Source organism: Neovison vison, chromosome 1 (genome assembly GCF_020171115.1).
Source record: "Neovison vison isolate M4711 chromosome 1, ASM_NN_V1, whole genome shotgun sequence".
NCBI classification, from domain to species: Eukaryota; Metazoa; Chordata; class Mammalia; order Carnivora; family Mustelidae; genus Neogale; species Neogale vison.
Window position 1 is genome coordinate 269,098,800 of NC_058091.1, and position 71,759 is coordinate 269,170,558.

The following is a 71,759-nucleotide window of genomic DNA, read 5'->3' on the forward strand; positions in this document are numbered from 1 at the left end:
AGAATCTCTTCTATGTCAATTATGTGGAAGGGGGAAGTTGGCAGAAAGGGGAACAAACCCCACAAGGCTACTACAAAGAGCCCAGGAGATAAGTGGTAACTTAATTAAAAACAGTGTAATAAGATTGGATGTATAGCTTGCTCCTAGAAGCATCTCAGCATTTTTCCTCCGCAGCTCTTCCACAGGAGACCCCCAGGACAGGGGCACTCCTTGACCGTTTGAGACTAAAAAACATAGCAAGACTGTGTTTAATCTGCATATCACTTCTTCTAGATTTGGAATTCCCGAGGCAGAAGTTCCAAGCAGGTCAATGCCTCCTTAGTTGATTTTTGGGTACCCCGTCATGCCCATTCTCATTTAAACTCAATTTTCATTTAAATATAAATTTGAAAAATTAAGCTAAGCACAATTTTGTTTCCAGTTTCTATTCAGAAAGTCTGGATCCTTCTGGAGATAAGTATAGATAGGTGTCCCAGAGCAGCAATTTTTAAGATTTTTTCCACCATCTTTTTCTGGGACTCAGTTGGGAAGTGGGGGAAAAGGAAAGCTGGATCATTTGGTCGAAGGGTTCACAAGCTTGAGGAGGGCTCATATTTTAGTCTGATTTCACTGGAAAATCTGTGCCAAGAAGCAAATGAGTCAGAAATGTTTTAGGCTTGTAGATTCTCTGTGTCATTTCTTCAGTAATGGTGACCACAGTTCTAGAGGTCATTCCAAGTCACTCATTTACTCATTCACTCATAGCAGTGATAATCTTTTGTGAATTATTGTTTGAATTCCTTCAGCTTATGTTGCAACTCTCCTTTTTCTGAGAAAGCAGTGAGGTTTTTTTGGTTGTTTTTGTTTTTAATGATTATTTAAGCTATTCCCTTGTGGTGGCAGTGAGACATCTGTTTAAATGTGCACATTATTTTAATGTGATTGTTTTGTAGGTGGGTCACCTTTGGAAAGTATTTCATTATGGTTTTATATTCTATACTTGTAACCTGTTCATGATATGTTGATATGTGTCCTTTGTAATTTCTATATTTTGTGTTTGTACTCTTTCATTCATGTAAACCTAGTTCATGTAAAATAGAAATGGTTTCTACTCCAATGCAGTGTTTACCTTCTTTTGGTCAGCTCTGAAATATCTATAATCTGTACATCTGCATCTAATCTGTTTTAAATTTTATGTGCAGCTTCATTTGCCCTTACTGATTAATTGCAGCTGAATTTAGTTCTTGTTCAGAAAACACTTCAGTAAAAAGTAACAAGTGTAAAAATGAGGGGAAGGTTTTTTCCCACAGTTTTGCTATATTGTAACAAATAGACTATATAGTGTAATATATTATAGCTATATTATAATGCAGATTTTTGGATTCATTTCTTTATCCCAAAGTTCACCCCTATGTCTTAGAAAACATCTCTTGACCTTAGTATTGGTTGAATCTGACAGTTAAAGTAGGGATCCAAGGGGAAGGAGCTTAAAAGCTTTAGGCTACCGGATCTCTGGAAGGTTCTTGCGGGAGAATGGTGCCTTCCATCATTCTCTCCAGCAACCTTCAGACTTCAACAAAAATTCCTATTATGTAAACAGCAGCCAAATAACTTTTTTTTTTTTTTAAGACTTTATTTATTTGTCAGAGAGAGAGGGAGAGAGAGCGAGCATAGGCAGACAGAATGGCTGGCAGAGGCAGAGGGAGAAGCAGGCTCCCCGCCAAGCAAGGAGCCTGATGTGGGACTCGATCCCAGGATGCTGGGATCATGACCTAAGCCAAAGGCAGCTGCTTAACCAACTGAGCCACCCAGGTGTCCCCTGATCACCATGGGAGAAAAGAGTCATCCAAACTAACAGAATCTCAGGTAAAAACCAAGAAATAGGACGTTATCCTAGCTCCCTTATTTTAAGCAAATGTGTTTACAAGGGGCACTCTGGGTTAGACAGCCAATATGGAGCTTTACAGTATATTAAGACGTAAGTAAGAATCTCTATGAAGTGGAAGACACACATCTTGTTAGATTGCTTGTTTCCCTTATTATTGTTTTTTAACTTGTTATTTTGGAATACTTTAGGGTTTACAGAAAAATTGCAATGATAGTACAGAGTTCCTATATTCATTCACCAGTTTCCTCTAATGTTAACAGTGTACATAACCATGGTACCTTTGCCCAAACTAAGATATTAGCATTGCTATAACACTATTAACTACAGATTTTGGAATTCTGTTATTGATTTTTAAAATTTTAATTTAAGTGCTTTTTGATAAATATAACAGAGTTTAGGTTAAAGGTCCGTATTCCTATTCCCTGCCCTCCTTATCAAAATTTCTCCCCAATCCCAATGCCCAGGAAGAATCAGTGTTATTGCTTCATTCTTTTTGGCCAACACCATCTAGTAGAAATATAATGAAAACCACATAGGTAATTTTAAAAATATCTAGCCACATTTCAAAAGGTAAGTAGAAACAGGTAAAATTAATTTTTAATAGATTTTTTTAACTCAGCCGTCTAAAGTATTATTTTAGTGTAGAATAAATATAAACATCATTAATAAGTTCCTTTCCCCCCCATTTTATGCCTGAAACTCCAGTAAGTATTTTTTATTTAGAGCACATCTCATTTCTGATTAGTCACATTTTAAGTGCCCTATAGTGACATGTGGCTACAGTATTAGTACAGTTCTAGATGATTCCCTGTTCTCTCTCACACACACACAAAGACACACATTGCAATTTACTTTTTCCACTGTTTGAAAAAGGCGATTGGTTTATGTCAGATTACATGGGACAAAAGCCTTCACTGAGATAATGGTAGTATTAAGTAGAACAAATCTTCATCATCTATTAAATTATTTCCCCATGCATAGATATTTAGACCCCCCCCCAATTTCAAATAAGGCTGCAAAGAACATCCTTTATACAAAGACCTATGTGTATGTGTGTACTTCCAAGGCATAGGTATGGAATTGTAGTGTCAAAAGTAATTATTGTTTCAAGTATTATGACTATAGGACAATATTTTTTTAAAGATTATTTATTTATTTATTTGACGGATCACAAGTAGACAGAGAGGCAGGCAGAGAGAGAGGATGAAGCAGGCTCCCCCCGAGTAGAGAGCCTAACGTGGGGCTCGATCCCCGGACCCTGAGAACATGACCTGGGTCGAAGGTAGAGGCTTAACCCACTGAGCTGAGCCACCCAGGTGCCCCAGAACAGTATATTTTTAAAATAGATAGTTTAATACCTATTAAATTAAGCCACTATAGCCAATCACTGTATTGCTAAATGTATATTAACAGACATTTTAGAAAAGTATTTACTCTAGCAATGTTCTTTCATCTCAGAATTATTTTTGTTTTTTTGAAATTTGACTTAAGAACCAGTTTAAGGGGGCAACTGGGTGGCTCAGTGGGTTAAAGCCTCTGGCTTCGGCTCAGGTCATGATCCTGGGGTCCTGGGATCGAGCTCTGTATCGGACTCTCTGCTCAGCAGGGAGCCTGCTTCCTCCTCTCTCTCTGCCTGCCTCTCTGCCTGCTTGTGATCTCTGTCTGTCAAATAAATTAATAAAATCTTAAAAAAAAAAAAAGGAACCAGTTTAACCTAAAAATACATAGGCTAGGAGACTCTGATAGGCCTTGTTCCATTGTAGTCACAGTTATTACTCATTCATTCATTTCCTTCCTTCCTTCTCTCGTCCTCTTTCCCTCCCTCCTCCGTTCCTCCCTCTCTTCCTCTTTTCCTTCTTTCATTCCATCCATGCGCCCCCTCATCCATCCCAGAAACAGCTTCCTGCCGATATCCCCCATTCCACTTTTGCTCTCCTAGGAATCTCCTACTCCTTACACAGCAGCCCAAGTATTTTCTTTTTTAAAGTCATCATCAACCAGGTTCAATTGCTCTGTTATTCAAAACTTTTCAACAGCTTCTCATGGGACTGGATATTTTCTGACCTCACCAACGTCTTCTTACTCTATTTCAGCCACGCTGGGCTGCTTTCTGCTTCCAAAGCAAAATAAGTTCTTTCTGGTTCCAGCGCCTTTGCAGTGGAATTGTTCCCCCTGTTTGGAATACTTCTCTCAGACCCTTTGCAGAGCTGCCTTCCTCGTCTTCCCTGGTTCCATGACAGCTGAGGGCTTCCCAGACCATCCAATCGAGAAGTACCACAACCTGCCTAGCTTTGGTCTAGTTTACTTCCTACGTAGTTTGAGATGGAGATTCCCTTATTTGTTTACCTTTTCGGCGTGTGATTTGTCTTCTCCAATGCTCAACTCCAGAGCATTCCATCCTTCCACCCCCATCCCAGATGCCCAATACAACACTTGGCTTGTAGCAGGTGCCCGACCAGCGTTTGTAGACTAACCCACAGGATGAATCTCCACCTGCTCTATGGCAAACTCAACCCATGACACAGGTGCCACAGAAACAAAGATTTGTAAGTTTTTCCCTCAAGAAAGTCAGCATTTATCAGGGCAGCCCTAGCGCGAAGCAACTGATTGCAATGAAAGACCATAAGCAGATAGCAGACCGGCCCGCTAGATTCTGAATAATACAGAAAAGCATTTTTTTTTGGTGATATCTTCATTTTTTTTCCTCTTTCCTTCCTATTCTAGTCCTTGTCTTTACTATTTCCTTAATTTGACTCTAAAATTCCAAGGGACTCTATTAGGATAAAGATGGCCTGGCACACAGTAGGTGCTCAAAAGATGTTAATTGGGGGGCACCTGGGTGGCTCAGTGGGTTAAAGCCTCTGCCTTCGGCTCGGGTTGTGATCCCACGGTCCTGGAATGGAGCCCCATATCAGGATCTCTGCTCAGCAGGGAGCCTGCTTCCTCCTCTCTCTCTGCCTGTCTCTCTGCCTACTTGTGATCTCTGTCTGTCAAATAAATAAATAAAATCTTTTAAAAAATTGTTAATTGGGTGAATGCATGAAGTGTCACAGATTCTAATGGCAGAGCCACCCCCTCCACGAGTAAACACAGAGTGACTTGAGGTATTTTCTATTTTGTAGAAAAAAGGGTGCTTTACGATATAAGCACTTGTTTATTGATTAAAGCATTATTTCATAATCTGCCATCTTTCTATGTGCTTGGTGATGTCTGAATGTGGCTTTAGGCAACCTAAGCTGCTTTCTTTTCCATCTGGGATAAAGAGAAGGATGGCTGTAATTAGGTTGTGAAAAATATGTTACACGAATGTGAAAGACTTCTGCTTTAGTAGGAACATGCAGTTTGGGGACTCGCTTGATTTTTTAAAATTTTTCTTTAGTTAAAACATTTTATATACATTGTATAAGCAGTACACCGGCACATTGTTGTTTTTAAAATACTGAAATGATAGTGCTGGGTGGCTGATTTGGTTAAGGGTCTGCCTTCCGCTCATGATCTTGGGGTTCTGGATGGAGTCCCGCTTGGGATCTCTGCTCAGCGGGGAGCCTGCTTCTTCCTCTGTGCATCAGCCCCCTGTCCCTGCATTTTTCTCTCTCCCTCAAAAAAAAGATTTTTAAAAAAAAATACTGAAGTGGGCGTGCCTGGGTTGCTCAATTCTTAGGCATCTGCCTTCGGCTCAGGTCATAATCACAGTGTCCTGGGATTGAGCCCCGAATCTGGCTCCCTGCTCAGCGGAAAGCCTGTTTCTCCCTCTCCCACTCCCCCTGATTGTGTTCCCCCTCTCACTGTGTTTCTGTCAAATAAATAAAATCTTTAAAGAAAAAATACTGAAATGGTATATGCACAGCCTTAAACTGAAAGTCCCCCTTGCCTCTGCTTGCCTCCCTACCAGAGAGGACACTGAGCATGTTGGATGGGTACCCCCATCTCCTTTGCCTCGACTTTGGCATGTAGATACACATGCATATGTGTATGCTGTCATTTGGTCACAGTGTTTTTACAAAAATGGATTTCTCTGAAATAGATTGTTGTGTGAGGTTCTTTTTTTTCCCCCAGTTAATATTTCTTGGAAGCAGTTCTATGTGAGTGTTCCAATAAAATGTTGACACTCTATCAAAATATATTATTACTGAGCAAAGGGTGTCGTGGATATTGTTGAAAATTGCAATGCCCATCGCCAACACGGTGCCCTGCCAAGGGTTTCGATAGAGCCTAGTGTATATTTTGCTGAACTGCTACTAGCAAGACAGTGTGTTGTACTTGTTGCCGGAGTTCTGCAATGGTCTTGGTTTGGTAGAGTCCTTTGGAAAATCACCCTAACCCTATCTGACAAAAACCTGTCTCTGATCCCCCTAAAATGGGTGTGAATGAAACATCTCAGGATCCTGTGATCATACAGAGAGACACAGGTGAGGACTGGAGGTTTTAATCCAAAACCCAGTCAGTGTTGTGGTCGTTTTTAAGTAGATAACATTGTTTTAGTTTCAGGCAGGAAAAAAAGTCCTATAATCCCAAAACGTGTTGGGGAAACCTTCTGCTTTATGCAAACAGTGCCCCCTAGCGAGCGAGCAGGGGCTCGGCTCACGGCCAGCCTTCTGACCTTGGCGTCCACAGCTTCCAAACTCAGTATCACCGGCATGTTATTAGCATCCGAAAGATGAATATATAAATTCATTTGGAGCATAGTATAACTTTACCTCTTTCTTATTAAAGGTGGCAGCTTGTTTTCCTAAACTTCCGAGGGCAGAGACTGGAGATTCGCTTTATGTGCTTAGAGTGTTCTGTTGTCTAGCGTGGGCGCTTAATAAACACTTGGTGAAATCATGTTTGTTGAGTGACAAGAATAGTAGAGTAGGCAAACCTGGCTCTCACTACCGCATCTGACCTGAGTGACCTCCATGGGTCCCACACTCTTCTTTTTATTCTTTGTTGTATTCATCAGTAAGATTGAGGGGTTTGGCCCCCGTTTAAGGTCCCTTCATGAGGAAACAGTCTCAAAGTCTCTATGGCTTTCCGGGTCTGGAGCCTGACGTAATATCAAGATTTTTGCTGAATCTTTTGAGAACATCCTAGCAGAGAACATGGACAGGCAGAGAGAACAGCACACTTGCATCTCCTTATAACCTCTGTGAGTTAGTCAATAGATCAGTTCCAGCAGAAAAGACTGAGAGATTGGAGAAACTTAGCTTTCAAAGAGACGGGTGTGGCAAAAGAGATAAAGAAGGGAATGCTGGGAAAAAGTCGTCCTTCTGCATAAAATCCTTTGAGGGAGGCTTGGTGACTTACCACCAGAGGAGCTGGAAAACTCCGTCCTGGCGTACCTGTAGGTAAGTCCTCTGGAAACCAGAAGCTCTGTTTCTGGAGCTTCTCAGTATTATGCAGGCTATTAGGACAGTGATGACTAGGCCAAGAGGAACTACGGGAAATTCACTTAAAGTTGGGTAAATCTTTGTATTTCTTTGGAAGTAGGTTCTCATTCAAATAGAATCATGATCATCTTTCACTGTCTGAGTTGTTTTTATGCTTTTCCTGGGCAACATCCGTGAGAGGAATAGTATAACTGTGGAGGAAGCCATATTTATTGAGGCTTACTTGAAGGCTCTGTGATCTCAGAGTCAACACATACCTTTGCTGGGCCTCCCCTCCTCTGTGCCGTGGGTATTATATAACACCATGAAAGTGGGAATATGTGTGTCTTGAGCACAGCTACACTGGCAGTTTGGCTTACTGACTTTTGTGATTTGTAAAAATACTTGTAAGCTGTAAAAGATAACTACTTGTATAAAGTGTAATGAACCGTCGAGGAAGAGCCTCGTTTTGGCTTCTGACTTTTCGCAGGTTTCATCATGGTCGCTTCTGCGTCAGAGACTGTTGGGCTTAGAAAACTTAGCAGATGCGGATGGTTTAGTTTAGTTTTGTGAGGCTTGGGAATCAAAGGGTGTGGTCAGCTTGGGGGGTGGTGAGCAGCTTTCAGAGTTTGGGCTTGGGCATTGGGAAGCCATTGAATGCTTTTAAGGTGGGGGGGAGACACTTGATTAGATTATTTAGAGGAAGGGGACAGACTGGAAAAGATTTAAAAAAAAAGGTACTGGGGGCGCCTGGGTGGCTCAGTGGGTTAAGCCGCTGCCTTTGGCTCAGGTCATGATCTCAGGGTCCTGGGATCGAGTCCCAAATCGGGCTCTCGCCTGCTTCCCTCTCTCTCTCTGCCTGCCTCTCCATCTGCTTGTGGTATCTCTCTGTGAAATAAATAAATAAATAATCTTAAAAAAAAAAAAAAGGTACTGGGATATGGAGTCTCCCACCCCTCCCCCACTGCCTGTGCCTGAGGGTAGGGTAGCCAGGGAGCAGCACCAGCTAGTTGGGCTGGTCTCCTTTTCATGCCCCCACCTCCCAGGGCACTTTCCTGCTTCCAGATGGCCCTACATTAGTCCCACGTCCATTTGTTCTTACAGATGCGCTGCTCTGGACGTGTCTAAGTGAAGTCCCCTCCTGGGACACTGGATCTCATCCCTCCGTTCTCCATACATTTTCCCTCCCCTGAGTCAGTTTTTCTTCCTCCTCTGGATCATCTCCAAATCATACAAATGGGCTGCCATTTTTTAATCATTTTCAAAATCTTTCTCTTGACCCTGTTCCCCAGCTCCCTCTTCCATTCCTTTTTCCCTGTAAAACTCCCTGAAAGAGTTCCCTGTCTCCAGGGCTCTCTTGATTTTCCCTTTCTTTGTGGATGTCTTTCTCTGAGGGGTAACGTCCTTTGGGAAAGTAAATGGTTGCTCAGCGGCTCTTCCCCACACCTGCTTTTGCTAAGGTGATAAGTGATTCTCAGGTGGCTCCATCCTTTGGACAAATCTCATCCTTAGCCTTAGCAACAGTTGCTGCATGATCATTGCCTCTTCATCAGATGTATTTTTTCACTTGACTTCCGGGATCCCATTTATCTTTTGCTTTTCCTCCTACCTCCTTGCTTTGCTTCTGTGTGCATGCTGGTGCCTCTCCTGCTCAAACTTTCTCGGGAAGGCACCCACCCCCGCCCCCTGCCACACCTAATCCTCAGCCACAAGCATTCCTTTGAGCATCTCATCCAGGTTCATGACTTTAAAATACCATTTCTGTACCAATGACTCCCAGATACGTATCTTTGTCCTAGACTCATCTCCTGAACTCCAACAGCCTCCTCCTAAACTCAACACTTTGAAAATCCAGGCTGGTCCTTCCCAAGCCTGCATCACATGCAGCATTTCCTGGGTCAGTTGGTGGCACTTCCAGTTGGTCCATTGGCTCAGGCCCAAATCCCTCGGAGTCATGTTCAAGCACCTACACCTCAAATCCTGTAGGAAATCCTGTTTGCTCTGCTTTGTAAACATCTAGAGCCTGAACGATCCACTCTTCATCCCGTCCTCTCTCCTGACATGCTCCAAAAGTCTCCTGACAGGTCTTTGTGCTTCTCAACATAGCAGCTCCAGAGCCCCTCTCAAAGGTAAGCTTGATGCCATCACTTTGGTGCACTTGCTGGCTGCTCCTCAGGTAGAGGAAGCAGCTGGAAATTCATGCTTGCTGCCCGAGCCTTGTCACCCGTTGGGCCTTACCCCTTAACTCAGTATGGAGCCTTCCAGGGGTCACAAGGTTGGCACTAAGGAGTAATGATCATGGAGGTTGTTGGTTCAAATTAAAACAGAACAAAACTGTGCTGTTGGAGGGCCTTTAGGACACAATAGAGGTTGTCATGGGAGATGGACTTGCCAGAAAATTCAGTCCTACAAAATTGTACAGTCAGTGGACCACTCAGAACCTTGGTTCTGTATCCCCATTGTGGCTCTTGCTCATGATTTCTTCCACTTAAAACACCCTCTGCCCTTTCCCCATTTTCTGATGATGAACCTTACATGTTGCTTTTTTAAGGGATTTTTCTGCCACTCCCTCCTGTCTCCCCTGCCCCCACACCCCAGTCACTGAATGATCACCACCCCCCATGCCTTTGTGCTTCCATTAGTATATTTAATCAGTACTAACTGGATCCCTTACAGTGTTTCAGGAATACAGTAGGAATACCATTTTGGAGGAGATTATGGTCTAGAATTGAGTATTTTCTAAGACCAGAGCCATGCATGGCTGTTTAAATTAATTAAAATTAAATTACATTAAGCATTTTAAAAAAAAAAAACTTCTCAGTTGTACTAGTTACATTTCCAGTGCTCAGTAGTCAGATGTGGCTAGCAGCTACTATGTTGCATAACACCCATGTTCTGGGATAACCCCATCTTTGTGAAAGGTTCTAATAGTACAAGAGAAAGGGGGGATGGACAACAGACACACACACACACACACACACAATTAAGGGAAACAAGGGAATAAATGCTGCATAGGTAAATAAGAGAGTGCAGTACAGTGACTGGTTGGCTCCTTTAGACAGAGGGACAGAGGGACGAGGGATGTCTCAGAAGGCGACATTTAAGAAGAGGTTGAGAAGAAAAGGAGAAATCTGTAACTAATGGGGTAAAGGAATGGAGATCAAGGCAGAGGGCCTCACTAGGGAAAAGTCCTAATGTGGGGACACATTTGAAAGAATCCCAAATGGCGGGAACCGTGTGGCAGGGGAGAGAGACGCAGAAGAAATCCAGATCACTGTGGGGGACTTTGTATATCTGGGTAGAAAGTGAGTGCTTTTGTTTTTAAATTTTCTGAGACCGCTATGGGAGTGTCGTAAGGGGAAGAGTGACACAATCTGATTATATATTTACCATTTACATCATTCTGTCCAGTTTTATTAGTTGGTTATTTACCCATCTCTCTACCTGATTGCACAATCCTGGGTTTTTTCATTCTTGGTTTATTGAGTCATGACCCATTAGTCTCCATATATGGATAATAACTGGTAGGATCGAATTAAATTAGAAAAATCCTTATCACTAACCTGGTGGGCTTTGGCTGAGTCTCTGAGTGTAACAAAACTAATCAATTAATCAATTAATTAATATAAGGTATGACCTAATTCTTTTTGAGGCATTTCAGAATTTGTCCCCTGACTTTTGGTGGTGGTCAAGGTAGGGGTCAAGTTTATTCCTTCCAAGTATATAAAGGCAGAGAATAAGAAAAGGGGGTGTCCAGAAATGCATGTTTCCCCTGCGAGAACTCATCTTGTTACCTATTTGGGTTCAGGTGTGGAGCACTGAAAAGCTAGGAGGGCTTTAATGAATCAGAGAGTACAACTGTTTTATGGAAGAGGTGAATTTCAGCAAACGGGCCCATGGACAGCTTCTGTGATGTCCCAGTGTCAGGAAGGAGCTTGTGTTCATGGAGGTGGAACAGAGTGTAAAGCAAGGGCCTGCTCTAGCTAAGGCCTTCTTCAGACACCAAATCCCGCCCCCCTCACCCCCTCCCATTCCCAGGGTTGGCGCAGCAGCAGGCTTGAAAGGGCACACTCTAAGGGTGGTGGGTGGTATGGGCCATGAATGGCCATCTCACTGTATCTCCTGACAAAGCCAAAAAGCTGAGTTCTCATACATGCTCTTTAGATTTTCAAATCTTGGCCATTCCTTAAGAAATGAATTTTAAAAACCATGGTACAAAGTACTTCTCTGGGCCAAATACAGTCTTCAGGCCACCGGTTGGCTGATGGAGCTGACGGAGACCTGAAGCTGTTGTGCTTGGTCTCTCATCAGGCTTTAGGTCTTTGTCCAAGTGCGGAGACTGCTGGAGTCTTGGGGTCACATTTCCAGGTAGCATGGGACCCAGCGCCACATCCCCAGCCCACCATCCACGTTTCCACAAAGCCCAAGATGGGCTGTAGGTGGCCTAGAGATGGAGCATCAGTGCTTCCTTGGGAGGGAGGGACTGAATTTCTGGACCAGAAGGGCAGTTCATGAAGTACTAGGCAGGCTTACACATACTTCTATGGCTTAATAATTACGAGCAAAAGTCAGAAGACCTGGGCTGGCACCTCGGCTCACTTAATCTCCCCAAGCCTCAGTTTCCTCCTCCATGAATGAGGTTGGTAGCAACACCTGTCTAAGGGGGTCTGTGAGCATCAAGTGCGTGTGGGTGCTTGGCATAGAGCCCCCTACATAGTAAGTTCTCCAAAAACCTTGCTTCGCGTCAGTGCGTATTTAGGTTTCATTTTCAAAGGTCTCCCACATCCCTTTTGCTCATTATAACCATCCTTTGAGGGAGACAGAGCAAGTATTTTTAGAGCTGTTTTTACAAATGATGAAATCAAGGCTTGGAGGTCCTCAGTAACCCGCAGGGATCCCCAGCTTCGCAGGTGGCAGACCTGGGATCAGAACCCGAGTCTGGTCCAGAATGTGCTTCCTGAAAGCATTCTCTTGTCATCACTCAGTAAGATACAGTCTGAGTCATCGCTTCCTGTAACATGAATGGTTGGACACAGTGATTCACAGTCTTTATGAATTCTTGCTACTGGCAAACTTGACAGTATGATGAAGACTGGGCACTGACCATCCTAGCTACAGAGCCCAGAGTTTCTGTTTTCGAAACTGCCTCTGGTTTCCTTCCTGCTTGCTCCCTTTATCCCCTGTGTCAGCATCAGGGGGCAATTTGGACTCTGTTGGGGAAGGAGCTGAACCTGAGGGTCTGCTGTCCCTTGCAAGGTGCAGAAGGATCAGCCATCCCCAGGGCTGACGGAGACCTGAAGCTGTTGTGCTTGGTCTCTCATCGCTAACGGAGCAGGCTCATGTGACTGACCCAGTCAGGGTGAAAGGAGAAGTTGAAAACTCAGAATTAATACTTGTTCCAAGACCATCTGGGGAGATGCACACCTACCAGTCGGCTTTTTCTGTCTTTCAGGCCGTAACCATCATGCAACCTTGGGTAGCCATCTCAGGCCTCCTGCTACTTCTGACGGGTAAGCAAATAGGTGGGCTGGGGTCTGGGAATCCCTGAGGATGGGAGAGTGTAGGAGATGTGCGAGTGTGGTGTAGGAGGATGGATGTGCTTGGGCTTTGGTGGGAGCTAGTGGGTCAGCTGGTAAGCAAAGAACCAGGCTAAATCTTACTCAAAAGAAATTGCTTAAATGCTATGAATTGCAAAATCCATGGGTGAGTGAACCAGGTATGATGAACTGTGTGTCATATCTTGCCATTTGCGTTTGAACAAACAAACAGAAAAGGGGTTAGATAGTTGTATGAGCATGGACTACTCAAGTGTATGTAAAAATATAGTAACAGTGTTAGCATGAGTGGGAGGGGATGGGGAGAGGAGACTGGGCTAAGATGGAAAGGATACCAGTCCTTCATCAAACTATCTTGTGTCCTTTGGTATTTTTTTTTTAAATCATGTGCACCTATTTCTTTTAAATATATTTTATTTCACAAAGTTAGGAATAGACATAATCTGAAATTTAAAAAACAATAATCTTCAGAAGTCCAATTATGGACGAAAGTTCATTTCTTATTACATTGTATAACTTGATTTTTATGTTTAACATATTTTATTTGTAATCCAAAAATGATATTAGGAAAAATAAAATATTATAGGAATTCAGTGAAAAAGTTACTTTCTTATTTTATGTAACCATGAGCATTTTTATTTCCAGAGTATTTCCCAAAGTCATAGCCCAATTCTAAATATAACTGGTTGGGGAATTTCCGATTTCTTTTAAGGGCTACCTTGACTGCATTTGGCATCGTGGAGTTTTTATACCCCTGTTCCAGGAGAGACTTCTTGTTTTTAAGTGGCATAATTTAGTATATGATTGAGTATTTTCCAGTTCCCTGTTTTCATGGGCGAAGTGGGCCTCACGCAGTTGTGGGGCGAGTATCAACTTACGAGATGGGGTCCCTGTTGGATTTTTTTAGACTGATTGTAAAGCCCATGGTAAACCGCAGCTCCTTCTAGAAGTATTAGAAGCCCATTTTCTTTAAAAAAAAATATTTATTTTAGAAAGAGCTAGAGAGTGTGAGCAGGGGCAGGGGCAGAGGGAGAGGGAGAGAGAATCTCAAGCCGACTCTGCAGAGAGTGCAGAGCCTGATGCAGGGCTTGATTTCGTGACCCTGAGATGATGACTAGAGCTGACCCCAAGAGTCAGACACTTAACCTACTGAGCCACCCAGGTGCCCCTAAAAACCCATTTTCGAAAAGTTGATTTCTGAAGAGTTTACTAGACTTCTGCCTTTAAACCAATAATACTTTTTTAAATCTGTTTTTTATGTTAATTCCAGTATAGTTAACATAGTGTGATACTAAACGTGTACCTAAGTGGCTCAGCAGTTCCGTACATCCCGCAGGGCTCATTCTAATAAGCGGGCTCTTGGTCCCCACCACCTTTGTCATCCATCCCTCCACTCCCCTCCCCTCTGGTAGCCATCAGCTTGTTTTCTATAATTCAGAGTCTGTTTCTTGGTTAAGCTCTCTTGCTCTCTCTCTTTCCTTTGTTCATTTATTTCGCTTCTTCAATTCCATATATGAGTAACAGCATATGGTATTTGTCTCCCTCTGACTGGCTTTGCTTAGCTGCATCCATGTTGTTGCAGATGAAAGCCAGTGATGCTTTAAACAACACATGAGCTCGGCTTTTCTTACAAGAGAGGTGTTGCGCAGTGACTTCACTTGCAACAGCAGTTTAAAAAGTTGGGATAAAAATTAAAACTTACGATGCAATAGAATTTTTCAAACATATTTCAACTGAGGCAGTGGTTGAATCTGGGGGAGGAGGAAAGCCACAAGTCTTACCTACTGACTAAGCATATATACCTGTCAGACACAGAATGAAATACAGAGGCATGTATTATTGGAGTGTCATTTGGTTCAAACCTTTTAGAAAGAAATTTGGCCACGTTCATCAAGAGGCTGAAAATATCAGTGATTTTGTCCTGGTAACTTTTCTCTTAGATGTCTGTGCTGTTAGAAAACAATCCTAAATATAGGAAAAAAGTTTAAATTATATTTTATCCACAAATATCAAATAAATAATGCTTTTAAAGAGTATGTTAATGTAAAAATGCTTACAACAAATTTTTAAATTCAAGATGCAAAGTCCTATGATTACAAATGAAATAAACTATGTAAAAAGAAAACATGAAAATACATGTAAAATTAAAAGATGGAGTCCTCATGCTCTGTTTTTTCTTTATTTATAGATGCTGTAGTTTCTTACACTCAAGTGATTGGCATGGTGGGTCACTCCATCACGCTGCCCTGCACCTACTCAACAGCCCCTGGAGTCACTACCATGTGCTGGGGTCGAGGGGCATGTCCCATGTCCCGTTGCTCCGATGAAGTGGTCTGGACTAATGGATCCCATGTCACCGTTCGGAAGCACCCACGTTATAAGCTAAAGGGAAACATTTTAAGAGGGAACGTGTCTTTGACCATAGAGAATGTGGCCCAGACTGACCGTGGTCTCTACTGTTGCCGTGTTGAGCACAAGGGGTGGTTCAATGATATGAAACGCACCCTGTCACTGGAGATAAAGCCAGGTGAGCTTCTCTTCTGTCTTCCTTTGATCACTTCACGTGGGTGAACTGAGATGTTTCCTGTTTGGTAGTGACTTTCTCTTCCTTTAATAGGGAAAGGGGAGATTCCTCAAGTCTTGTTTTTCAGTAACTGTTGGAAAGTAGAATAACTTGGTATAAAATGAAGTATTCAGAACCAATCTTGAGCAAGACCATAGGGGAGAGGATCTTCCCAGTTAGCAAACTATCTCCTAAAGCAGGTTTTCAACAATGCTCGTTGGTTCAGGGGCGCCTCAATGGCTTAGTCAGTTAATCCTCTACTTTAGGTTCAGGCCATGATCTCAGGGTCCTGGAATTGAGCCCTGCATTGGGCACTCTGCTCAGCAGGGATCCTGCTTCTCCCTGTCTTCCCATTTGTGCTATCTCTGTCTCTCTGTCTTAAATAAATTTTAAAAAATGCTAGTTGGTTACTGTTTGTTTAATGTTCCATTGTGAAATAGAGTGAATATTCTTACCAAGCTGAATTTGCTTAACTTAAAGAACTGCCCTTTATTCTCTGAGATTATGTTTTAGAAGAATTTTCAAATGTCCTAAACATTTTAAAACTGTTTTGGAGAATTTTAAACATATAGAATAGGTAATATAATACAAGGTCTTGTCAAGTAGGGATAGCACCCAGGTATAACAATCATCAGCTCAGTCTAGTTGCATATACATTATAAAGGGATATATAGTTCCATCCTTCCCCCTGCCCTGCCTGGGATTTTTTGAGGCATATTTCATATCATATCACAAAGTTGCTTGTTTAAAAATTAAAGTGACAATACTGCAATATGAAAACATCTCAATGACTATTCACTAGTTGTTTTTAAGAATTTGATGAAATCCAAAAATCTGTCTTGATGTGAAAATCTTCATTTTCTTTACCATTGGATAAACAGAGTGGATTCTTTGGGATTTCCCAGTTTCTGGTGTTCCTTACTAATGAATTTCCCACCACTAAGCTCTGATACTGACAATAGAACCCAATACCTGTGGCCTTAATAAACTATGTGTCTTCCTTCCTCCCTTTCTCCTTTCTTTCTCTCTTTTACTTCTCCCTCCCTCCCTCCTTCCCTCCCTCCCTTTCTTTCTTTCTTTTCTTAAGAGGAACTTGGTTTTGCAATCTCCCAGCTTTTGGACTTGGTTTGTTTCTTTTGTGAAGACTAGCGACATAAGGTCAGTTCTGATGGAGAAACTAGCTGACTGAGGGGGAAACCATCTGTGGGAAGTAATTTAGGGAAGCCAAAAGAGGCTGGTGATAATTGTGTGCTCTAGACAGAGGCGAGGAAGCAGCCTGTGGAGAAGAGATTATGATTACAACTTTCTTGGATTTGTAAAATTTATTATTGGTATGGCTGAATGTTAGGAATTGACCTAGTAGAGAAATGAGTAGGACACTTTTAAAGTGCTTCGAAATTCTTTAGTAGGTGGGCACATATAAGGCCGGTGCTCTGTCAAGTGGGAAGAGGGTCTGTAACTGAGCCAAGGAGACTCTGCCTCCTAACCAATTCTTTGCTTAAGTTTGCTTGTGGTTTTCACTGGCTAAGCTTACTCTTCAAACTTCTGTTCAGGCTTTTTTAGTACTAGCGTCTGCAGTACAGTTTGCTCCCTTCAGCCTGAAGAAAATATTTACCAACTGAAGAAAACAAGCTGGTTAGACAGTTTGATTAGGTTACCCCTCTTTATTGTTTCCCTTACTCTCCTTTGATCAGATGTTTTGCATGTGTGCTTTTCCCCTTGTAGATTAGATTTTAAACTGGAAGGAGGGGATTGGATTGTATTCTTTTCCTGAGTCGCTAACTACAACTTAGATCAGGGTCAGCAAACCCTAACCCTGGGATCAGGGCTGTAGATCAGACTACAGAATAGTCCCACTGTTTCATACATTTTTATTTGAGCAGCCATGCATATATATTGTCTTTGGTGGTTTCCCTTGAACGGGGAGTAGAGCAAGTGCCCCCGAGACCTAAAGCATTAACTGTCTCGACTTTTCCAGAAACTTTGCTGACGTCTGCTTTGGACTAATGCTTTGCCTATGATCGACACTCACAGATATTTGTTGAAAAAAGTGTTTTCCTCTTCAAATTCTAAATTAAATTGCATCTTTCAGAAAGAAAAGTTCGCAAACCAAGTAAACCCTATTTAAGAGACATGGTTTTCTTTTGTAGTTAGGTCAAAACGTAAGGAAACTTCTTGCAGAGAAAAGGGTGCCCAGTGAGAGCAAAAGTATACATTCTTGGTTCAGTCCTTCATTGGTTTGCTTTAGTGCCAGGCCCTGTGTGGGGGCTAACTTCTGGTTTTTGCTCCGTCTGGGTAGCTCTGATACCCCCACTAAGTGATTTGGAATCCTATACCGCTGCAGAATCTGGAAAGTCAACGACTGTATGGTATTAGCTGTTATTATATTTTAGGTTGGAAGGAACTGTAAAAGGTCTAGTTTACCTTCTAACCAAATGTAACTCATCTGTGTGATTCATCTGGCATATGCTAATGGCTATGAGTTAGTCCTCATTTAGGACTCAGGTCCCTCTGTCCATATGTCACCCTCAGGCCTGACTGGACTAAATGTTATTTATTTGGCAAGCATTCCAGGCATGGGAACTCCTACTGAAGTCTTAGTCATTCACCATGGAGAGGATAAAGGCTGCTCTAGGCTCTGGACATTTTCCTTACCTCACAGATGTTTATGAAGATACATAAATCTGATATGCATGACTGGTCTTCTCAAAGTGCTTCATTGTAAATCCCAGGTGACATTTTTCACCTCTGAACCTCCCTAAATATATACGTTTTAGTGCAGCTGCTTCCTTTTTGCAAGTATGTCTTCAAAGCCTTCCTCTGTCACAGATTCTAGTTAACCGATGACAAGAACTCTCAGTTCAGGGAAGATTAATGCCTAATTTCTGCCCAGGGACACCCTCTCATTGGTTGTGTTAGTCACGGGCCCAGCACAAGGCTCTTGTTTCTTGCTGCTTGATTAATCCTTGCTTTCATGTTGGTTTCTAACTCCAGCTGAGGTCACCAGTGTTCCAACGTCACCTAGGGTCTTTACCTCTACTTCTTCAACGCCAGCACCCACGCAGAACCTCAAGCCAGGTAAACCAATGTGTTTCTTGAGCCCCGAGTGTTCTAATGAGAGGATGTAGCCTGTCCAAGGCATTGTGTTAAGGCAGAAGTACAGTCTGGGGTAAAGGTTCTTACCTGGGTTCCAAGCATGGGCTTCACAGGGTCTGTGAACCCCTGTCCCAAACTGTTCAATCCCCCCAAAATTGGGTACCCCCAAGTGGGTCTGTGATTAAAGGAGCGAGACTGATACAAAGCGAAGGTCAAGCAAAGCTTTATTCGTGCCAAGCATCAAGAATCAGACTGACCATCAACCAGACTGGTCGGGGATGCCCCTACAGAGAGGATGACCCCTCCCTGCTTTCCAGACTAACTTTTATAGAGCAAAGGCCATGTGGTTGGGCCTGGCCACACATAGGTGGCCAATGAGACTGTAATACACACAGGAAACTCCACAGTGATGCTAGGCGACCAACTGAATTACAATTTACCCTAGTAGACATTTGAACCAGCCTATCACCTAGTTCAGAATTGGTGCCCAAAAGGTGCCCAAAGGGCAGGGCCCATACTCCTTGGTAGCAGGAGACAGTATGGGCCCCCACGGATTGAATACCTCCACCTGGCCTGACCCACCCTAGTATTTGGACTTTGTTACCTGGGACTGGTTACCTGGACTTGCTTTTAAATAAGTTCCCCTGGGGTGGGGGGGCAAGGTCAATTTAAGTTTTACAACAAAATGGCAGTTCAACCGGGGTGGGGCCGCTCTGGCTGAATAGGCCCTTACAAAACCATATGCACCTTTTTATAGATAATCATTTTTAGAGCAAGGGAACTCATAGCTTTTGGCCAGATTCTCCAGGGCATTGATTATTAGCAACACCCCCCAAAAAGCCATACCATTGACATCTAATAGACATCTAATGAGGGTGGAGTGGATTTGGCCCGGTTGAGTACAGGTTTTTGAGGAAAAAAATAGGAATGTCAGAGAACAAGGGTCCAGGTAATGAGATTCTGTTCTTACAAGGAGCTCTGAGTAGAGATCAATTAGTCCATTCTGAAGCCAGACCTCCACTTGAGGGTGAAATTTCAGTGAAGTTAACATTTTCTTTGTTTCCTGTGTGACAGAACCATGCTAAGTACTTTTCGAATATTATATCTCTTAATTCTTATGAAGACCCCGATGCACTATACGTGTGATTCAGTCCGTTCTTATGGTTGTGAGAACTAAGGCACAGAGTCTGAGTTCATTGTGGAAAGTTACATAGATAGAAACTACTTGAATCTCCATTAATTTGAATTTTGGGACTGTGCTTTTTTTTTTTTTTTAAAGATTTTATTTATTTATTTGACAGACAGAGATCACAAGCAGGCAGAGAGGCAGGCAGAGAGAGAGGAGGAAGCAGGCTCCCCGCTGAGCAGAGAGCCCGATGCGGGACTCGATCCCAGGACCCTGGGATCATGACCTGAGCCGAAGGCAGAGGCTTAACCCTCTGAGCCACTCAGGTGCCCCTGGGACTGTGCTTTTAACGACTGGATTGTGCCTTCTGCCATGAGCACTGAGCTTATGTTTGGATGAATTTGTTCTGATCTGACATCCTCACAGAACAATCCTTCATACTGATGAGGGAGCACGAGGCCGGCTAAGGACAAAACAAAGGCTGGCACCTTGCACCCCCTCTCCACCAGCTCCCCTCCCCTTGGTAATGTGTGTAGCATTCCTCAGGCACCTGACCGCCATAAGAAACAAATAGTTAACTTGCAGAGATCACATCTTGCCAGATAGGAGTCTCCCTTGCTTTACAAATGTCCTAGAGATCTATAAACAAAGAAGTTACCTTATCAATAGCACAATTTCCAGAGGCAAATAACTCAGTTCCTCAGCCCTAAATAAAAGTTAAATTTCTTCTAAACCCAAGTCTCACTAACAAAGATGCTTGATAGCAAAAATGTGAATGGCTTGCTAAAAGACGACGTTGGTCTCCCGGCACCTCCTAGGCCCTCTTTAGCATATGAAAGCTCCGTTGAAACCTCCCTTCCCCTCACCTTCCCCCAACCACAGGGTCCATAACCTGCTATCCCTCACAACCCGGGGCAGCAGCTCTTCCTGCCCACGGGTCCTGTCCCTGTGCTTTCATAAACCACCATTTTGCACCCAAGATGTCTCAAGAATTCTTTCTTGGTCATCGGCTCTGGACCTCAGCCCACTGAACCTCACCTAGGTTCTAGAACTTCATCAATACCATTACCCTGTCTTCTCTGGGCAGTCAGTCTGCTTACACAGTTTTGCTTCCAGCATCCTTTAATTTATTTGTGCAACATGGAAATAACAAAAGATACTATTTATACTTATGAAAAAGTAAACATCAGATTTTAAAGACTTCAGGGACTTAGAACTTACATATCTTTTTTTTTTTTTTCATTCAGACCACATGGTTCATACTTTAAACTTCCGATAAATAAGGGCTTAGATTTAATACAGATGGAGAATAATTTGACTTAAAGGTAGAAAAGTAGCTTGCCATTCTGAGGACAAGTTTAGGTGCAAACTTTCTATCACTAGGATTAAAAAGATAACTTTTAGTGGAGATTTGTAAAGCCTCTTTGACCCCTTGGAGTGGGGCTGGATTCTGTGGAGGAACAGAGATGTCACAACCTTTTAGCCAGAAAAATCTGGTGGAACATATTGATTTCCCTGGACCCCTATTGAACCACATGTATATTTAATCAGGAGGGATCTGAAGGATTGGGCCTTGAGCTGAGTTTGGAAGAGGGGGCTTTAGGTTAAAACTGGGATTTGGGAGCCATAAAAGTTTGTAAGAAAAACAGTTTTGTTCATTCAAGGCAGCTGAACACACTTGACTTTCTCAGTATCGATTTAGCTTTGTAATACTTAGTTTGTGCCTGCAAATGGGGGTGGATTAGTGGCCTTGGTTTGGTGAACATGCATGTTTAAAGCAAAGATTCAGAAGAAAAGTTTTGGCCAATATGTCCATGTGACCTTCTCAGGGATGGTACTAATTAAGACTTATCCTTGTCTTGATGGTTTTCTCCTGAGTTTGAGTTGAGTTGAACAGGAAGGAGGTGTGTGCTGGAGCAGATCCAGTGTGGGAATGTTTATCTTTACGTCCATGCTCTTCCTGTGCTCAGTGTCTCTTCTGTATCCTAGTTGCCTAAAATATTCATGGCATGGTTGGGTGGAACATTTTAGACAGGAGAAAAGATGCCTGCTAATACACAAACTTGGGGAAAAAAGTTAAGCCCAAGAGGTCTTCACACCCATGCAAGTTGGTTAGGATTCTGATCACCTGACTTCACTGTCATCCTGTTCTTAGTTCTTAAACAGAGTTACACCCTGTTATAGATTTGAGCATTAGAGAGAAGCAGGAAAATAGCTCAGAACATGGGAAAGGGTGATATTGAAATGTGGAGACCACTGTGGGGAAGGGAAAACAGAAAGACCAATGAAAGTGAAGAAAAGCCCAGGTTTGGGAGTTCTTATCCTGCCAGCACCACTAACATGGTCTAAAATTTCTGGTGCTCTGTGAGGAAAGTATATAAAATGAAATATTTAAAATGTTAAGAAAATACACAGAGAGGCAAGTGATCAGAGCTACACGTAAGGTGAGATATTAGAAAGGAGTGATTTTAGAAAGGAAAGGGAAACCCGGCCCCTACTGGAAAATTCTTAGTGAAGCTTTTTGGAGCATAACTGAAGATGAGTCAGATAACAACGGGAAATCAGTCTTACAAAAGGAGTGACCAGAATGCCAGTGCTGAAGGAGCCAGGTCAAGGTCCACTGAGAACAGGGCTTTGAGAGTTGTTAATTATCACCAAAGTTCAGACATTGGACAGTGTTGTCACCTGGAAAGAGACCTCGAGGAATTAAGTAATGTCCGTATGTGTTCTGTGCTGATCCATATGTGTACCTTCCTGGAAAGAGGTGTGGATGGATAGTGTGGACCTTGAATAAGGCCAGGAAATCTAGATGGGGTTGTCTGGGAGGAGGACGGGCAAGTTAGCCCAAACTGCCATGCCCTATTCCTGTGAAAGTGAAATATTACTTGTAGGAATAAAAGCTTAATTGGATGTCCTACCTATGGGCTGCTGTTGTCGGCTTTGGACATTTAGAGAGATCCTAGGAGTAGAAAAATTGTGAAATAACTCTAGATACTAATAAACTCTCCAGATCATTATCTAGATCAGATTTCATGATAATGGTACACCTAGATGGCTGTTTAGTGCCTCAAGGCCATCTTTGAGTACATTTCTAAGAGGAAGTTGGAAAGAATGGAAGTGGGTGTGTATGAGGCATGCCTTCAGGGGCTGGCTGGCTGTGGGCACTGCTGGGAAGTGGATGGTGATTCCTGATGTTAGTTTTGTTTTTTATTGTTGTTGAGGGTGGAGTGTTCCTCTACAAGGAGAGCACAGTTCTTTCATTCTTTTCTTTCCAGAAACTACTTCATCCTCTGCCTTGCAGACAGCAGGAACCCAGCCTACTGGGCCAGGGGGAAGGAGCACAAGACAGCCCACCGATTCACCATTGTACTCCTGCCCCACCGGTAACTCCTTTTTCTTTCCTGGATCCTCGGGAGTCCTCACATTTTGATAATTGCTGAGACGTTGTAAAAGACCGCCTTCCGAATAAGGCACATCTGACGTGAGTGCTGATACTGGCCACTGCAGTCAGCCATGTGACTTGAGCAAATGTCTTACTCATTTAGAATCAGATTTTATCATTTGTGAAATGGATGGAATAGCAATGATCTTGTAGGATGCTTTTGAGGATTAAATGAGATGAAAACGCTAATACCTCGTTAAAAGGTGGTAAGTAATAGATACAATAGCAACTGCTACTCTTTGTCTTCAAAGTCTAGCGTCCATACACCTAACTGGCCCAGGGAGCTTGTATGATTGGGCACACCCACATGCCTAGCACTGTTTTTCTTAATCAGATGAACTGCTCTTTACTCCAGACTTATTAGTGGGCTTTCTGTCTTGGGCCAGAGCCATATATCAATTAAATCCAGCTCTCCAGTATCCAAACCAAACTGGTCAACCATATTTATGCTTCATCGAAGACCCAGACCCTAAGTACATCTAGGAGGCTCCCCTGCTACCCTGTGAGGCTTGCATGTGGACACTTTGAGATGGGCTGAGGACATCAGCACCAGCCCCAAGACCCATGTCCCCTGGGACTGTCTATCGTCTTCTCCAGTTTTGGTCCCACTGTTCCCATTCTGGGCAGGTTTCATATAATCTTTTCTTATTTGAAACCCAAGATTCGCCTGTCTTTCCTGTGGTAGAAAAAGGTGATGCTGAATAGTCTCATTTGCCCCAGATAATTCCGTTACCCAGAGAGGTTATTTTGGGGAGTGCCACAGGCTGAATCCCTTTGTAATGCAGAGCTGGTTTACCTGTGCTTGTGTTTGTGCTGAATCCAAACAGGTTCAACCTTGGAAGACTCCTCTGTAATGTCTGTGACTCATTGTGCCCAGGAGTTCCAGTCAGTAGGGCCCTCCCCCTTCCCGCCATGGCTTACCTTTTGCCAGTCATTCCTGGAAGCTGGTTAATTTAAAATGGACCTGCAGCGAGACTCACAGAGGCACCTGTTCTGCTGGGATTAGATAATGGTGACATTTGGTTTTGAAAGTGGAATCCTTAGTGTGAACTGCTTCTGGGCACGAAAACAAAGTGGAAATAAAGAAAAACACAAGGTAGCAGCAGGGGGAAGCAGCCGCACCACAGGGTTTTCCGGTGCGAGCGGCAAGCACATCGGAATCGGGAATCCTAGGACTAAAACCCGATCAAGGTAGAGCTTTCCACGGTGGAACAGACACGGGAGCAGCTGCGTCCCCTGTGACTTAGCGATCGATGCCACCTTGGCGGCGTGCCTGAGGGTCTCGAGCCAAATCCTCACCGTGCCTGCGTCAGCCTTCAGCGATCTGAAGACTCAAAGGAGCGAAGAATGTTCATTCGGGCTGGAAGGCATTTTGGTGCTCATATGGCCGCCACCCATACTGGATAGAGGGATGTGCCGGGAAGCTATCATACGTTCTCTCACTTAATTCTTTGAAGGCAGGTCTCGTTGATTGCTGTTGCTAGATTAGGGAAGCCCAATAGCTCTGCTTTAGAGACAGGCAGCTCCCAATTCCATGGCCTGCCACTGACTGCATGCCCACCGGCGTGATGGTGGCACTTGCCCGCAGATGTTAAAGATCATAGAAAGACGTGGTATTTAGGAGGCACATTGCACAGCGTGCGTCTCTCCCTGCTGCTCCTTCCAGGGTAACGTAATAATTAGTAACAGCTAATATTTGCCTAATAATAGTGTTCAGTCCTTAATGTACATCATTCAATTCAACAACTTCATGAGAGGGGTACTGTTACAGCTTATAGTTCTAGCTGTATTTACAAAATCAGTATTTCAAAACTCTCATAGTAAAACTTGAACAGTCAAAGCTTTAAGGCATAATATCCTTTTATATTAGGATTTTTGGCAGTTTAAGATATAGTAGTTTCACAGCTGATGTAACAGATATTTTATAAAATATTTCTGGATCAAAGTCTGGGCACATTGGCATATAATGGAGGAGTTACATTGCCACCTGTTTTAGATCTCTTAGTACATTTTACTCACATTCTGAATAAAACCATTGTAATGTCCATTTAGAATAGAGTGGTCCTGATATTTGGATGTGCATGTGGTCTTTGGACACTCATTGACAGGTTCTTAACTGGCATGAAAATACCGATTATCTACCATTAAGCGGCATTCTTAACTCACTTCCAAGGATGGGCCCCTGCGATTCCCCTAATTCTGTAGATAAAACTTTGTGTCTGCATGCATTTTTCCCCCCATAAAGATGGCAAACAGTGTCCATTTTTTTTTTAAGATTTTCTTTATTTATTTGATAGACAGAGATCACAAGTAGGCAGAGAGGCAGACAGAGAGAGAGAGAGGAGGAAGCAGGCTCCCCGCTGAGCAGAAAGCCTGATGTGGGGCTCGATCCCAGGACCCTGGGATCATGACCTGAGCTGAAGGCAGATGCTTAACGCACTGAGCCACCCAGGCACCCCAACAGTGTCCATTTTTAAGGGTCCAAGACAAAATGGTCAAGAAACACAACCTTAGAGGATAAATTAATACAGCTTAGTAACTTGGTATGACTTCTGCAGTATCTGCAGCATTTCACCATATTATTATTCAACTTTTCATTCACCACCAGAAGGCAATGTGAATATATTTAGTGTCTACAGTGGAAATTCAATATTTTTTATAATTAAAATTATTTTTTTTTCTTGTTGAGCAGATGGGAATGGCACTGTGACACAGTCTTCAGATGGCCTTTGGCATAGCAATCAAACTGTAAGCATTTTTCTTCCTGCTTTATTAGCTGAATTCACTTGTATGTCTCCCTGGAAGCAAGTTACATTTAGAGAATATTTCTGTAAGACTAGCCCATAGATTGATTCTTCTAGTTAAAATAAAAAAATAAGAAAATAATTAGACTCAGATAGGGATACTTTAATTAATTTGAAAAGTTCATATAGGTGGACTGGGTTTGTTAGAGTTTGATAAATGATACTGTATTCTGTGGACACATACATATACATACATAACACATACTACAGACTTTCTCCTGACCAGAAATTAGCAAGAAAGAATGAAATATTTTAAGGAGAATGAGTTAACATGATAGACCAAGGAAGACTTTAGTTATCATTAGGGAAAGAACACACTTTGACTCAATGGAGTGGAGGCCACCCAGAACAAAAATACTATGTCAGTGAACATGTAGTTGCTTAAGTGGATTCTCATATTCTTTTCTAACCCAATTGCCATCCTTCATAGACATTTTGAGGCCACTGTTGAGTTTTTCTATACATAAACCTCCCCATGTGATGACATATTAAGGTATTAACATCTTAAATAAATTTGTGACTTAAAAAAAGTTTTTATTTATTAATTAGAGAAAGTGTGAGAGAGAGCACGAGCAAGGGGAAGGGCCAGAGGAGATGCAGACTCCCCACTGAGCTGGGAGCCAAGCAGGACCCAAGCAGGGATCCAGATGTGGAGCTCAATGTCAGGACCCTGGGACCATGACCTGAGTTGAAGGCATATGCTTAAGAACTGAGCCACTGGGCGCCTGGGTGGCTCAGTGGGTTAAGCCGCTGCCTTCGGCTCAGGTCATGATCTCAGGGTCCTGGGATCGAGTCCCGCATCGGGCTCTCTGCTCAGCAGGGAGCCTGCTTCCTCCTCTCTCTCTCTCTGCCTGCCTCTCTGCCTACTTGTCATCTCTCTCTGTCAAGTAAATAAATAAAATCTTTAAAAAAAAAAAAAAAAGAACTGAGCCACTGAGGCACCCCAAGTAAATTTGTGACTTTGAAAGATGTTCTTATACTTTTCCCACAGTAAGCTTGAGAAAAATCTAAGGGGTCCTCATCTCACGATGCTCATCAAAGTCTCATCTTTGCAAATAAGTTAGACAAGTTTATCAGTAGGACTTTTTCTCTTGGTTCCTCTGGAAGAAATAAGTTTCCTTTTAGTATGTGCAAATAACTCTCCAAAACAGCAAACAAAAAGAGTTTGGAGGTGTGAGAATAATCTTTCTGGTCTCAAGTAGTGAGAAATGACAACATAGCCATGAGAAGAGAAATTCAAGCTCGGGCACGGTGGGGTTATTTCGCGTGGCGTCAGATGACTTTATGTCATGTACCTCAGTGGTAATACAACATAGGAGTGATACAAAATTTTTTTAACAACTTATGTGGCATGGGCACTGATTGATCTGATGGATATGGGTAAATTTGTAGATACTTACTAAATGTTGGAACAACCACTATGTAAAGGATTCTTCTATTGCTATATGGCTAGACTTAATGCTGGATTAAAAAAAAAACAAAAAACAAAACAGACAAAAATAACCTTCCGAGTGGTGAGATTGTTCTTGACCTCAGTTCCCTGTAGACAGGTGTGGTTAGGAGCAAGTAGTAGCGATTTAGAAGCAAGTTCACAACAGGCAGCAGTGAAATCATGGGCCTTTTGTGTCTCGACTCTGAGGATGTTGAGAGGTATTATCCCCCACATCCTGAAAACATGCAACATATATTTTGACTGAGAAGGTCAGCTTTCTGGACTCTATTTTAAGGAGAGAATTGAACAAGTACATGAAGATGTATGAGAAAAACTGTTCTAATTGTTGCTGTTTATAATCATGAAAATGCTAGAAACAATGTACATGTTCAACAATAAGGGATTAATTACTTAGTCAGTTAAGCGTGCCTGCATACTGCCGTTAAGAATGTAGTCACTGCAGTGTGTTTACTGACATGGGAAGACAGTTAGTACTGATTGTTAAGGGGAAAAAGCAACTGTTAAAATAGTGTGTGTGTGTGTGTGTGTGTGTGTGTGTGTGTGTAGTAGCATATATTGAATATAGTAATTGCTTCTGTTAAGAGAAACACTAGGAGGATAAAGTTCTAGAAGAATATATAATGAAAAATGGTAATAGTGTTTGTGCTGGAAGTTAGGTTTATGGTTGGTTTTAGTTTACCTTTTTTCATGCTTAGCTGCACATTCTAAAATGAACATTCGGTTTTTATGTCATATTTTTAAAAATGAAAGCAAAGCCTCCCTCCTGCAGCCCCATGTTACATCTAACCGCTTTACCCTCCCCCCCCCAACATTGGTCAAGTAACGACAACACCACTCTAACCTCCCAGACCCTGGCCATTTCCCCTTTAAGCCCAAACACGAATTACTTTCCCTTATCCCCTACCTTCCTCAGAGTATTATCAGGGAGTACATGAAAGTAGCTTTGCCAAGAACCCTGTTTAATCTGTAGTTGACAGACACAAACACAGAGGTTCAGAGAGGCTAAATAGCCTGTCTGAGGTCACACAGCAACTAAGTCGAAGAGAGGGGATCCTGACTCCGGAAATTAAACTTTCATACAGGAAAAGACTTGATACTTCTCTCTGGTCTTCTTTTCTGTTGAATACTTACCCTCTGGGATGTCTTTAGGATTAGAGCTAAGCTATGTAAAAGGGCTGAGTGTGACACTTGGCGTATTTCAGGCTTATTCCAGAACGTGGTGAGCTCTTACAAACTGCACTAGGGTGTTTAAACAAATTTCTGCATCTCCACCCAGCTAACAGCATCTCAGGTAGTTGTTAATGAGGGCCATGTCTGTGAATACCTACTTTCAAGTCCATTTATTTAGACAAAGAATCTTGAATTACAGCTTTAAAAAAAAAAAAAAAAGGTCTCTAAGCAAAGACCAAATTCAGTAACTTAGCACATTCAGATACCATCATCAGGCCAGCTTATATGTGAACAAAAATTGTGGGGTTTTTTTGTATCAGGATATATTTAATGGAAATAGCTTATTGATTTTTAAAAATATGTACAATTTACCTATAATAAAGTATACCCATTTGAGGCATACAGTTTAAGTTTTGACAAATGCACATGCCTATGTAAATACCCCCCACTCAAGATATAAAACATTTCTACCATCCCCAAATACATTTTGAATTTTAAATGGTCTTTGAATTTCACCATATGGTTACCATCTCAGACAGCTTGGTCTTACCTTTCTTGAGCCAGAAATAGCCAAGGGCCAGCAAAGATAGATGGGTTCAAGTACATTATTTTAGGGAACGTCTTTTTTTTAGGGGGGTTGAGGGAGGGTGAGAGCATGGGGTGGGGTGGGACGGGGTGGGTGGGAGGAGGTGAAGAGGCAGAGAGAGGGGGGGAAAGAGAATCTTAAGCAGGCTTTATGCCCAGCTCCTTCTCATGACCCCGAGATCATGACCTGAGCCGAAATCAAGAGTCAGACACTTAACTGACTGAGCCACCCAGGTGCCCCTTAAGGAATGTCTTGTATCCATAACTCTAATAAGATGTGTTTTCGATGCACCGATGTTTCCTCAGCATGTGTCGCTGGCGCAGAATCCGTGGACGACCACCAGTAAGGAACTGTACATCGGCATTTGCGTTACTGCTGCGGTATTGTTCACCGTGCTGGTCATCGTGATTACCAAAAGTAAGTCACTGCAGGGACCTGCGGGAACAGAGCAAGGGTTCTCAAGACCAACAGCCATGTGGTTGAGATTTCACATACATTTCTATTTTCTAAACTTTCTCTCCCCCCCCCTTTTTTTTAAAATTACTGGCCTATAAAGAGAAAGATACAATATAAATTCTCCAGAGATGGAATTAAATATTAAAGAAATGAGACTGTTTTGGATAGACTTGGGATTTGGAAGGCAACATGCCATTGTTATATATATGATTTGTTCAGTCCTTTTATACTCACTCCCTTCAGAAACCAGTGTTTGTCCCCATGAGGGATGATATTGTTGAGTTTTACAAGACCCACTTAATAGGAGAGGCAGATGAAACATTGGATGAGAAACTGATTTCAGGGCTAGGGCTAGAAGGGCTTCAAAAGATAGCCATCCAGGGGCACCTGGGTGGCTCAGTCAGTTAAGCCTCTGCCTTGGGCTCAGGTCATGATCCCAGGGTCCTGGGATCAAGCCCCACATCGAGCTCTCTGCTCAGCAGGGAGCCTGCTTCCTCCTCCTCTCTCTCTCTGCCTGCTTCTCCAACTACTTGAGATCTCTGTCTGTCAAAAAAAAAAAAAAAAAAGTAGCCATCCAGCAGTTGTGTTTGGGGATGTGTCTGCTGTGTGTCTGTGTGTGTATGTGTGTGTGTGTGTGTGTGTGTGGTGTCTGCATGTTCACGTGTGGGGGTGTGTGTGTGGCTGTGTTTGCACTTGGGGTGTTGTATGTGTGTGTGTAGCCTGTCTCCTATGAAAGATTCATTTTTTTAAATGAAATTCAATTATTAATAATTGTGTTAAAGTAAGCCTGGGCATGTGGGTGAATACACTAAACCATTAATGAAAATTAAATACTTTATACTAAGAGATGTCTTTGGGTCTCACTGATTCAAAAGGAGTTACCAGAGTAATTTGGAAATTGTCCATTCTGGGTTTTTTTTTTATTTTTTTAAAAACATTTTTTCTTCTAAACTTATTTTTTCAGGCTCTATCTCTGTGCAGATTTTGCTCATAGGAAAGTAATAGAAATAATATACTTGTTTGAAAAAAGATCTCAATGTGTTTAATTTTCTCCAACTCTTTTCCAATTTAGAATATTTCTGTGTAAGAAACAAGCTGGAACAACTAAAGTAAGTTCAAAAGAGTTTGTATCACTACCTTTTGGTATTTCTACTCTGCCAAAAATAAAGAAAAATTTCTCTCTGTCCTTCTCCTCTTTTTCTCCTAAGCTCTGAAAATCTGGTTTAATGAGCCATTAAATCTGGTTTAATGGTTGTTAGACACAACTTCTAGTGATATATCTTTCTATATTTCTCTGAAATTTCCCCTGTTACAGAAGGATCACCTCAGTCTTAACCTCTTAGAGCAGAAGATCACAAATTTTGTTTGACGGGACATTTGAATGAGTTGCTTGGTTGGTTCTTTAATTTAACTCTGCTTTGTTTATTGAATGTTTATTGAGGGTCTGCTATATTTCAAAGAGATGAACAAACAGACAGAAAACCATAAGCAAATAAACAGAGTTCTTTTTATGCTTCTAGACAAATACCGGGGGGGGGGGAGATGAAGAAAGGCAATGGGCTATTTGAGGGAGTCCCAAAGAACAGAAGGCAGCTCTGTAAAGATGTGGAAGACAACTCCAGGCTGAAGAAGTGCAAAGGCACTGTGGTGAGGCAAGTGCCTCCCACTCTATAGTTCCTGTCTTCCCCTGCTGTTCCATTTCCAGGCTGTTGGTTATCTAGACCCATAGGCAATGGAATTTACAATTTTTGTAAATCCATCCTGTTGCACAGTTAAAACTTCAATCCCCTTTGCTTGCATATGGTCTGTGGTCCTCTGCTAGAATAGTCGTAATAGTAGGAGGCTGCTACTAACTTCCAAATCCAAGTAGCTTGCTTCGATTGGTACATACAGCTTGGGCCTTAAGCAGGGTCTTCAATTCAAAACCCATCCCTCTTAGATTGCCACACATTATTTCTAGTTCTCTTTCATTGACTGACTGCCCCCAGTCTTTCCTAGATCTGAGTTAATTACATGAGTCAATCCACTGAATGCACCTTGAACAATGCTCGGCGCATTCTATGCTTTCTATGACGGCAGTTATGCCTGTTGTGACAATACACCCACGAGAGAGGAACTTTTACTGTCAGCAGACAGACTGGAAAATGGGTTTAGAAGTGTTAAGTGACATCCAAAGGCACACCACATGGCAGGTAAAAAAAACTCAGTCTTTGATCTTTTCGAGTCCCACACCCATACTTAGAGAAGCTTTTGACTATGGGCGTCCAAGAATGGAGGAAAGCAATTGCTCCTATTACGCAGAAAAGCATGACACACAGCATCCTTTTAGCTGATCTCTGTCCTTTCACCGCTAACTTGTTTCTAATGGCTGATTTTTTTTATCACCTAATGATAAAAGAAAATACTTACTTTAGTAAAATATAAAATATATTTTATAAAAATGCAAAATATAAAAAAATAGCAAAAAACCCTGAGCATTTCTTTGTGACTCTCTCTCTCTCTCTCTCTCTCTCTCTCTCTCTTTTTTTTTTTTTTTGCAGTTCCATCACACTGACTCATTTTAAGCTCCTCACACCTAACCTATTCTCAAACATGTATGAGTGGTTGCTTAAAGATCAGAGCTGAGTAAAGCCTCAGTATGTTCCATGAACATTTCTGGGCAGGCAAACAGTCACTCTTGACCAGTTGTAAAACAGCAGCTGTATCCAGATGGCACACATGACCTTTCTGTACACTTACCGTATGACTGTATGTGTCAGGAACGTTGCCAACACATGGCTTTCAAATTCGAATCATGGAAACAGATTGCTGACACCATGAGCCAGTACACACTTGTGTGAAGCAATAGTATTTTACTGTATTTAACATGTTCTGATATATTTTGTGTTCTGGGTTTATCCTAAATGCAGGGTGTAGACTGCTAAATAAATTGAATCACCTTCTCCAGAAGGGTACGATCCACAGTTAGAAAAACAGCAGCCAAGCCATTTCTTAGCTACTCTTGAGAATATGCAGCTTGACTTAGAACTTCAGTTTGATGTCTGAGACCAGTCTTCTTAGATTTTTCCATTTTTGTATCCTATCGCATGAGTTTTCTCAAGGAGAATGCTTGGATTTTCTACCTCCTTATTAAACAGGCTCTCCTACAACATAATATGGATCTCCTATTCACTTCATAGGGCTCTGGAAGTTGCAGACACCCAGCCTTGCCTGCATCTATATGAATGTGCTTGTCATCCTTGTGCTTGTCATTCTTTAGAGGTGGTCTGCTTTTCCTAAAAGACTCCTGTTGTTCTTTCTGTAGCATGGTTTGCATGAACGACCCTCGGACTGGAGCTTTGCAAAATGCAGCCGAAGTGGGCATCCGAGCAGAAGACAATATCTACATTATTGAGGACAATGTTTATGTCATGGATTAAGACCCAGTGGCCCTCTAAGGATTTATGTCCTTAACTGTGGGAGACAATGACAAGATACCACCATGTCAGAGTTCTTGTAAGCCCTAGAATGATTTTTGTGTTAATTTCCAATGATAGTCCAACATGTCAGTTATGCTGGGTAGAGTGCCTGGTTCCTCTGTGTATAGTCACCCTCATTGGCCATAGAGGCCTAATTTTTTATGCTAAAACTTAATTCATGGTTTCTCCCAAATGTGAAAACTTTATAATTACATATTCTCTTTGGATCACATGAACCTTATCTCCATCAAGAATGCTCACCAGTGAGGGAAGAGCTACCACTTTGGTCACCAAAGCTGTCAAGAAAAGCAGACTAGCAGTTAAAATCAGCAGATCTGATGGGGACATAAAGGACTTCACTTGGAAGCAGTTTTGTGATAATCTCTTGTTTTTTACCTTGTAACTCCAAATGTTAACATTTCTTAAGTTCGCCAAGGCTTTCAAATCACAGGGGTACACAGGTCTTTATTTCCCCCATGGGGAAATAGAAGTGAATGTGATTTCACCACTACAGGTCAATCTGATTTCACATGGCTCTGGAAATGCACAGTATTAAGGTTTTCCCTGGACCTGGGGTGGGTGTTTTAGCAGTTAGAAGAAACTAGGGTAGGGAGTGGACCAAGTAGATACCAGGGAAAGAAAATCAGTTGCCCTGTGATTTATTGCATGCTATTTCTGCTACATCAGTTCCACAGTTCCAAGCATTTGTATATATGATTGTCATGCTCTCTGAACTAATTTTTAGAATGAGGCAGGGCAGAAATAAATAGAAGAAAAAAAGGGAAAAGGCTAAAAGAAATAGAAGAAAAAGAGGGAGAAGGTTAAAAGGCTTCCTGCTTTAGAAAAGTTATTTTGCAAAGATAACAGTGTTGTTTGAGAATGTTACTAGTTTCAGTCAAAATTCTAAATTGTCCTCAGGTAACTGCAATTTTAAAATTGTTCTGGAAAGATGAAGGGTTTTTTTTTTTTTTAATAGTAAAAACAGTTCCAGTGCTATTCCTTTTTTTCATGGTTCAGTTAAATTTTTGGTTTTTCCAAGAGTTAATCAAAGGCTAATGGTGAGGATATCTTTAGTCACTAGAAGCTTTGCTACATGAACAGTTAAGGAGGCTGGGTATTAATTTCAATCTGAGTAGACCTTAAAGAAGTCCTGCTTAGGGTTCAGAGTTACTCCATAGTAGTCTAGGAAGGCAGGATGTTTGTTTATTTCTGAAGACAACATCTTTGGCTTTGGTCTGTAGGGTTCTAGGACATGGATAGGACCTCCAAATAAAGGTTATATGGGCAAATATGATTGTTAAACATGCTATACTGGGTTTTCCAAATGATCTGGCCCAAGAAATTTATTGTTTAAACTGTAGTGTTTTTCTTTTAAATTCAAAATAACATTTTAAACATGGAGATTTCAGATTAAAGCCTAGATCTGTAGCTTCTCTGGAAAGACCTGGCAACATTGGAAGGCATTCCTACATAGTCAGGGCCCCATTAAATGGTGCTATTACCACCCCCTCCCCCCGTACCTAGTCCCCGCCTTTCCTGCACACATACATTTGTCCCTTGCTCTGTGACTGGCACTTTGAATTTCTGACAGCTCTATTCTCCATACCCTTCTTGGAGATTTATGATGGCACATTAAAAGTTCTGAGAGTCTGGTTAGTGTTACCCAGCATTTCCAAAACTTACTTGAAACCCATGAACACAGTGACTACCAGCCTACCCAGTAACATTCTGTGAAACAGTATGTAAGAACATGTGGGGAAGGAGGTGGTACACAGAATTAGGACTAGGACCTGAGTTCTAGTCTTAACTCTTAACAGAAACACTGGAAGACATTAGGGTGAATCCTGTTGCTGGCATTTTCTAATCTTATCTTGCATAATTATTCCCATAATTGTATTGATGTGTAGCAGTAATTCCAATGACATGTTACTTCTAGTCTTTAGAAAGTGGAAAACACTACAGAAATGCAAAGAGCTTTTGGGGTTTTATTTTTGCCTTTTCTTTTTTTTTTTGGTCGAGTTTGCAATAATAGATTTAGCCTTAGTGCTCAGTAAATAATTTCAGTGGTATTGCATTCATATGTTTTTTTCTATATGGTACTTTTTTGGGGGGAGCAGGAGTAATGTATCTTTTTTGGAAAAGTTGATACTTGGTAATTTGGCTAATTTTATGCTGTAGAAAAATGTGTATTGTAGAGGATGAACAGGTGAGAAGGGAGGAAGGGGAGGTATTTAGTTAATACTTAATTCCCTCCTGTGGGTATATCTATCTTGTAGAATCTATTGAGTTTTGTTTTTAATCCTTCAAGACAATTGAGGTTCCATTTTCCACAGTCTATCTTGGGACTTTAGGACACTGGTGTAAGTAAGATATTTAAACTTGAGAAATTCTGCACGTCTTTAAGGAGTAGCAGAACCAATCTTTTCACTAATTGCTAATCACTAAGATAATTTTATGAGTACATGATAGTATGAGGGACTCTTTGTGACTAGTTTCGTTTGTGGGTACACATTAATAAAAGATATTTTTGTTGTCATTTTGAAAATTGACTTGTTGATTTCTCAGTTTCATCTGTTAGTTGGAGCCTGGCATCTTCAACTCGCTATGGACTCCCAGGGCCTGTGGGGCAAGATTTAACTCCAGTTCCTGAGGAGCTCCCAATTCATAGGGAAGAAACCCCCAAACCATCAATCGTGGCACTAATTAATATGGAGGGGAAAAAGAATGTAGTGGTAACTGGGCTTCTTAACTGTGGCATTTGGGGCCAGATAACTTTATTACACAGACTGTGCTGTGCATTGTAGGATACTTGGCAGTACCCCTGTCCTCTAACCACTGGAGGAGACAGTTGGGCCCCTCCAGTAGCGACAACTATAAATGTCTCCTGAGAGGTAATACCACCTCTGGTTGAAAGCTGCTGTGAGAGAGATATCTGGAGGATGTGGGTGTTGTGGGGACTGGTGTCACTTTATCTGGGTTGGTAGGGGGATCCGCCTCTGAGTACGAAGTGACATTTAAGTTGAAGCCAAATGAATGTGTAGGCAGCAGCCTCTTCAGGAAGCCCACCAATGCAAAGGTCCTATGTCAGAGGAAGAATCTCGTGTATTACGAGAAAGTGTGTTCTGAGGACTGAAAACCAGTATGGCTGCAGCAATCACCCACCCCCCACCCCTCCACCGCCCAGAGGACTGGCAAGAAATGGCGCTGAAGAAGTGGGAACAGGAACTGGCAAGATGCTGGGGGGAAGGGACTCCATGAACACATCTGTCAGAAGAGTCCCACTCTTGGCAAATAAAGCACTTGTGTGTATTTGGGATTAAACCTGCCCTCCATCACCAAATTATAATATGCCTCACTGTATTTCAGTGACACTGTTCTCAGATCAAACCTCATGAGTTAGTTTGGTTGGGATAACAAGAAGGGGAAGGAGAGGGGAAGGGCGGTGCATCCTGGTGGTGAGGGGCTTCCCAAGGGCTGTGTGAGGGCCCCAGGGGCCTAGCAAGAGGCATCCTGGAAGATCCTGGAAGAACAGGGATAGGGTGCTAGTTTGCCTCCTATCAGCCGGGACCCGGCAACAGCTGGACCCGCTCTTCCCGAACTTGCTGCTTTTGGGGGGCGGGGTAGGGTGGTGCAAGGGTGCCTTTAGCTGGCCCCCAATAGATTCTCTAAAATAGTTAGGTTTTGATGTGCACTTTTGGAAAACAATGCATTAAAAAAACCGTGATGGAATGGATATTGTTCAGGATGACTGCAATTTTATAGTCAATTAATCTAAAACAACTTGAGTGTCATAGCCTAAGGGCAACATGAGGATAGCAAAGGTCATGTAGATGCATGAGGTCAGGCAGGCAGAAGGTTAGATAAGCTGGGAGATTGTTAAAATACAGACTCCTGGACCCTACTCCTAGAGATTGAGATTCATAAGATAGGTGGGACCCAAGTATGTATGTATGTATGCATGAATGTATATATACTTATTTATTTGTTTTTAAAATATTTATTTGAGAGAGGATGGGGAGGGCAGAGAGAGAGAGGGAGATAGAGAACCTCAAGTAGACTCCCCACTGAGCACGGAGCCTGATGTGGGGCTCAATTGCAGGACCCTGAGATCATGACCTGAGCTCGAGTCGAGCCATTCAGGTACACGTAAGTATTTACTTTTTTGTTTGTTTAAATTCAGAAGACAAGCTACTGCAAATTATTTTACATTTCAACCAAAATACTCAGATTTCATGAAAGAGTATGTTGGAATAAGAGCATGTAATTGCCCCTCATTTCTACTTATTTCAGAAGTGACTCTCAGGAAATGAATGCCGTAACTTTTTTATCTGGAGTGGATAGGTATTTTGATGCCAGGTTTTAAAAAATTTTTTATTTTTTTATTAACATATAATATATTATTAGCTCCAGGGGTACAGGTCTGAATCGCCAGGTTTACACACTTTCTCCAATGTCCATAACCCACCCACCCCCTTCTTATTCCCCTCCCCCAGGCAACCCTCAGTTTGTTTTGAGACATTAAAAGTCTCATAGTTTGTCTCCCTCCTGATCCCATCTTGTTTCATTTATTCTTTTCCTACCCCCCCCCATGTTGCCTCTCAACTTCCTCATATCAGGGAGTTGATGTCAGTTTTGGGGCTAAACAAATCCCTCAGTGTCCCCCACATATAGGAAAACAGTAAGAAATGTAGGGGAGGCATACCGGGACACTGCATATCATGGTCTCGTTTGTGCAGAAATGTTTCTTCCAGGTTCATAGTGCTCTCTAGAAGGAAAGAAAGAACAATTTGCCATTTGCTCTTCCTCTGATCAAGGTCTTTTGTCAGTTGACTGTGGGCTGCTTTAGACACACACGTCCTCCCAAAACTTGGTTTCTTCAGCTCTTGATGACATCAGGTTATCTGAGCAAGTACAACAGAAGGGCGCTCCTCTACCCCTGCAAAGGCAATGACAGATGATGACAAGTAGCTTTGATGTGGCGTGGGAGCTCGGTGTACCTAGGGCTGTGGGAGAGTCTCATCGTTAGCACTACCAGAGAGCTAACTGTATACAGTTCCCGTGGGCCTCTCGAGGGCCCTTCCAGCTCTGACTTAAGAGTCTTCGACTGCCATTAGTGTCTTTCCCCACTCCCTCCAGTCCTCCCCCCACAGGGCCCTCAGCATAATCTGAAACACCGAGATCGGGTTGTGTAGCATGTTAGCTGAAAGGCTCCCACTGTTCCCCAGTGGGTAAAAGTTGCACTTTGTCATAAGCCGCCACAGCTTCCTTGTCTGCCTCGTGCAGCCCCTTTCTGCTGTGCTCCAGTGAGATGTGTAAGGACCTATTTAGCCAGAGAAACTCCATCTTGGTTAAAAGCCATTTTGTTTGTGCAGTAAAATTTAAACTGACCCTGCCCCCCCCCCCCACCGTGAGAAACTTACTTAGAAGCAAGTCTGGGCAACCAGTAAAATATGGCCAGCCACCTCCTAATAACAGAGCCCAGAATACAAGGATGAGTTGGGCCCGGTGTGGCTCAGTCAGTTGAGTGTCTGACTTCTGATTTCGTCTCAAGTCATGATCTCGGGGTTGTGAGACTGAGATCTGTGATGGGCTCCATGCTAGGTGTAGAGGTTGTTTAAGAATGCTGGATTTGACAAAATCCAGCATCCGTTCCTGATTAAAACGCTTCAAAGTATAGGGATAGAGGGAACATTCCTGAACCTCATCAAATCTATCTATGAAAGACCCACAGCAAATATCATCCTCAATGGGAAAAAACTTGCAGCCTTCCCATTGAGATCAGGAACAAGACAAGAATGCCCACTTTCACCACTCTTGTTCAACATAGTATTAGAAGTCCTAGCAACAGCAATCAGACAACAGAGAGAAATAAAAGGTACCCAAATTGGTAATGAAGAAGTCAAACTCTCTCTCTTCGCAGATGACATGATTCTTTATATGGAAAACCCAAAAGACTCCACCCCCAAACTACTAGAACTCATACAGCAATTCAGCAACGTGGCAGGATACAAAGTCAATGTGCAGAAATCAGTGGCTTTCTTATACACTAACAATGAAAATACAGAAAGGGAAATTAGAGAATCGATTCCATTTACTATAGCACCAAGAACGATAAGATACCTGGGAATAAACCTAACCAAAGAGGTAAAGGATCTGTACTTGAGGAACTACAGAACACTCATGAAAGAAATTGAAGAAGACACAAATAGATGGAAGACCATTCCATGCTCTTGGATCAGAAGAATAAACATTGTTAAAATGTCTATACTGCCTAGAGCAATCTATACTTTTAATGCCATTCCGATCAAAATTCCACCGGCATTCTTCAAAGAGCTGGAGCAAATAATCCTAAAATTTGTATGGAATCAGAAGAGACCCCGAATTGCTAAGGAAATGTTGAAAAACAAAAATAAAGCTGGCAGCATCACGTTACCTGATTTCAAGCTTTATTACAAAGCTGTGATCACCAAGACAGTATGGTACTGGCATAAAAACAGACACATAGACCAGTGGAACAGAGTAGAGAGCCCAGATATGGACCCTCAACTCTATGGTCAATTAATCTTCGACAAAACAGGAAAAAATATACAGTGGAAAAAAGACAGTCTCTTCAATAAACGGTGCTGGGAAAACTGGACAGCTCTATGTAGAAGAATGAAACTCGATCATTCTCTTACACTGTACACAAAGATAAACTCAAAATGGATAAAAGACCTCAACGTGAGACAGGAATCCATCAGAATCCTACAGGAGAACATAGGCAGTAATCTCTTTGATATCAGCCACAGCAACTTCTTTCAAGATATGTCCCCAAAGGCAAAGGAAACAAAAGCGAAAATAAACTTTTGGGACTTCATCAAAATCAAAAGCTTCTGCACAGCAAAGGAAACAGTCAACAAAACAAAGAGGCAACCCACGGAATGGGAGAAGATATTTGCAAATGACAGTACAGACAAAAGGTTGATATCCAGGATCTATAATGAACTCCTGAAACTCAACACACACGAAACAGGCAAACACATCAAAAAATGGGCATAAGATATGAACAGACACTTCTCCAATCAAGACATACAAAGGGCTATCAGACACATGAAAAAATGTTCATCATCATTAGCCCTCAGGGAGATTCAAATTAAAACCACATTGAGATATCACCTCACACCAGTTAGAATGGCCAAAATTAACAGAACAGGAAACAACATGTGTTGGAGAGGATGTGGAGAAAGGGGAACCCTCTTACACTGTTGGTGGGAATGCAAGTTGGTGCAGCCTCTTTGGAGAACACTGTGGAGATTCCTCAAGAAATTAAAAGTAGAGCTTCCCTATGACCCTGCAATTGCGCTCCTGGGTATTTACCCCAAAGACACAGATGTCGTGAAAAGAAGGGCCATCTGTACCCCAATGTTTATAGCAGCAATGGCCACGGTTGCCAAACTGTGGAAAGAACCAAGATGCCTTTCAACGGATGAATGGATAAGGAAGATGTGGTCCATATACACTATGGAGTATTATGCCTCCATCAGAAAGGATGAATACCCAACTTTTGTAGCAACATGGACGGGACTGGAAGAGATTATGCTGAGTGAAATAAGTCAAGCAGAGAGAGCCAATTATCATATGGTTTCACTTATTTGTGGAGCATAACAAATAGCATGGAGGACAAGGGGCATTAGAGAGGAGAAGGGAATTTGGGTAAATTGGAAGGGGAGGTGAACCATGAGAGACTATGGACTCTGAAAAACAATCTGAGGGGTTTGAAGTGGTGGGGGGGTGGGAGGTTGGGGTACCAGGTGGTGGGTATTATAGAGGGCACGGCTTGCATGGAGCACTGGGTGTGGTGAAAAAATAATGAATAATGTTTTTCTGAAAATAAATAAATTGGAAAAAAAAAGCCATTTTGTCTGTGCAGTAAAATTTAAACTGACCCTGCCCCCCACCCCGCCCCGTGAGAAACTTACTTAGAAGCAAGTCTGGGCAACCAGTAAAATATGGCCAGCCAGCTCCTAATAACAGAGCCCAGAATACAAGGACGAGTTGGGCCAGGTGGCGACATCCAATCAGTAAGAAACACACACACTTTTCCCCTAACCACCAAAGAATATAAACCCTGCCATTTGGGCGCCAACCTTGAGCACCAATTCTGACCAGAGTAATAGGTTGGTTCAAATAGCTACTATAAGGTAAATTGTAATTCAATTGGCCACCTGTGGTGTGACCTAACATGACTACAATTTCATTGGTCACCTATGTGTGGCCAGAGTTTTGCTCTATAAAAGGTAGTCTGTAAGATGGGGAGGGGTTGCTCTCTTCAGAGGCGGCCCTAACCGGTCAGTCAGTCAATTCTTGATCCTGTAAGCTGGGGGTGGTCACTCTCTTCAGAGACGGCCCTGGCTGGTCAGTCTGACTTTTAATGCTTAGCATAGAATAGAGCTTTGCATAACTTTCACCTTGTTTCAGTCTTGTTCCCCTGATCAATCAGTCTGACTTCTAATACTCATCATAAAATAAAGCTTTAAATAACTTTCACTTTGTCGCAGTCTCATTTCGTTTAATAACAAACATAACAGGATATAAATGCCTCAGATACCCTCTCTACTCTGTAGGTCAACTCACCTCCCAGGAATGCTGGTATCCTTCCTCTCCACTGACTATGTTATTCCTCGAGGCTCAGCTCAAGGGTTACCTCTTCAGCCTGCCTGGACCTCATTCTCCTGGACAGTAGTAAAGCCATTTTATGAATACTTCTGTTCAGCCTTTCCTGTTCCCTTGGGGAATATAGCAGAGTGCTTCCCCTATGCCAACCACGGTGCTGAGGCCTAGCTCAACCCCTTATTCTGGATGAGGTCAGCACCTTCCCTAGCATGTGTGGCATCTTTGAGTGAGTTAGAAACAGGCTCCCTCCTCCTTCTGGCTGACACAGCTCTGAGTCAAGGCAGAGACCTGTCAAATGGCATCTGTACAAACTACAACCCTAAATAGGGACCCTCTAACTCAGTCCTTTGTATTGAAGGTGTTTGGTTGATAATGTTTTTTATACTGAGTTCTTTGAGGGAAGTATCTGGTTTCTCAGCACTTAGCATTCACATGTAGGTGCTTAATACTTATCTATGAACAGGAGTGAATAAATTGTCTGAAAGAACATCTCCTAGGACCTTCCTGTGTATGCTGGTATGGGGAAGGGAAGAGTGTCTTTAACTCCTTTATGAGACAGAAACAACTCTTCATTATGACTGGTTGGAAGGTTGGAATCTGTGTGAATCTCAAGGATTCCCTGAGACCAGTAATTTGCAACATTGGCTATAAATTATAATCACCTGGGAACCTTGGTCAACCCACCTGTGCCCAGACCAACTGAATCAGAATTTCAGGAGGAGGGGTCCAATGTTATAGTTCTTCAGTCTCCCCAGGTGATTTCAATGTACAGCTGAGGCTATGAACCACCGACCTAGAGAGAGGGGGAGGGGAAGTGACAGCATGTTTGCCTGCTCTGTGTGACCAGCGCTCTGGAAAACACAACAGAGTACAAACTGAAACAAGAAAACATCAAAAAAACATCAACAACGGGCTGGGGCAGGCGAGTAGCAAGTCAGAAAAGGCATGCCGCTGGGTTAACAGCAGACCAGCCCTACCTGGCTTCCATGGCAACAGCATTATATTGGCAGCCCTGGGAACGAGAAGTCTGGACACTACCATGTGTTTGGAAAGCTTCTCAGGAAGTTGGCCCATGGCTGTCTAGCTGCCAGCCCCTGGGCCTCCTAAGGACTAAATGTTTTCTTCCACAAGTTGTAGAAATAAGCAAAGAAGAAATCCCCTTTGGCCTGTGAGGAAATGCTCTAAGGTAACCTTCTTTGTTTTGTACTGTGGATTGCTGAGATGGGATTTGTTCTATCTGGAACTTCCTGGACCTTGGATGATGGCCGATTCACACATTTCTCAATAGACTCTTTTAAAAAAAATTTTTAAGAGCAGTTTTAGGCTCACAGCAAAAGTGAGTGGAAAGTACAAGAGAATTCCCGTGCAAGTACCCTCCTCTCTCCTAAATATACATTCTCCTCCACCATCAACACCTCTCCCCTGTGTGGGGCATTGGGTACAACTGGTGAACCAACACTGTCCCACCTTTATCGACCGAAGTCCGCAGTTTACATGAGGGCTCATGCTTCGCTTTGTGCATACTGTGGGTTTGGGAAAAAGTGCAAGGACGTGTATCACCATCATAGTATCACAGAGAATAATTGTGCTGCCCGAAGAAGCCCTTATGTTCCACCTCTTCACCCCTCACTCCCCCAACACCTGGAACAACCATTAACTTCTTTTTTTCCTCAACTTTTCCAGTATGTTATGTGGTTGGAATTGGATAGTATGTGGTCTTTTCAGATTCATCTTTCACTAAGCAGTATTCACTTAAGGTCCCTCTATTTCTTTTTGTGGCTTCATAGCTAATTTCCTTTTATCGTCTTTTTGTTGTTCATTGTTTTGCTGTATCACAGCTTGTTTATTCACGGACCTATTGAAGGACATCTTGGTTGCTTCCAAGTGTGGGCAGCTATGCATAAAGCTGCTATGAACATTCACCTGCAGGTTAAGGAACATATTCGATGGATTGCATGGTAAGAATAGGTTTAGTTTTGTAGGAAACTATTAAACTATGTTGCAGAGGGCCATTTTGCAGTCCCATCAGCCGTGAATGAGAGTTCCTGCTGCTCCGCAGCCTTGCCAGTGGCTGGTGCTGAACGTTGGCCCTTCCAGCAGATACGTAGTAACACCCTTGTTTTAGTTAGCGTTCTCTAATAATATATGATGTTGAACATGTTTTTATATGCTTATTTGCCATCTGTGTATCTTCTTTGACCAGGTGTCTATTCAGATATTTTGACCATCTTTTAATCAGGATGTTGATTTTCTTACTGTTGAGTTTTAAGAGTTATTTGCATATTTTGCATTTTGCATTTGGTCATATCAGATATGTCTTTTGCAAAAAATTTCTCCCAATATGTGGCTTGTTTTCCCCTTCTCTTGACAGTGTCTTTTACAGAGCAGAAGTTTTAAATTTTAATGTAGTCCAGCTTATCATTGTTTTCCTTACATGGATCATATCTTTGGTCTTGTATCTAAAAATTCATTGCCATATCTAAGGTCATCCAGATCTTTTCCTGTATTATTTTCCAGGAATTTTATAGTTTGGCACTGTATATTTCAGACAATGATCCATTTCGAGTTAATTTTTTTTGAGGGTGTGAGGTCTGCATCTAGATTTTTTTGCCCACAGATACCCAGTTGTTTCAGCACCTTTTGTTGAAAAAAACAATCCTTTCTGCATTGAATTGCCTTTGCTCCTTTGTCAAAGAGCAATGGCTATGTCTGTGTGGTTCTCTTTCTTGGCTCTCTGTTTTGTCCATGTATTTATTTTTCTATCCTCTGGTTAATAGAACACTGTCTTGACTGCTGTAGCTTAATAATAAAGTTTGAAATTGGTTATGTCAATCCTCAGACTTTGTTCTTCAGTATTATGTCGACTGTTCTGGGTCTTTTGACTCTCTCTATATACTTTAGAATCATTTTGTCAATATCCACAAAATAATTTTCTGGGATTTTGATAGGATTTCATTGAGTCTCTAGATCAAGTTGGGAGGAACTGAACTCTTAACAGTACTGAGTCTTCTGATTCATAAACATGGAATATTTGTCCATTTATTTAATTCTTTGATTTCTTTCATCAATTTTGTAGCTTTCGTCATATATATCTTACACAAATTTTGTTAGATTTATATCTAAGTATTTTATTTTTTGGTACTAATATAGATGGTTTTATGTTTCTAATTTCAAGTTCCAATTTATCATTGCTGATATATAGGAAAGCAATAGACTTTGGATATCAACCTTGTATCCTGTAACTTTGACATAATGGCTTATTCCAGGAATTTTGATCAGGGGAGGGTAAATTCTTTGGGATTTCCTATGTAGACAGTTACGTCACATGTGAACAAAAGAGTTTTATTTCTTTCTTCCTCATCTATATACCTTTTATTTCTTTTTCTTGTCTTTTCATTGGTTTAGACTGCCAGTATGATGTTGAAAAGGAGAGGCAATACCTTTCTTTTTTCCTGATCTTAGTGGAAAAACATCTAGTTTGGGCTTTGAACAAGGACCACGACTATGAGAACTTTATAAGACGTATTAATATATGTACATTCCATTCTTATCTACATCTCCAATCTTTTGCTTTCTATTAGAGCCTTCCCATCTGCCTGAGAGCATAACAAACAAAAACCCCTAACAACTTTCCCTTGACCCTTTAACAACCTTTGGCTACTCTCCTTTCTCCTTCCTTTACTTTTGAGCCAAACTTTTCTGTTCCAAATATCCATTTCCCTACCTCCCATTTACTCCTTAAACTAATGCAATCTGGCTTCTGGCTCCACTCCGCCAATGAAGCCATTAAGCAAAAGTTCAATGTAAGTGCAATAGCTATTTCTTAATATTTATCACACTTGACCTTTTTGTAGCATTTGACCCCACTAACTAAGCCATACTTCTTAAAACTTTCTCTGCCTTTTGCTGTCAGGGAGCGATACAATTTATCTTGATTTTTTCCCTGTTGTTCTGCATTTGTTCTTAGTATTGTGGCTGGATCCTCTTTCTCTATGTACTTAAGTGTTAATGTCCCCCTGGATTCAATCTACTGCTTGCTTCTTTTTTGACATCTATTCCCCAGTTACTGGAGAGCCCCAAATCTCTATTACAGTCAGATCTCTTTAGCTTCAGACCCAGTTGTGATAATTATATTATCAAGGTTTTTTGAAGTGTAGTGTTGAGCAGATTACACATAATTGAGTAGTAGAAAGTCCCTTTCCACGGGTGAAGAAATTGAATTCAGAGACTGACACTTAGAAAGTTCTAGAAACAGGATCTGATTCCATTGGTTTTGATTCTAAGTTGTGCTGTCCAACAAGTTAGCCGCTAGCCATATATGGTTGTTTAAATTTTAAATTAATTAAAATTAAAAATTCAGTTTCTTGAGGGGCCTGGCCAGCTCAGTCAGAAAAGTATGTGACTCTTGATCTTGGGCGTGTGAGTTCATGCCCCATGTTGGGCATAGAGCCTGCTTTAAAAAAAAAAAAAAAATCGGTTTTTTAGTCACACTAGCTGCCTTTCAATTGCTCAATTACCACATGTAGCTAGTGGCTTCCCTACTGGAAAGTACAGTATAAAACAATTCCATCATCACTGAATGTTCTGTTGAATACTGCTGCTCTAGAGAGTTCCTCTAATTACATCTGGAAAAAGTACTCTCGTTGGTCTTGCTCATTCTGCAATGAAGAGATAACCCTTATTCACAGTTACTTGTGTATCCTTCCACAACTTTCTCTAAACAAATGCAAATATAAATACCCAAATAAGACACATTTTCTTCTGTGTTGTGTGTTTTTTAAAACAGGATCAAATTATACATATTGTTCTCTAACTTGCTTTGGTTACTTAAAAATAGAGGGCACCTTGGGTGGCTCAGTGGGTTAAAGCCTCTGTCTTCAGCTCAGGTCATGATCTCAGGATCCTGGGATTGAGCCCCACGTGGGGCTTTCTGTTTAGCAGGGAGCCTGCTTTCCCCTCTCTCTCGGCCTGCCTCTCTGCCTACTTGTGATCTCTGTCTGTCAAATAAATAAATCTTAAAAAACAATAGATCTTGGACCCACTTCCACATCAGATATTTTAAAACTGCCAAACTAAAAGGGTGCTTCACATAAGGAAGAATTCTTCACATAAGAATTCTTCCTTATGTGAAGCATGCTTTTAGTGTCTAGCCTGAAAACACTTTGCTGAGCCCTAGATCCAGGAGACTTTTCTCCTATAATTTTTCCTGAATACCTAATAGTTTTATGTTTTACATTTAAATTCATGACCCATTTTAATGATTAATTTTTGTATAAGGTTTGAAGCTTGGTTGAGGTGGGTTTTTTTGTTTGTTTGTTTATTTGTTTTTTGGTGGTTGGTTTGTTGTTTGTTTGTTTGTTGTTGTTGTTGTTGTGGTTTGCCTATGGATGTTCAGCTGTTCCAGAACTATTTGTTGAAAAGAATATCTTTTCTCTGTTGAATTGCATTTGTACCTTTGTCAAAAAATTTATTGGTCGGGTGTCTGAGTGGCTCAGTTGGTTAAGCATCTGCCTTCAGCTCAGGTCATGATCCTGGAGTCCCAGATGGAGTCCCACATCGGGCTCCCTGCTTGACAGGGAGTCTGCTTCTCCCACTGACCTCTCTCCTCTCATGCTTTCTCTCACTCATTCTCTCTCTCCCTCTCTCTCAAATAATAGATAAATAAAATCTTTAAAAAAAATTAGTGGTCATATTGTGTGGGTTTATTTCTGGGTTCTCTCATTTGTATTGAGGTATAATTGACATTATATTAATAATGACATTAATTTCAGGTACACAATGTCATGGTTTGATATATGCATGTATTGTAGAAGAATAAATCTAGTTAACATCTGTCATCATACATAGCTACAAAATTTTCAAGTTTCTTTCAGCAGCTTTTAAATATGTAATACAGTATTATGGGCCACACCATCAATTGATGTGATCATATGATTTTTCACTGGATTATATTAGCTTTTTTTTTTTTAATCAGTCCTGTACCCTTGAAATAAAGCCTATTTGGTCATAGTGTGTACTTCCATTTATATGTTGCTGAATTCTATTTTCTAATATTTTGTGAAAGATTTGTGTATCTATATTCTTGAGGGATATTGGTACGTAGTTTTTTTTGTATGTCTTTGTTTGGTTTTGGTGTCAGGGTAATACTGGCTTCATGAAATGAATTGGGACTTTTCTCCTCTTCCGTTTTCTTGAGAATATTGTGTAGAATTGATACTAATTCTTCTTTAAATGGTGAAATTCTCCAATGAAGCCAGCCAGCCTGGAGATTTCCTCTCTCTCTCTCTCTCTCTCTCTTTCTCTCTCTTTTTAAAGATTTACCTGGGGGCGCCTGGGTGGCTCAGTGGGTTAAACCTCTGCCTTCAGCTTGGGTCATGATCTCAGGGTTCTGGTATCAAGCCCCACATCGGGTTCTCTGCTCGGCAGGGAGCCTGCTTCTCCCTCTATCCCTGCCTGTCTCTCTGCCTACTTGTGATCTCTCTCTCTGTCAAATAAATAAATAAAATTAAAAAAAAAAAGATTTACCTATGTGTGTGAGAAGGAGAGAGAGAGAGAGAGAGAGAACATGGAGGAAGGGTCAGAGTGAGAAGGAAAGAGAGAATCCCAAGCTGATGCCCCACTGAGTGTGGAGACTGATTTGGGGCTCAATCCCAGGACCCTGAGATCATGACCTGAGCTGAAACCAAGAGTCAGACACTTAACTGACTGAACCACCCAGGTGCCCTGAGATTTCTTTTGTGGAAAGTTGTAAGTTATTAATTCAGTTTGGTTTAATACTTAGAGAGCTATTTAAATTATCTATTTTATATTGGGCGACTTGTGAAATTTGTGTTTCCCAAGGAATTGGTCCATTTTAAATAAGTTGTCAAATTTATTTGGGTAGAGTTGCTCTTAGTATTTCCTTATTATTATTTTTTTCATGTTGGCAGGGCCTTCAGTGGTATCCTTTTTCACTTGTCGTATTGGTAGTTTGTCTTCTCTGTTTTTCTTTCCTTTTACTTTTTTTTTTTTTTTTTTTTGGTTATACTGGTGAGAGGTTTGCCAATTTTACTGATCTTTCAAAGAATAAGCTCTTCATTTCATTGATTTCTATTATTGTTTTTCTGTTCTAAATTTCATGGATTTTTGCTCCTTTCTTATTTCTTTCTTTTTTTTGGCTTAGGTTTCTTTTTCTCATCTTTTTGCAGGTTCCTGGTGTAAGAGGTCAGATTACTGACTGAGATTTTTCTTCTTTCCTAATGTATGCCTTAGTGCTATAAATTTTCCACTTCATATTGCTTTAGCTGTGTCCCACAAGTTCCAGCATGATTTTTATTCAGCTCATCATATTTTTCACTCCTTCAAGAGATCCTCTTTGATTCATGGACTATTTTTTTTAAAGATTTTATTTATTTGTTTATTTGACAGAGATCACAAGTTGGCAGAGAGGCAGGCAGAGAGAGAGGAAGGGAAGCAGGCTCCCTGCTGAGCAGAGAGGCCATGTGGGTTCCATCCCAGGACCCTGGGATTAGGACCTGAGCTGAAGGCAGAGGCTTTAACCCACTGAGCCACCCAGGCGCCTCTGATTCATGGACTATTTAAAAGTGTGTTGTTTAGTTCCCAAGTGTTTGGGGATTTTCCCGGTAGCTTTCTGTTGCTGATTTCTAGTTTGATTTCACTGTGGATAGAGAACATACCCCAGATGACTTCAATTTTTAAACATTTGTTAAAATTTGTTTAATGACCCAAGATATTGTTTGTCTTGGTATATGTTCTGTGATAATTTGAAGAAAATGTGTATTCTGTTATTGATGGGTATTTATAAATGTTGATTAGCTCCTGCTGGCTGTAGTGTTGTGGAATTCTTCTGTATCCTGGCTGATTTTATGTCCAGTCATTCTTTGAGTTGTTGAGAGAGGAGTCTTGAGGTCTTCAACTATAATTATGAATTTTTCTGCTTCCATTAGTTCTGTCAGTTTTTGCTTTAGATTTTTTTTTTTGTAGCTGTTTCATGCATATAAATTAGGATTGTTACATCTGGCTAGATGGGTCATTGTTCATTTCTGTTTCTGGTAATATTTTTTGGACTGAATTATACTTTATATGATGGTAATTTAACCACTCATGCGTTCTGAGATTAATGTTTACATTAATGCTTGCATGGTAGTATCTGTATCAGTTTGCTAGAAACTCCGTAACAAAATACAATAGACTGGGTGGTTTAAAAAATATATTTTTGGGGCACCCAGGTGGTTCAGTCAGTTAAGTACCTGCCTTCATGGCTAAGGTCATGATCCTGGGGTCCTGGGATTGAGCCCCGCATCAGGCTCTCTGCTCAATTTGGTGTCTGCTTCTCCCTCTCCCTCTGTCACTGCCCCTGAAAGTGCTTGTTCTCTCTCTTTCTCTACATCTCAACTAAATAAATAAAATCTTTAAAAACATACATGTATATTTTCTTACAATTCTGGAAGGTAGAACTCCAAGATCAAGGTGTCAGCAGGTTTGGTTTCTTCTGAGGTCTCTTTGGCTTGCCGATGGCTGCTAAGTCTTACTGTGTCTTTGCTTTGTTACCCTCTTTTTGTGTCCTATTCCCTCTTCTTATAGGGACACTAGCTATATTGGATTAGGACCAATCCCATGACCCTTTTAACTTAAAGGCCCTATTGCTAAATACTGTTACCTTTTTGATGCTGAAAGTTAGAACATGAACATGAATTTAGGGGCGATATAATTCAGCCCATAATAGTATATTTTATTTTCATATATATATATTTCAAATATATTTCATATATATATATTTCAAATAGTATCTTTTATTTTCAACCTGCTTATCTGTGTACATTTGAAGTATAGACAGCTGATTGTGTTTATAAACTGATCATGCTTTTTAATCTACTCTCCCAATCTCTCCTTTTTAACTGAAGAATTTAGATCATTTCCATTTAATGAAATTATTGATACATTAAGAGCTAAGTCTCCCATTTTTTATTTCATTTTTTAATCTATTCAGTTTTCCTTTCTATTTTCTATTTCTTGACTTCTTGTGGGTTACTTAAATGTTTTTTAGAGTTTCATTTTGATTGATCTGTTATGTTTTTGAGTGTGTCTCTTTGTATAGATTTTTAGTGGTTTCTCTATATATTGCATAGTACATGCAAAACTTGTCAGTCTACTAGTGTCAATATTTTATCAGTTTGAATGAAGTATAGAAACTTAATTCCCTTCACCTCCTCCCACTCATAATATAATTGTGTTAAATGGTTCCTCCACTTTAACTAAGAATTTCCTTCATCTGAGAATGTCTTTATTTCCCCTTTGTTCCTGAAGGTATTTTTGCCAGATACAGGATTCATGTTTGACAGCTCTTTTCTTTATGACTTAAAAATGTGTCACTTCCTTTGACCTCTAGGGTCAAATTTGTCACTCAAATTAGTGTTTTCCCCCAAAACAATGAGTCATTCCTCTCTTCTACCTTTTTTTTCCCTCTCTTCTACTTTTAAGACTTTTTTTTACCATTGTCTTTAACTTCAGAAATGTGACTATGTGACTTTTTTCTTGGTTTGGAATGATTTTTTGATTTCTCTCATTTGAGGTTTTCTCAGCTCCTTGAATATACTTTTCTTTCTTGCCTAGTTGAAAAGATTCTAGCCATTATTTCTTCCCATTAATTCACTTTCACTCTTTCTAGCCTCTCCTTCTGGAACTTCAGTCATGTGAATGTGAACTCTTTTGTTTTAGTAGTGGTTCAGGTTGCTAAGACTCTGGGTTTGTTTTGTGTTGTTGTTGTTGTTGTTTTCTTCTTTTTTCTCTGCCACTCAGACTGGGTAAATTTTATTAATCTGTCCTCAAGTTCTTTGCTTCTCTTCTATATTATCACCATTCTAGTATTGAGTCATTCTGTCAAGCTCTCATTTCATTTATTTTATTAATTATATTTTTCAGTTCCATGATTGCCATTTGCTTCATCTTTATAATTTTTGTTTCTTTGTTCACAGTCTTCAACATTTTTAGGAACAAGCATACATTTTAAAGTGATAGCTATTTATTTAAATATTTCAGTATACATCTCTAAAATATGAAATAAAATTTTTATGTCATCTCCATTATAGCACCTATAAAACCAGAGATCATTATTGAATACCAGTTATTTGGATTTCCCTGATCCCCACCCCCCAGTGTCTGTTTATAATTGATACATCCAGATCAGTATCCAACAAGTCTGGTAGACTGCATTTTGTTGTTGTTTTGTTTTTGTTTTAAATTTCTTCTCAGCGTAACAGTATTCATTGTTTTTGTACCACACCCAGTGCTCCATGCAATACGTGCCCTCCTCAATACCCACCACTTGGCTCCCCCAACCTCCCACCAACCCCCCCCCTTCAAAACCCTCAGGTTGTTTTTCAGAGTCCATAGTCTCTCATGATTCATCTCCCCTTCCAATTTACCCCAAATCCCTTCCCCTCTCTAACACCCCTTGTCCTCCATGATATTTGTTATGCTCCACAAATAAGTGAAACCATATGATAATTGACTCTCTCTGCTTGACTTATTTCACTCAGCATAATCTCTTCCAGTCCTGTCCATGTTGCTACAAAAGTTGGGTATTCATCCTTTCTGATGGAGGCATAATACTCCATAGTGTATATGGACCACATTTTCCTTATCCATTTGTCTATTGAAGGGCATCTTGATTCTTTCCACAGTTTGGTGACCCTGGCCATTGCTGCTATAAACATTGAAGTACAGATGGCCCTTCTTTTCACGACATCTGTGTCTTTGGGGTAAATACCCAGTAGTGCAATGGCAGGGTCATATGGAAGCTCTATTTTTAATTTCTTAAGGAATCTCCACACTGTTCTCCAAAGTGGCTGCACCAACTTGCATTCCCACCAACAGTGTAAGAGGGTTCCCCTTTCTCCACATCCTCTCCAACACATGTTGTTTCCTGTCTTGCTAATTTTGGCCATTCTAACTGGTGTAAGGTGGTATCTCAATGTGGTTTTAATTTGAATCTCCCTGATGACTAGTGATGCTGAACATTTTTTCATGTGTCTGTTACCCATTTGTATGTCTTCATTGGAGAAGCGTTCGTATCTTCTGCCCATTTTTTGATATGATTGTCTGTTTTGTGTGTGTTGAGTTTGAGAAGTTCTGTATAGATCCTGGATATCAACCTTTCATTGTACTGTCATTTGCAAATATCTCCTCCCATTCCGTGGGTTGCCTCTTTGTTTTGTTGACTGCTGTGCATTTTGTTGTTTTGTCTTTCAGTTTCTTCTCATCTTGAATAGTGGCTCCTCCCTTTTGTCCATGCCATTGACTTGTTGAAAAACTAGAGGAATTGTTCTTTGAAATGTCCCACCTTGTGGACTTTTCAAATTGTTTCATTTCTTATAAACTTGAAGTTACAGTTAAGTGCTTGATTAGATCCAATTTCAATATTTTTGTGGAAAACACTTCATAAGAAGTGTTATGAAAGTGTTCTTTCTAACAGTAAAACATTGAGGGGAAGAACTTAACCATCTAGTAAAGAGGAATTATTTAAATAAAGTATGACATGACCGATACTTGAAGACACTTAAAAATATGCAGCAAAAAGAGCATTTAAATAAAATTTGAGAATATGGAGCATGTTCATGTCACAAGAAATGAAAAAAGCCGATCACCAAAGCTAAGATATGCCCCGTGTGATTATGAATGGCAGTATATACATCATAGCACTATTGATTAGTTGTGGGATCAATAAGCTATTTGTCCTGTTTTTCCTTTGTAGGAAACAAAGAAAAGAGAGATACATAATGGTCATTCATTACTTTGTGATAATACTAATATAAAACCAATGGATATCATCTTATAATAAATACTTTAAATAATAAAAATAAAAATAAAAATAAATATAATTTTTAAAGTTAAAAACTTAAATAATTTAAATTTACACCCCGGAAATAAAATGCTGTAAAGAGGGTGTAAACCTCTGTGGCTTCCTGCAGGTCTCCCAGTGCCCTCAAAACACCTTCTTTAAAGAGGAAATACAGAGTGAAGCCAGACAACACATGCTTGTATCCTCATACCTCAGAAGCCCAGAACCTGGGAAAGAAGGCAGACAAGACACATTAGAAACAAAATGTAAATGTCCTCCCGTTAAACAAGTAGGGTTGTTAGCTGCTCCTTTTCAACCCAGAGATTCAGGGAGCCCTCAGCACATGAACGCCCCATCCCATGACCGAGGCACACTGGGCAGTCACCCTAGGCACAGTCCAGGCTATGTCATGTGGGCAGCCCTCCCCAATGCCCACAGTAAGGGGCACCAGAGGCCAGCCAGGCCACAACTGTGAAAGAAGGACCTGACTTCAGAGGCCTCACCATTTCCTCTTTGGGCTCCTTCTTCTTTTATGTACCCTCACCTTCCATACTTCTTGTTTCCAAAAACCTTCTTCTTCCAAGACCCACTCTGGGAGGGAGTTCTTCCTGTATATGTGCAGTTGTTCTTACTGTATATGTATTCTGCAGAAGGCTTCTCTTTGAGGCAGAGTAGGGTGGTGGCCGGGTGTCCAGGCTCTGAGTTTGTGGAAGCATCTGGCTCTCCAACTTGCCAGCATGAATCTTCAGGCAAGGAATTCACAACTCTGAGTCCATTTCTCTAAAGCGTCATTAGAAACACAGAATGTGAGCTTGAAGGTTTTCCAAATATTTGACATCCAATGGCAGTTTTTTTTTTCACTTTATTTATTTTCAGAAAAACATTATTCATTATTTTTTCACCACACCCAGTGCTCCATGCAAGCCATGCCCTCTGTAATACCCACCACCTGGTACCCCAACCTCCCACCCCCCTGCCACTTCAAACCCCTCAGATTGTTTTTCAGAGTCCATAGTCTCTCATGGTTCACCTCCCCTTCCAATTTACCCAAATTCCCTACTCCTCTCTAACGCCCCTTGTCCTCCATGCTATTTGTTATGCTCCACAAATAAGTGAAACCATATGATAATTGACTCTCTCTGCTTGACTTATTTCACTCAGCATAATCTCTTCCAGTCCCATCCATGTTGCTACAAAAGTTGGGTATTCATCCTTTCTGATGGAGGCATAATACTCCATAGTGTATAAGGACCACATCTTCCTTATCCATTCATCCGTTGAAGGGCATCTTGGTTCTTTCCATAGTTTGGCGACTGTGGCCATTGCTGCTATAAACATTGGGGTACAGATGGCCCTTCTTTTCACGACATCTGTGTCTTTGGGGTAAATACCCAGAAGTGCAATTGCAGGGTCATAGGGAAGCTCTATTTCAAGCTTTATTACAAAGCTGTGATCACCAAGACAGCATGGTACTGGCATAAAAACAGACACATAGACCAGTGGAACAGAGTAGAGAGCCCAGATATGGACCCTCAACTCTATGGTCAATTAATCTTTGACAAAACAGGAAAAAATATACAGTGGAAAAAAAAACAGTCTCTTCAATAAATGGTGCTGGGAAAACTGGACAGCTATATGTAGAAGAATGAAACTCGACCATTCTCTTACACCTTACACAAAGATAAAGTCAAAATGGATAAAAGACCTCAACGTGAGACAGGAATCCATCAGAATCCTACAGGAGAACATAGGCAGTAATCTCTTTGATATCAGCCACAGCAACTTCTTTCAAGATACGTCTCCAAAGGCAAAGGAAACAAAAGCGAAAATAAACTTCTGGGACTTCATCAAAATCAAAAGCTTCTGCACAGCAAAGGAAACAGTCAAAAAAACAAAGAGGCAACCCACGGAATGGGAGAAGATATTTGCAAATGACAGTACAGACAAAAGGTTGATATCCAGGATCTATAATGAACTCCTCAAACTCAACCCACACGAAACAGACAAACACATCAAAAAATGGGCAGAAGATATGAACAGACACTTCTCCAATCAAGACATACAAATGGCTATCAGACACATGAAAAAATGCTCATCATCATTAGCCCTCAGGGAGATTAAAATTAAAACCACATTGAGATATCACCTTACACCAGTTAGAATGGCCAAAATTAACAGAACAGGAAACAACATGTGTTGGAGAGGATGTGGAGAAAAGGGAACCCTCTTCCACTGTTGGTGGGAATGCAAGTTGGTGCAGCCTCTTTGGAGAACAGTGTGGAGATTCCTTAAGAAATTAAAAATAGAGCTTCCCAATGGCAGTTTTTGCCAGGTTTCCAATGGCAGGTTTTGGAGTTGAAACTGAACAAGTTTTTTCTCCTCTATTTTCTCCTCTTGACTTTCCAACTAAGTATTTAGCAGAAAAAAGAATTAAAATAATTTAAAGGATATATATTTTCCCCCTGAACTACTATGTAAAATTTAACACAGCTGAAAAGAAAAAGGAACAGATAACAATTACTCTTTTTCCTCTTTGCTTACACCCACTTCCCCCATTTATCAAAGGAAAATTGTCATTAGCTGAATATATTCCAAGGTTGTTTCTTTGTACTTTGTTTAATTTTAAAAGAAATTCACTTAAGAAAAATTCCTTGCATTTCCAGAGGGCTTTACATTTTACAATGTATTTTTACATACTTGGCTGGATAGTGTGTTTTTTTTCCTCCCAAGTTCTGCTGTGTGCTTTCAAAAGAAACTATATTAAAGTACACCTTACATATAACAAAATTCAGTTGTCTTAAGTATATATCGTATTGACAAATATGTGTGTTTCTGTAACCACCACCATCACCACATTCAAGACACAGACCTTTCCATCACGAGTTCCCGTGAACCTCTTGGCAGGCAATCCCCTCCCTTCCTCTCCAGCTACAAGCAACTACTGATCTGCTTTATCTCTACAGTTTTGCCTTGTTTTAGAATCTCCTATAGATGACATAGTATAGTATATAGTCTTTTGTGTCTAGATGTTTCACCTGATCTCATGTGTTTGAGATTCGTCAGTGCTGTATGTATCAGTAGTGTCCTCTTTTTTATTGCCGACTAGCATTTTGTTTTGTGAGCATTCCAGTTTTTGATTACTGGGAATATTACAGACATTTATGTACTTGTGTGAACATATTTTTATTTCTCTTGGGCAAATATCTAAGAGTGGAATTGCTATGCCCTTGGCAAGCATACTTTTAACTTAGTGCTAATTGAGGGAATATGTTTTGACTCATCACAAAAACTGTGCCAGAGGAAGGCAGCTCTTCCTACTTTACAGATAAGGAAACTAAGGCACGAGGCAAATTTGGTGCTTTACTCAAACTTTTCTGCCGTTAAACTCTGCATGAGCTAACACGAAGACCTAGATATCTGGCGTTCATTCCATTTTTATTTTTTATGTTTCCTTTCTCTTTGGATCTTTTAATGTGAGAATGTAAATTCATTGTTATAAAAAATTTAAAAATATAGATATATAAAGAAAAAGGAACCCCAAATTACCTCTTTCCTCTGCTCAGAGGGGACCATCATTCATGACTTTTATATCATCATGCAGGCTTGTGTCTGTGTGTGTGTTCTTTTTCCTACAAAGACAATTAAGATTGTATGTGATCTTTTGTGTCTTGATTGCCACATTCAATCATGAAGATCATTTTCCTCACTTCTATCCTGAAGATCTTTTCACAGCAATAAATATACACCTACAACATGCTTGTCAGAGGTTGCTGCATCTTTATGTTGATGATGTGGTATGAATTTTTATATTGGTGGCACATGACAATTGCTTATATTCAGTCTGGTGCTATTATTAGCAATCATCTTGTATCCATATTTAATAATTTATTTCTATCTCCACCTATTTGCAAATGTACTTTTGCATTTTGAGATTAATTGTTCGATTTTCAGATTCACCATTCTTCAAAAGCATGACTTTAATTTCTTTCCAAGTTCCCCTAGCGCTGTTGGTGAGGGGAATGGGCTCACTGTAGAGATGAGAAACAGAAGGCAGCTGAGTGAAGAAATAGCTGTTACGTAAGACACTCAGGTGGTAGGTTTTGTACTTTGTCTTTTTTAATATGAAAAAAAAAAAAAAAAACCTCCTACTTCACAAAAGAGGAACTTGGAGTAAAAATTTGGCAGCAAAGGGTCTGAGAAGGACAAGTTTTCTTTAACACTGCAACTCCAGAAGTTTCACTTCTCCCTCTTCCTCTTCTCTGCCCAAGTGAGAAAAAAACCTTTAAAATGCATGGAGCCAGTTGAGAAGAGCTTTAGTACTAGAGTGGGGGTAGCTGATGGCAGGGAAGAGCCGATTCAGTAAACCACCAAAATGCCAGTGACAAAAATAATCCAGTTTCTCTCTAAAAGTGGCCACTCCCAAATTGTCTCCGGACAGTCACATCAACTGAACTTACTCCCCTCGAGTTCCCGTAGAGAAAAACTCTTCTCAAAATTCTCTTTGCCACAGAGAACAGTACAAGAGGAGAGGCAGTACAGGGGATGAATTCGCACTTAAATTTTTTTTTTCCACTCTTGCTGCTTCATTTTCTAAAAAGAATATTTTCAGACACTTGAAGTAGGAGGAAGTTTAGGTATCATTTAGTTTGGTCTCCTCGTTTTATAGATGGGGAAGTAGGTGGAGAATATAATGTTTAGATTTCATTCTGATCTTGTTTTCTTTTCTTCTGAAGTTCTAGTTCTTCAATTCTTCAACTCTAGTTCTTCAATTCTAGGCTTCTGTAACTTTTTTTTTTAACGTTATAAACACTTTAGTTTTTTTTATTTTTATTTATTTTTAAAAAAGATTTTTAAGTTTATTTATTTGGCAGAGAGAGACACAGCGAGAGAGGGATCACAAGAAGGGGGAGTAAAAGAGGGAGAAGCAGGCTTCCCGCGGATCAGGAAGCCCAGTGCGGGGCTCCATCCCAGGACCCTGGGATCATGACCTGAGCCAAAGGCAGAAGCCTTATGACTGAGCCACCCATGTACCCCTCTCTAACTCTTTTTGAGAAGAGTGATTTCCCTACTAACATTTTGAGCACCATGGCTGGATTGGGTTTTCTAACAGAAAAATATTTTCTTTCTTCAGAGGATGTGGTTTAAACCTCTCAGGACTGTTTCATTTCAAGAAATAATCTATTCAACTTCCTTTCCTTAATCCACTACATTTTTCTCTTTAAACGTTCTTGATTCCTTCCTTCCTGCTTTAGAGGAAGCCTTTTTCCTACATGGCAAACTTCTCATATTACTCTTTTTTCCTCTTTTGTTTCATAAAGTTTTTTTAAGGTCATCTATGTTAATTGAATACGAAGTAGAAAGTAGCTGTCAACAGCAATCTCTAACTCAGCAATATTTGTCTAGAAAATATAAAAATAAGACATAAATCACATTAGCAAGAAAAAGCATGTAGCATATTATAATTAATTAAAGATGCACGAGACCTTTATGAAAAAAATTTGAAACTCTATTAAAGAATGAAGGAGAACCCAATGTGCCAAGTTAATGAATCGAATGATTTAATGTTTGTAGAGATATCAATTCTTTTTTAATAAATCAGCTCATTTAACAGGGTCTTTTTTTCCAGTTTAACTGAGATATAGCTGACCTATAAGATTATATTAGTTTTAGGTTTACAGTGTGATAACTTGGTATGTGTACATATTGCAATATGATGACCATAGTGTTTTGTCAACATTCATCACCTCATGTATCATTTCTTTCCTTTGTTGAGAACTTTTAAGATCTACTCTTTCAGCAATTTTCAAATATACAATATAGTATTATTAGCTTCAGTGGCCATGTTGTACACAAAATCCCAGAACTTATCTTAAAACTGGAAGTTTGTGCCTTTTGACTACCTTCACCGCACCCTCCCCATCCTCTTAATGGAATCTTTTTAAGCACTCAATAACTGATTCTAGAATATTCATAGAAGTATAAAATAAAAGATAACAATAATAAATAAATAAAAATAAAACCAAAGGTAGTGAGAGTATTCAAAACCACTCTTCTTAATATTAAAGCCTATTACCAAGCCATCATATTAAATAATGTGATAAGGGCACAAGAACAAGAACACCAACAAAAAGCCCAAATGCAGCAGAATACAGAACACACACATGTTCAGAGATATATATTTACTTGTCTAATATTCTACATAGCATACAATAGAGATAGCATAACCAACCAATGAAGAAAGGGTGGAGTTTGAGGAGAAAGTAATGAGAAAACTAGCTTATTATATTGAAAAAATAAAGTTAGATTTCTACCTCATATCATATATAATGATGAGTTCCAGAGGGAGCCCAGTTAGAGACCAACTGCAAAACCAACTATAAAATTAGTGGAAAAGCTATAGGCAAATATTGTAGTTAATCTTGGAGTGGGGGAAAAAAACCCTCAAATAAGAGTCCTTTTAAGTAGAAGTCATAAAGATAAAGCTTGATATTTCAGGAAATCATTATTAAGGATTTCAGCTCAGTGGAGTATTCAATGGATAAATTTGGTAGAGGGATGATGGAGCAGAAAAAATTACTTTTATTGTTTAGAGATGACATTACACACACACACACACACACAATAGAAAAATGGACAAAGATAAGAGAAGTCCATTCACTAAAGGAGAAACATAAACAGTTAAGCAGTAGATGAAGAGATGACTAAACTCATAGTAGTGAAAGAAATCTAAAGAGAACAAAGCAGCACATTACATTCATCAGCTTGGCAAAAATTATAGAGGGATATGGTTCCTCATCTCTCGCTGAAGCCAGCTGTCCTGAGCAGAGGCCAGAGCCACCCAGATGTTTACCTGGATTTGCAAATGTTGATTCTTTAGCCCAGGTTATGGGAGGTTCAGAATTTCTTTCTGTTGTGGAAGAGAAAAAGTCTTCCTTTGTTGGTGGTATCTTTGTTTTTCTCCAGATTTCCATTTTATTTTTTCTGGTTAGACCATTAATAAATGACTCTCTAGTGTGGATCTGTGACCTGCTTAGGAAAAAAAAAAAAAGAGGGACATTTGTTAGCAAGGATGTGGGGAAACAAACAAGACTCTCATGCACAGCTTGTAGGAGTAAAACTGGTCCGGTGTTTTGGAGAGAGACTTGGCAGTACTTATGAAAATTAAGCGTGTGACTAGCTTATGGTTTAGCAATCCCTTTTCTGGATATTTGCCCCAAAGAAATCCTTTCTCTGATCCATGTAGGGATATGTGAGAGATTGTTGATTGAAATATTTTTTGTGTGTTGGTGGAGAGTTGTAGGTGAACTAGGTATTCATTATTAGGAGATTATATGAATATAATAGGGGACATGCCTACAAGGGTATATTCCCGAATTAGAAGCTATAGGATTAATGTACGTATAGTAACACAGATCTTAAGAGCATAGGGTTAAGTGAAAAAAGAGAAGCAGAATGAAATCTATAGCAAAATATTTTATAAATTAAAAAATAACATACAAAGCAATACTATGCATCTTTCAAGTAACATTTATTTGATATGTTAAAGAAAAACCAGGATAGGTATGCAGATATCAGAGAAAATAGGAGGAGGTGTGACAGACCATGAAAGTGTTTTGTCTTAAACTGTATGGTGAACTTCACTCTGCACCTGTGAAGAAACGTGCATGTTCATTCACACAAAGAGAATTTATTCATTGAACAAATTACTTACTGAGCACCTGCTGGAAATGAAAGAAATCATCGCACCCAGATCTTAGCATATAGAAATAACTGCTCTTGGCATTTTTTTGTATACCAGTGCTTTTTCCGCTATCTCCTTCTTCTATTTCTGAATCTTTGACTAATAAAAATTGAACTTTTTTGCGGAAACTCATTTCCCCCTTTGAATATTATTCCCAATGCTGCAAAACCTGCTTTTTTGGCCATCCTAAAAATAACCCATTCTCTTGACCATCGTCATCTGGCTTTCTACTTCTTGTGTCAAGACAACATCCTCAAATAGATAACCAAACTTAACTTCACTTTCATTTCTCAATGTAGAATGATTACTTATATCTCCCATCCTTCTCTTATATCTGTTTTCTTAAGGGTAACTGGTGGTTTCCTAACTTTCACCATGTGGTCTTTTCTCTGCTTAAATAAATAAACATTTATTGGGTATATACTTTTTAAAAAAATTTTTTTTTATTTTTTATAAACATATAATATATTCCTATCCCCAGGGGTACAGGTCTGCGAATAGCCCGGTTCACACACTTCACAGCACTCACCAAAGCACACACCTTCTCCCAATGTCCACAATCCTTCTCCCAACCCCCCTCCTCCCAGCAACCCTCAGTTTGTTTTGCGAGATTGAGAGTCACCCATGGTTGGTTTCCTTCCCAATCCCATCTCGTTTCATTTATTCTTCTCCTACCCCCTTAAGCCCCCATGTTGCATCACCACTTCCTCATATCAGGGAGATCATATGATAGTTGTCTTTCTCTGATTGACTTATTTTGCTAAGCATGACACGCTCTAGTTCCATCCACATTGTCTAAATGGCAAGATTTTGTTTCTTTTGATGGCTGCATAGTATTCCATTGTGTATATATACCACCTCTTCTTGATCCATTCATCTGTTGATGGACATCTAGGTTCTTTTCATAGTTTGGCTATTGTGGACATTGCTGCTATAAACATTCGGGTGCATGTGCCCCTTCGGATCACTACGTTTGTATCTTTAGGGTAAATACCCAGTAGTGCTATTGCTGGGTCATAGGGTAGTTCTATTTTCAACATTTTGAAGAACCTCCATGTTGTTTTCCAGAGAGGTTGCACCAGCTTGCATTCCCACCAACAGTGTAGGAGGGTTCCCCTTTCTCCACATCCTCGCCAGCATCTGTCATTTCCTGACTTGTTAATTTTAGCCATTCTGACTTGTGTGAGGTGATATCTCATTGTGGTTTTGATTTGTATTTCCCTGATGCCGAGTGATATGGAGCACTTTTTGATGTGTCTGTTGGCCATCTGGATGTCTTCTTTGCAGAAATGTCTGTTCATGTCCTCTGCCCATTTCTTGATTGGATTATTTGTTCTTTGGGTGTTGAGTTTGCTAAGTTCTTTATAGATTTTGGACACTAGCCCTTTATCTGATATGTCGTTTGCAAATATCTTCTCCCATTCTGTCAGTTGTCTTTTGGTTTTGTTAACTGTTTTCTTTGCTGTGCAAAAGCTTTTGATCTTGATAAAATCCCAATAATACATTTTTGCCCTTGCTTCCCTTGCCTTTGGCGATGTTCCTAGGAAGATGTTGCTGCGGTTGAGGTCGAAGAGGTTACTGCCTGTGTTCTCCTCAAGGATTTTAATGGAGTCCTTTCTCACATTGAGGTCCTTCATCCATTTTGGGTCTATTTTGTGTGTGGTGTAAGGAAATGGTCCAATTTCATTTTTCTGCATGTGGCTGTCCAATTTTCCCAACACCATTTATTGAAGAGGCTGTCTTTTTTCCATTGGACATTCTTTCCTGCTTTGTCGAAGATTAGTTGACCATAAAGTTGAGGGTCTATTTCTGGGCTCTCTTTTCTGTTCCATTGATCTATGTGTCTGTTTTTGTGCCAGTACCATGCTGTCTTGATGATGACAGCTTTGTAATGGAGCTTGAAGTCCGGAAATGTGATGCCACCAACTTTGGCTTTCTTTTTCAATATTCCTTTTGCTATTCAAGGTCTTTTCTGGTTCCATATAAATTTTAGGATTATTTGTTCCATTTCTTTGAAAAAGATGGATGGTACTTTGATAGGAATTGCATTAAATGTGTAGATTGCTTTAGGTAGCATAGACATTTTCACAATATTTATTCTTCCAATCCAGGAGCATGGAACATTTTTCCATTTCTTTGTGTCTTCCTCAATTTCTTTCATGAGTACTTTATAGTTTTCTGAGTACAGATTCTGTGCCTCTTTGGATAGGTTTATTCCTAGGTATCTTATGGTTTTGGGTGCAATTGTAAATGGGATTGACTCCTTAATTTCTCTTTCTTCTGTCTTGTTGTTGGTGTAGAGAAATGCAACTGATTTCTGTGCATTGATTTTATATCCTGAAACTTTACTGAATTCCCATACAAGTTCTAGCAGTTTTGGAGTGGAGTCTTTTGGGTTTTCCACATATAGTATCATATCATCTGCGAAGAGTGATCGTTTGACTTCTTCTTTGCCAATTTGGATGCCTTTAATTTCCTTTTGTTGTCTGATTGCTGATGCTAGGACTTCTAGTACTATGTTGAATAGCAGTGGTGATAATGGACATCCCTGCCATGTTCCTGACCTTAGCGGAAAAGCTTTCAGTTTTTCTCCATTGAGAATTATATTTGCAGTGGGTTTTTCATAGATGGCTTTGATGATATTGAGGTATGTGCCCTCTATCTCTACACTTTGAAGAGTTTTGATCAGGAAGGGATGCTGTACTTTGTCAAATGCTTTTTCAGCATCTATTGAGAGTATCATATGGTTCTTGTTTTTTCTTTTATTGATGTGTTGTAACACAGTGATTGATTTGCAGATGTTGAACCAACCTTGCAGCCCTGGAATAAATCCCACTTGGTCGTGGTGAATAATCCTTTTAATGTACTGTTGAATCCTATTGGCTAGTATTTTGGTGAGAATTTTTGCATCTGTGTTCATCAAGGATATTGATCTATAGATCTCTTTTTTGATTGGATCCTTGTCTGGTTTTGGGATCAAGGTGATGCTGGCCTCATAAAATGAGTTTGGAAGTTTTCCTTCCATTTCTATTTTTTGGAACAGTTTCAGGAGAATAGGAATTAGTTCTTCTTTAAATGTTTGGTAGAATTCCCCGGGGAAGCTGTCTGGCCCTGGGCTTTTGTTTGTTTGGAGATTTTTAATGACTGTTTCAATCTCCTTACTGGTTATGGGTCTGTTCAGGCTTTCTATTTCTTCCTGGTTCTGTTGTGGTAGTTTATATGTTTCTAGGAATGCATCCATTTCTTCCAGATTGTCAAATTTGTTGGCGTAGAGTTGCTCATAGTATGTTCTCATAATTGTTTGTATTTCTTTGGTGTTAGTTGTGATCTCTCCTCTTTCATTAATGATTTTATTTATTTGGGTCCTTTCTCTTTTCTTCTTGATAAGTCTGGCCAGGGGATTATCAATTTTATTAATTCTTTCAAAGAACCATCTCCTAGTTTCGTTTATTTGTTTAACTGTTTTTTTGGTCTCTATTTCATTGATTTCTGCTCTGATCTTTATGATTTCTCTTCTCCTGCTGGGTTTAGGGTTTCTTTCTTGTTCTTTCTCCAGCTCCTTTAGGTGTAGGGTTAGGTTGTATACCTGAGAGCTTTCTTGTTTCTTGAGAAAGGCTTGTACTGCTATATATTTTCCTCTCAGGACTGCCTTTGTTGTGTCCCACAGATTTTGAACCGTTGTATTTTCATTATCATTTGTTTCCATGATTTTTTTCAATTCTTCTTTAATTTCCTGGTTGACCCATTCATTATTTAGAAGAATGCTGTTTAGTCTCCATGTATTTGGGTTCTTTCCAAACTTCCTCTTGTGGTTGAGTTCTAGCTTCAGAGCATTGTGGTCTGAAAATATGCAGGGAGTGATCCCAATCTTTTGATACTGGTTGAGTCCTGATTTAGGACCGAGGATGTGATCTATTCTGGAGAATGTTCCATGTGCACTAGAGAAGAATGTGTATTCTGTTGCTTTGGGATGAAATGTTCTAAATATATCTGTGATGTCCATCTGGTCCAGTGTGTCATTTAAGGCCTTTATTTCCTTGTTGATCTTTTGCTTGGATGATCTGTCCATTTCAGTGAGGGGAGTGTTAAAGTCCCCTACTATTATTGTATTATTGTTGATGTTTTCTTTGATTTTGCTATTAATTGGTTTATATAGTTGGCTGCTCCCACGTTGGTGGCATAGACATTTAAAATTGTTAGATCTTCTTGTTGGACAGACCCTTTGAGTATGATATAGTGTCCTTCCTCATCTCTTATTATAGTCTTTGGCTTAAAATCTAATTGATCTGATATAAGGATTGCCACTCTTGCTTTCTTCTGATGTCCATTAGCATAATAAATTCTTTTCCACCCCCTCACTTTAAATCTGGAGGTGTCTTCGGGCTTAAAATGTGTTTCTTGTAGGCAACATATAGATGGGTTTTGTTTTTTTATCCATTCTGATACCCTGTGTCTTTTGATTGGGGAATTTAGCCCATTAACATTCAGGGTAACTATTAAGAGATATGAATTTAGTGCCATTGTATTGCCTGTAAGGTGACTGTTACTGTATATTGTCTCTGTTCCTTTCTGTTCTACCACTTGTAGGCTCTCTCTTTGCTTAGAGGACCCCTTTCAATATTTCCTGTAGAGCTGGTTTGGTGTTTTCAAATTCTTTCAGTTTTTGTTTGTCCTGGAAGATTTTAATCTCTCCTTCTATTTTCAATGATAGCCTAGCTGGATATAGTATTCTTGGCTGCATGTTTTTCTCATTTAGTACTCTGAATATATCATGCCAGCTCCTTCTGGCCTGCCAGGTCTCTGTGGATAAGTCTGCTGCCAATCTAATATTTTTACCATTGTATGTTACAGACTTCTTTTCCTGGGCTGCTTTCAGGATTTTCCCTTTGTCACTAAGGCTTGTAAATATTATTATTAGGTGACAGGGTGTGCGCCTATTCTTCTTGATTTTGAGGGGCATTCTCTGAACCTCCTGAATTTTGATGCTTGTTCCCTTTGCCATATTGGGGAAATTCTCCCCAATAATTCTCTCCAGTATACCTTCTGCTCCCCTCTCTCTTTCTTCTTCTTCTGGAATCCCAATTATTCTAATGTTGTTTTGTCTTATGGTGTCACTTATCTCTCAAATTCTCCCCTCGTGGTCCAGTAGCTGTTTGTCCCTCTTTTGCTCAGCTTCTTTATTCTCTGTCATTTGGTCTTCTATATCACTAATTCTTTCTTCTGCCTCATTTATCCTAGCAGTGAGAGCCTCCATTTTTGATTGCACCTCATTAATAGCTTTTTTGATTTCAACTTGGTTAGATTTTAGTTCTTTTATTTCTCCAGAGAGGGCTTTTATATCTCCCAAGAGGGTTTCTCTAATATCTTCCATGCATTTTTTGAGCCTGGCCAGAACCTTGAGAATTGTCATTCTGAACTCTAGATCTGACATATTAACAATGTCTGTATTGATTAGGTCCCCAGCCTTTGGTACTGCCTCTTGTTCCTTTTTTTGTGGTGAATTTTTCTTCCTTGTCATTTTGTCCAGATAAGAGTACATGAAGGGGCAAGTAAAATACTAAAAGGGTGGCAACAACACCAGAAAAATATGCTTTAACCAAATCAGTAGAGATCCCAAATCATGAGGGGGGAGAAAGGGGATAAAAAGAGGTTCAGAAAGAAGGAAAGAAAAAAAAAGGAAAGAAAGAAAAGAATTAAGAAAAGAAAATGAATAAAGAAAAGTATAAAAAAGAAAAAAATATATATATTAGATAAACTAGTTAAAAAATGTTAAAAGAGAAAAGGGTAAAAGTTAAAAAAATTTTTAGCAGAAGAAGAGAAAGAAAAATGATAAAGAAAAAAATTAAATTAACTGCAAGACTAAAGAATCATAGGGAGAAAGCCATGAGTTCCGTGCTTTGCTTTCTCCTCCTCTGGAATTCTGCTGCTCTCCTTGGTATTGAAACTGCACTCCTTGGTATTGAAACTGCACTCCTTGCTAGGTGAACTTGGTCTTGGCTGGATTTCTTGTTGATCTTCTGGGGGAGGGGCTTGTTGTAGTGATTCTCAAGTGTCTTTGCCCCAGGCGGAATTGCACCACCCTTACCAGGGGAGGGGCTGAGTAATCCGCTCGGGTTTGCTTTCAGGAGCTTTTGTTCCCTGAGCACTTTCCATAGAGTTCCAGAGGACAGGAATACAAATGGCGGCCTCCTGGTCTCCGGCCTGGAGGAGCCGAGAGCCTGGGGGCCCCACTCCTCAGTGTGCCCTCAGAGAACAACGCCCAGTAACTCCTGTCTGCCTGACCTCCAGCTGCGCTTTGAGTTCACCGAGCCCGTGACTGGTTCAAGGTAACCCCGAGCTGTGAGCTTACTGTTGGCTCTGTCTCTGTAGCCAGCTTCCTCATTCTAATACCTGTAAGCTCTGCAACACTCAGACACCCCTGATCCTTCTGTGACCCTGCGGGACCTGAGGCCGCGCTGACCCCGCGTGGGCTTCACCCTGGTTTAGCCTCTGGAGCGATGTCCCTCAGTGGAACAGACTTTTAAAAGTCCCGATTTTGTGCTCCGTTGCTCCGCCGCTTGCCGGGAGCCGGCCTTTCCCCCCGGGGTCTATCTTCCCGTCGCTTTGGATTCACTTCTCTGCCTGTCCTACCTTTCAGAAAGTGGTTGTTTTTCTGTTTCTAGAATTGCTGTTCTTCTCTTCAATCTGCCGATGGATTTGTAGGTGTTTGCAATCTTTATATAAGCTATCTAGCTGATCTCCTGCTAGCTGAAGTACTCTCAGCCTGCTACTTCTCCGCCATCTTGACTCCTCTTCCTATTGGGTATATACTTTGAAACATAGTATGACATGAGGTGACAGCACAAGAAGATTCTAGTACGGTCCCTGTGGCCTACGAGATTTAACACTCCATTTAGAAAGTGCATCTGGACATGGATAACTTCACTGAGATGTTCTGATTACAGAGATAAGTTGTGCCCAACTTGCTACCAAAGTTCAAGTGGAATCTTTGAATTCAGGAAGACTTTTTATAGAAGACTCAGCCTGACTGTTGAAAGATGAACCAGTTAAGTAAAATTAAGGAATCCTAGACAAGTGGTTCTCAAACCTAGCTGCACATTTGAACTTAGAAAATATTAATGTCTAGGTCCCACCCAAGACCAAAAAAAAAAAAATCGCAATATTTGCAGTAGAACTTGGACATATTTTTCAGAAGTTTCTCTTGTGGGGGCACCTGGGTGGCTCAGTCAGTTAAGTGTCTGCCTATGGCTCAGGGCATGATCCCAGCTTCCTGAGATCAAGTCCCATGTTGGGCTCCCTGCTCAGTGGGGACACTGCTTCTCCCTCTCCCCTTATTCCTCCCCCTCCCCTGCTCATGCTCTCTCGCTCTCACTTTCTCAATAAATAAGTTATATATATATATATATATTTTTTTTTTTTTAAAGAAAAGTTTCTCTTGTGATTTTAAGTACAGCCAAATCTGAGAACCACAGATCTAGACTGATAAAGGAGCACGAACAAGGCCACAGAGGATTAAATGGTAGCCATGCAGCTAGTAAGTTTCAGAGATTCTGATTGTGGACTGTCTCACTCGAATCTTTTTTTCTTTTTTTTAATTTTTTTTTTTTTGTAAACATATAATGTATTATTAGCCCCATGGGTACAGGTCTGTGAATCGCCAGGTTTACACACTTCACAGCACTCACCATAGCACATACCCTCCCCAATGTCCATAACCCCAACCCCCTCTCCCGACCCTCCTCCCCCCAGCAACCCTCAGTTTGTTTTGTGAGATTAAGAGTCTCTGATGGTTTGTCTCCCTCCCAATCCCATCTTGTCTCAGCCCCCCATGTTGCATCTCCACTTCCTCATATCAGGGAGATCATATGATAGCTGTCTTTCTCTGATTCACTTATTTCGCTAAGCATAATACCCTTTAATTCCATCCACATCATCACAAATGGCAGGATTTCATTTCTTTTGATGGCTGCATAATATTCCATTGTATATATATATCACTTGAATCTTCTTAACCACTCCTCATTGCTGCTTCCATAGGGCCCAGGTGATATTAGGATATGTTACACGATGCTGCAGTTAAACAATTTAGTGGTTTAGAATAATAAAATTTTGTTTTTGTTTTTGTTGGCTTTCAGTTAATATAATTGGGGGGAGGAGTTCCTGCTTGCTGTCATTCTCACTCAGGGACCCAGGATTGAGAAGCTTTCACTATTTAGAGCCAGCTGTTCTGTCAGGGGTAAGGAAAAATAGTAAATTGTATACAAAATTCATATAGACTCCCACCTACAAATGACCCATGACACTTCTGCCTATAGGCACTGGCCAAATCAAGTCATGTGACCTTATCTAACATCGCGAGGGTGGGCATGCTACTCCATGGTAGGCCTGGAATATAACTGGAATATCTGTAGCAATAACTTTCACTAAGCTATATGAAATCAAATTGAACTCAACTTCCCAAAGCCACCAGTTATATTCACCTGAGGTTCCACAATACAATGGGACCTGGAAATAGTGATTTCTTTATATTTGAGCCAACTAGGATGTCCTCAGGGAAGTTGAATGATGTACGTTTTCATTTTTTACTGCTAATTCTCCCACTTTCAATTTCTTAATCCAAGTTTTGGTTTTATCAGAAAAGTAAGAGTTGAGTTTCCAAGATTTCAGCACTTTCCATATTATTCAGATGGAAACTCTCTTTTGTCTTTAGAGGGTAAGATCCATGTAACAGTGACTTTTTGAACCAGTCAGAACATGTATCCACCCAGGCACCATTTCTCCTTTTCTATTTATGAGGATGACTTCAAAGGCCAATTGACTCACGCCAGCTTCCAGGAGGAAGCTCTTTGTTTCTACAGCTTATAAATCAAAACAATATCTTCCTAATTTTTATGATTCTAAAGTACTGCCCATAAGTGGTCTTATTTAATCCCCAAATCAACTTTATTATGAAGAAATTATTCAGTGCTATTTTATGGATGAAGAAACTGAGGCTCAGAGAGGTGACACAAGGTCTCAAGGAGATTTCTGAAATATTTGCCTCTCCTGACAGCCACCCTAATCTTATTCCTTCCTTCTTTGTTATTAGTTTATCCCTTTAATGAATCAAAATATTCATTCATTCATTCACTCAACAAGAACTAATTATCTGTCAGTTGCCTGGCATGGGGCCAGCTGCAGGGCGTGTGTATACATGGTCCCTTGTCCTGAAGGGTGCTCTGTTAAAGAAGATATTATCTGTTGCTCAACCAACAGCCTTTCCTTCTCTTAATATCCTTCTTTAATTTTTTTCAGGAAACCAACATATTCCATCTCCTGAACTCAGAGACCCCCAGGTCCCTACCCCAGCTTCAGCAGATGGACCTAATTCTTCTAAACTAGTCATAAATATGTCATAGGATAGATTTGAGAGTTGGCTTGTAACCTCACTCTAGATAATAAATTATTAAGGGAAATTTGTTTAGAAGGTTTCCTTTCCCAAATAAAAGTCAAGGAATAAAGATGTGAAAGCCTCTATGACTCTCCTTTCCACTTCCCAAGATGGATTTGTTGTTCAGAAGTGTATCAGCCCTCCTGTGATCATGTTATGACACATCAACATGAGCCTGAGTCCTTGATAATATTTTTGAGTCCCTGGGTTACCTACATCCAGACTTCTTATTATGAAAGGGAAAAACAAAACAACAACAACAACAAAAACACCCTTAAATGCTTAGGCTTCTATGAATTGGATTTTCTGCTACAGTTGAATGGATTCGCAAGTGATTCAGTGGATTATTTTGGTGACCAACTCATATGCACATTCTTATTCTTATTTGTATTAGAGTTCTTATTTATTGCCTGTCTACTCCAGCAACTACTGAGGGACTGTACCTCATTTGTAGCACCCATTTCCCAAATTGAAAATGGAATGATTCAGTTCTGCACAGGATCTTTTTCCCCGTGGACAAGGGTGATCCTAAGGTAGCTAACTACTGATCTGCCAGTGAACTATAGCTTGGGGTCTACCATGGAAGATGAGAACTGGAGGGGGTGGAGTTCTCTTTCAGAAATCTGGAATTTAGAATTAAGAGAATGAGTCAATAGGCTCAGAGAGCTGAGTTGAGGGTCACAGAGAGGATTTGGGGATGGAGAGTATGACAGAGACCATGACCGAGTTGAAATCATGAGGAGCCTGTCAAGGGGAGAAGTTCAGACAGAGGCAGAGATACCCAACACAAGAGTAGAGCAAGAGCTTGGAGATTCCTGATGGGGTACTTATTCCAGACCATGTGTGCCCATGTCATAAGTCAGTTCTTTCTTCAGGCAATATTAGTGAACCTCTGTTCTTGTCCTCAAAAAAGCTCTAACATACTAGAGAATAACAGCTATATTTTAAGTTAAATTTTAAACATATTCTAATTCCTCTTTCATTGTATGTGTAGTGCAAATGATAATTTTTTTAACATACATGTTGGGATTATATGTGAACAACACCTAAGCACAGGGCTTAGCACATAGCCACAATTTTGTGACTATTAATTCCTTTCTATTTTACCTAACAAGTAAGGCTACATAGAAGTAGAATGGACTGCTTGGAAGGAAGTAAGCAGGCAGAAGTGTG

The 71,759-nt window shown here is 40.6% G+C and overlaps 1 protein-coding gene across 4 annotated transcripts; it reads left to right on the plus strand.

Moving 5' to 3' along the window:
* The first annotated feature begins 7,134 nt into the window (after positions 1-7,134).
* HAVCR1 (hepatitis A virus cellular receptor 1) lies at positions 7,135-33,293 on the plus strand. Of its 4 annotated transcripts, XM_044230642.1 has the most exons (10): positions 7,135-7,194; positions 9,015-9,344; positions 12,668-12,725; positions 14,959-15,297; positions 18,328-18,411; positions 22,831-22,938; positions 25,690-25,745; positions 29,316-29,427; positions 30,539-30,575; positions 32,771-33,293. In XM_044230642.1, exons 3-10 carry the CDS (start codon positions 12,680-12,682, stop codon positions 32,883-32,885), a joined length of 897 nt encoding a protein of 298 aa, XP_044086577.1. In that variant the 5' UTR covers positions 7,135-7,194; positions 9,015-9,344; positions 12,668-12,679; the 3' UTR covers positions 32,886-33,293. The 4 variants fall into 4 exon arrangements, with proteins under 4 accessions (XP_044086577.1, XP_044086566.1, XP_044086560.1 ...); XM_044230631.1 differs by lacking the exon at positions 9,015-9,344; XM_044230625.1 differs by lacking the exons at positions 7,135-7,194; positions 9,015-9,344 and having other exon boundaries at positions 12,309-12,725.
* The last annotated feature ends 38,466 nt before the right edge of the window (positions 33,294-71,759 follow it).

Coding starts and splice junctions, on each gene's coding strand:
- HAVCR1 (XM_044230625.1), top strand. CDS start 12,632: ATGCACACCTACCAGTCGGCTTTTTCTGTCTTTCAGGCCGTAACCATC. Junction 12,726..14,958: donor CCTCCTGCTACTTCTGACGG/GTAAGCAAATAG, acceptor CTTTATTTATAG/ATGCTGTAGTTTCTTACACT. Junction 15,298..18,327: donor GTCACTGGAGATAAAGCCAG/GTGAGCTTCTCT, acceptor TTCTAACTCCAG/CTGAGGTCACCAGTGTTCCA.